The sequence below is a fragment of the Bufo bufo genome, chromosome 4 (genome assembly GCF_905171765.1).
Source record: "Bufo bufo chromosome 4, aBufBuf1.1, whole genome shotgun sequence".
NCBI classification, from domain to species: Eukaryota; Metazoa; Chordata; class Amphibia; order Anura; family Bufonidae; genus Bufo; species Bufo bufo.
In genome coordinates this window covers 55,209,782-55,281,870 of record NC_053392.1, presented here as the reverse complement: position 1 = coordinate 55,281,870, position 72,089 = coordinate 55,209,782, and the positions used below count along the sequence as shown (strand labels likewise).

Sequence of the window (72,089 nt, the reverse complement as noted above, 5' to 3'; positions counted from 1 at the left end):
ACACTATGGGGGGGCTGACACTATGCGGGATGGCACTATGGGGGGGGAGCTGGCACTATGGGGGGGAGCTGGCACTATGGGAGGGCTTGCACTATAGGGGGAGCTGGCACTATAGGGGGAGCTGGCACTATAGGGGGGGCTGGCACTATTGGGGGAGCTAGCACTATAGGGGGCTGGCACTATGGGGGAGCTGGCACTATGGGAGGGCTTGCACTATAGGGGGAGCTGGCACTATAGGGGGAGCTGGCACTATTGGGGGGGCTGGCACTATTGGGGGAGCTAGCACTATGGGGGGCTGGCACTATGGGGGAGCTGGCACTATGGGGGGGAGCTGGCACTATGGGGGGAGCTGGCACTATGAGGGGAGCTGGCACTATTGGAGGAGCTGGCACTATGGGGGAATTTCTTACTGGCACATTATGGGGGGGCACCATGGGGGAGAGGAGCACTATGGGGGTATCTGGGGGCTCTAAAGGGGCTTTTTTAATTATTGGCACATTCTGGGGGGCACTATAGGGGAGAGCAGCACTATGGGGCATCTGGTGTTACTATAGGGGCATTATTTGGGGGCACTATGGGGAAGTGGGGGCTCTAAAGGGGCCTTTTGTATTGGAACATTATGGGGGGCACTATGGCATTTGGTGGCACTAAGGGGGCATTTTTTACTGGCACATTATTGGAGGCACTATAGGGGAGAGCGGCACTATGGGGCATTATTTGGGGGCACTATGGGAGAGTGGAGCACTATTGGGGCATATGGTGGCACTAAGAAGGGGCATTTTTTTACTGGCACATTGTGGGGGAGAGGAGCACTATAGGGGCATCTGCTGGGGGCTCTAAGGGGCATTTTTTTACTGGCATATTATGGGGGACACTATGGGGAAAGGGGAGAGGAGCAGTATGAGGGCATTTACTGGGGCACTATAAAGGGGTATTTTATACTGGCATACATTATGGGGACATTAGCTCAACTTCGGGCACTAAGCGGGGGTATTTCATGTACTGTCATATTATAGGGAAAATTAGTACTATTAGGGGGTATTATGGGGAGCTTTACTACTACTGGGGGGCTATGAGCAACATGATTACTAGGGCACTATAGGGGCATTATTACTACTAAGTGTGCTCTGGCAGAGAATTATTTATATTGGTGGGATTTTGGGGAGCACTTTTACTTTGGGGGCACCCTGGCATAGTATCAGCTTAGCACAATTATTTTTGGGGGACATTATCTTTATACTATTAGTGTCTGGGCGCAGTTATTTTTTAGAGCACTGTGTGCCAATAATTGTTTAAGGGGGCACTATCTGTGTGGTAGTAGTATTCCCAGGGGTACTGTTTCTGCAGTATAGTATTGGGGGCATAGCGGGCACAGTATTGGGGGCACTATCTGTGTGGTAGTAGTATTTCCAGGGGGACTGTTTCTGCAGTATAGTATTGGGGGTGGCAGGAAACTAATGTCTGTTTCTCAATCTCTGCAGAGACGGTAGATGGCAAAAAAATCATCATGGCGGTCTGGTCTGAATGGAGAAGATGAGGAAAGAGAACGTCTACATCAAAGGTGACATCACTGGATGTAAGAGGTATGTGGTGCTATGTAGGAGAGGAGATGCTCCGGCTCCTCCTCCTGCCATTTGCAGAAGGAGGATTCAAAGCTGGGTGAGGACGACGAAAGGGGGCAGCAGGCCACGGGCGGGTGGCAGATGGTGGGGGGGAACCACAAGCCTTGAGCAGGATCAGGGGAGGGAGGAGAGCGGAGGAGCTTCCTGGCTGTAGCTTGTTATATAAGCAGGCAGTGCAGCCAGGACAGACCTTCCCCTCTCCGTATGATGTGTAGACAGGCCTCAACTATAGAATGTCAGCTGTACAGTGTGTGTTGGAAGTGGCCTATTATATGTAGGAGGGGCTTTTAATAATGGGCGGGGCTAAAAATGGGCCACTTGACTGGATTTGCCCCCCAGGACTAAGGCTGCTAGCCCTCCCCTGGACGTAGCCGTGCTGTGTTCAATTAGCACATGGCTATTTGGGCCATAGAGGGCTCTAGTTAACTCCTTAAGGACACAGCCTTATTTCACCTTAAGGACCAGGCCATTTTTTTAAAATCTGACCAGTGTCACTTTTAGTGGTGATAACTTTAAAACGCTTTGACTTATCCAGGCCATTCTGAGATTGTTTTTTTGTCACATATTGTACTACATGACGCTGGTAAAATGAAGTAAAAAAAATAATTTTTTTATTTATAACAAAATACCAAATTTCCCAAATTTCCAAGTTTCAATTTCTCTACTTCTATAATACATAGTAATACCTCCAAAAATAGTTATTACTTTACATTACCCATGTGTCTACTTCATGTTTGGATCATTTTGGGAATGATATTTTATATTTTAGGGATATTACAAGGCTTTTTACAAGGCAAAGTTTAGAAGCAAATCTTGAAATTTTTCAGACATTTTCAAAAACCCAATTTTTAGGGACCAGTTCAGGTCTGAAGTCACTTTGTGAGGCTTACATAATAGAAACCACCAAAAAATTACCCCATTATAGAAACTACACCCCTAAAGGTATTCTAAACTGATATTACAAACGTCGTTAACCCTTTAGGTGTTGCACAAGAGTTATTGGCAAATGGAGATGAAATTTGAGGATTTCTATTTTTTGGCAAATTTTCCATTTTAATCCATTTTTTCCAGTAACAAATCAAGGGTTAACAGCCAAACAAAATGCTATATATATATTGCCCCTATTCTGTAGCTTGCAGAAACACCCCATATGTGGCTGTAAACTACTGTACGGGCACACAGTAGGGCGTAGAGGGAAAGGTGCACCGTATGGTTTTTGGAAGGATGATTTTGCTGGACTGGTTTATTTATACCATGTCCCATTTGAAGCCCCCCTGATGCACCCCTAGAGTAGAAACTCCATAAAAGTGACAACATCTAAGAAACTACACACCTAAAGGTATTCAAAACTGATTTTACAAACTTTGTTAACCCTTTAGGTGTTGCACAAGAGTTATTGGTAAATGGGGATGAAATTTGAGAATTTCATTTTTTTTGGGCAAATTTTCCATTTTAATCCATTTTTTCCAGTAACAATTCAAGAGTTAACAGCCAAACAAAATGCTCTATTTATTGCCCAAATTCTGTAGTTTGCAGAAACACCCCATATGTGGCCGTAAACTACTGTACGGGCACACAGTAGGGCGTAGAGGGAAAGGTGCGCTGTATGTTTTTTGGAAGGCCGATTTTGCTGGACTGGTTTATTTACACCATGTCCCATTTGAAGCCCCCCTGATGCACCCCTAGAGTAGAAACTCCATAAAAGTGACCCCATTCTAGAAACTACACCCCTCAAGGTATTCAAAACTGATTTTACAAATGTCGTTAACCCTTTAGGTGTTGCACAAGAGTTATTGGCAAATGAGGATGAAATTTAAGAATTTAAATTTTTGGGCAAATTTTAAATTTTAATCCATTTTTTTCAGTAGCAAATCAAGGGTTAACAGCCATCCAAAATGCTATATTTATTGCCCAAATTCTGTAGCTTGCAGAAACACCCCATGTGTGGCTGTAAACTACTGTACGGGCACACAGTAGGGCGTAGAGGGAAAGGTGCTCCGTATGGTTTTTGGAAGGCAGATTTTGCTGGATTGATTTATTTACACCATGTCCCATTTGAAGCCCCCCTGATGCACCCCTAGAGTAGAAACTCCATAAAAGTGACCCCATTTTGGGAACTACGGGATATGGTGGCAGTTTTGTTGGGACTATTTTTAGGGTACATATTATTTTTGGTTTATCTATATTACATTTTTTGGATGGCAAGGTTACCAGAAATAGAAATTCTGAAATTTCATCTCCATTTGCCAATAACTCTTGTGGAACAACTAAAGGGTTAACAACATTTGTAAAATCAGTTTTGGATACCTTGAGGGGTGTAGTTTCTTTGATGGGGTCGCTTTTTACTCTAGGGGTGCATCAGGGGGGCTTCAAATGGGACATGGTGCCAAAAAAATAAGGCCATCAAAATGTGCCTTCCAGAAACCATACGACGTTCCTTTCGTTCTGCGCCCTGCCGTTTGGTCATACAGCAGTTTATGACCACATATGGGGTGTTTCTGTAAACTGCGGTATGAGGGTAATAAATATTAAGTTTTGTTTGGCTGTTAACCCTTGCTTTGTTAGTAGAAAAATAACGGATTAACATGAAAAATTTGCCCAAAAAATTGCTTTTTTGGCACCGTTTTTATTTTTTATTTTTTACCATGTTCATCTGAGGGGTTGGGGGCTTTTATTGAGCAGATTCTTACGGACGCGGCGATACCTAATATGTCAACTTTTTATTTATTTATTTATTTATTTATGTTTTACACTATATTATCTTTTTATAAAGAAAAAAAAAAACATTTTAGTATCTCCAAAGTCTAAGAGTCTTTTAAGATGATTATCTTATGTAGGGGCTAATTTTTCCCGTAATGAGAGAACGGTTTTATTGGCACCATTTTGTGGGGCATATGACTTTTTGATCGCTTGCTATTACAATTTTTGTAATGTAAGGCGACAAAAAAAAACTTTTTTTTGCACTTTTTTTTTTACCATGTTCATCTGAGGGTTTGGGGGGGTATTTTTATAGAGCAGATTATTACGGACGCGGCAATACCTAATAAGTAGGGATGAGCGAACCCGAACTGTATAGTTCGGGTTCGTACCGAATTTTGGGGTGTCCGTGACACGGACCCGAACCCGAACATTTTCGTAAAAGTCTGGGTTCGGGTTCGGTGTTCGGCGCTTTCTTGGCGCTTTTTGAAAGGCTGCAAAGCAGCCAATCAACAAGCGTCATACTACTTGCCCCAAGAGGCCATCACAGCCTTGCCTACTATTGGCATGGCTGTGATTGGCCAGTGCAGCATGTGACCCAGCCTCTATATAAGCTTGGGTCACGTAGCGCTGCACGTCACTCTGCTGATTCAAGCATAGGGAGAGGTTGCTGCTGCGACGTTAGGGCGAGATTAGGCAGATTAACTCCTCCAAAAGACTTCATTCTGTGATCGATCTCCAGCTGTGGATCATTGAAGTGCTAATATCGACTTGCTCACTTTTTTTAGGCTGCCCAGAGCGTTTTTATATCACTTTTTTCTGGGGTGATCGGCGGCCATTTTGTGGCTTGTGGTGCACCAGCACAAGCTACCACCAAGTGCTTTTAACCATCAATAGTGTGGTTATTTTTTGCTATATCCTACATCAGCTGCAGGCTGAGCCTGTGTCACCGAAGTGCATTTAACCATCAACAGTCTGGTTATTTTTTGGCCATATACTACATCAGGTGCAGGCTGAGCCTGTGTCACCCAAGTGCATTTAACCATCAACAGTGTGGTTAATTTTTGGCCATATACTATATCAGGTGCAGGCTGAGCCTGTGTCACCCAAGTGCATTTAACCATCAATAGTGTGGTTATTTTTTGGCCATATACTACATCAGGGGCAAGTTGAGCCTGTCACCCAGCGCCTAAAAAATAGACCTGACATTTCTATTCAACCAAATCTGTACTGTTTTAGCTGGTCAAGTTATTTGTAGTGACCGTAAAAGCACAGTTTTTGTTCTGGGTTGAAAAACTATTCCCAAATTTGACATTCTCAAAATTGTGGTGAACGGGAACAATGAGGAAAACATCTAATAAGGGACGCGGACGCGGACGTGGACATGGTCGTGGTGGTGTTAGTGGACCCTCTGGTGCTGGGAGAGGACGTGGCCGTTCTGCCACAGCCACACGTCCTAGTGAACCAACTACCTCAGGTCCCAGTAGCCAGCAGAATTTACAGCGATATTTGGTGGGGCCCAATGCCGTTCTAAGGATGGTAAGGCCTGAGCAGGTACAGGCATTAGTCAATTGGGTGGCCGACAGTGGATCCAGCACGTTCACATTATCTCCCACCCAGTCTTCTGCAGAAAGCGCACAGATGGCGCATGAAAACCAAGCCCATCGGTCTGTCACATCACCCCCATGCATATCAGGGAAACTGTCTGAGCCTCAAGTTATGCAGCAGTCTCTTATGCTGTTTGAAGACTCTGCTGCCAGGGTTTCCCAAGGGCATCCACCAAGCCCTTCCCCAGGGGTGGAAGAGATAGAATGCACTAACGCACAACCACTTATTTTTCCTGATGATGAGGACATGGGAATACCACCTCAGCACGTCTCTGATGATGACGAAACACAAGTGCCAACTGCTGCGTCTTTCTGCAGTGTGCAGACTGAACAGGAGGTCAGGGATCAAGACTGGGTGGAAGACGATGCAGGGGACGATGAGGTCCTAGACCCCACATGGAATGAAGGTCGTGCCACTGACTTTCACAGTTCGGAGGAAGAGGCAGTGGTGAGACCGAGCCAACAGCGTAGCAAAAGAGGGAGCAGTGGGCAAAATCAGAACACCCGCCGCCAAGAGACTCCGCCTGGTACTGACCGCCGCCATATGGGACCGAGCACCCCAAAGGCAGCTTCAAGGAGTTCCCTGGCATGGCACTTCTTCAAACAATGTGCTGACGACAAGACCCGAGTGGTTTGCACGCTGTGCCATCAGAGCCTGAAGCGAGGCATTAACGTTCTGAACCTTAGCACAACCTGCATGACCAGGCACCTGCATGCAAAGCATGAACTGCAGTGGAGTAAACACCTTAAAAACAAGGAAGTCACTCAGGCTCCCCCTGCTACCTCTTCTGCTGCTGCCGCCTCGGCCTCTTCTGCTGCTGCTGCCGCCTCAGCCTCTTCTGCTGCTGCTGCTGCCGCCACCTCGGCCTCTTCCTCCGCCTCTGGAGGAACGTTGGCACCTGCCGCCCAGCAAACATGGGATGTACCACCAACACCACCACCTGCATCACCAAGCATCTCAACCATGTCACACGGCAGCGTTCAGCTCTCCATCTCACAAACATTTGAGAGAAAGCGTAAATTCCCACCTAGCCACCCTCGATCCCTGGCCCTGAATGCCAGCATTTCTAAACTACTGGCCTATAAAATGCTGTCATTTAGGCTGGTGGACACACACAGCTTCAAACAGCTCATGTCGCTTGCTGTCCCACAGTATTTTGTTCCCAGCCGGCACTACTTCTCCTAGAGAGCCGTGCCTTCCCTGCACAACCAAGTGTCCGATAAAATCAAGTGTGCACTGCGCAACGCCATCTGTGGCAAGGTCCACCTAACCACAGATACGTGGACCAGTAAGCACGGCCAGGGACGCTATATCTCCCTAACTGCACACTGGGTAAATGTAGTGGCGTCTGGGCCCCAGGCGGAGAGCTGTTTGGCGCACGTCCTTCCGCCGCCAAGGATCGCAGGGCAACATTCTTTGCCTCCTGTCTCCTCCTCCTCCTACTCAGCTTCCTCCTCCTCTTCTTCCACCTGCTCATCCAGTCAGCCACACACCTTCACCACCAACTTCAGCACAGCCCGGGGTAAACGTCAGCAGGCCGTTCTGAAACTCATATGTTTGGGGGACAGGCCCCACACCGCACAGGAGTTGTGGCAGGGGTAAAGAACAACAGACCGACGAGTGGTTGCTGCCGGTGAGCCTCAAGCCCGGCCTGGTGGTGTGCGATAATGGGCGAAATCTCGTTGCAGCTCTGGGACTAGCCGGTTTGACGCACATCCCTTGCCTGGCGCATGTGCTGAATTTGGTGGTGCAGAAGTTTATTCGCAACTACCCCGACATGTCAGAGCTGCTGCATAAAGTGCGGGCCGTCTGTTCGCGCTTCCGGCGTTCACACCCTACCGCTGCTCGCCTGTCTGCGCTACAGCGTAACTTCGGCCTTCCCGCTCACCGCCTCATATGCGACGTGCCCACCAGGTGGAACTCCACCTTGCATATGCTGGACAGACTGTGCGAGCAGCAGCAGGCCATAGTGGAGTTTCAGCTGCTGCACGCACGGGTCAGTCGCACTACGGATCAGCCCCACTTCACCACCAATGACTGGGCCTCCATGCGAGACCTGTGTGCCCTGTTGCGCTGTTTTGAGTACTCCACCAACATGGCCAGTGGCGATGACGCCGTTATCAGCGTTACAATACCACTTCTATGTCTCCTTGAGAAAACACTTAGGGCGATGATGGAAGAGGAGGTGGCCCAGGAGGAAGAGGGGTCATTTTTAGCACTTTCAGGCCAGTCTCTTCGAAGTGACTCAGAGGGAGGTTTTTTGCAACAGCAGAGGCCAGGTACAAATGTGGCCAGACAGGGCCCACTACTGGAGGACGAGGAGGACGAGGATGAGGAGGAGGAGGATGAGGATGAAGCATGTTCACAGCGGGGTGGCACCCAAAGCAGCTCGGGCCCATCACTGGTGCGTGGCTGGGGGGAAACACAGGACGATGACGATACGCCTCTCACAGAGGACAGCTTGTCCTTACCTCTGGGCAGCCTGGCACACATGAGCGACTACATGCTGCAGTGCCTGCGCAACGACAGCAGAGTTGCCCACATTTTAACGTGTGCGGACTACTGGGTTGCCACCCTGCTGGATCCCCGGTACAAAGACAATGTGCCCACCTTACTTCCTACCCTGGAGCGTGATAGGAAGATGCGCGAGTACAAGCGCACGTTGGTAGACGCGCTACTGAGAGCATTCCCAAATGTCACAGGGGAAGTAGTGGAAGCCCAAGGCGAAGGCAGAGGAGGAGCAAGAGGTCGCCAACGCAGCTGTGTCACGGCCAGCTCCTCTGAGGGCAGGGTTAGCATGGCAGAGATGTGGAAAAGTTTTGTCACCACGCCACAGCTAACTGCACCACCACCTGATACGGAACGTGTTAGCAGGAGGCAACATTTCACTAACATGGTGGAACAGTACCTGTGCACACCCCTCCACGTACTGACTGATGGTTTGGCCCCATTCAACTTCTGGGTCTCCAAATTTTCCACGTGGCCAGAGCTAGCCTTTTATGCCTTGGAGGTGCTGGCCTGCCCGGCGGCCAGCGTTTTGTCTGAACGTGTATTCAGCACGGCAGGGGGCGTCATTACAGACAAACGCAGCCGCCTGTCTACAGCCAATGTGGACAAGCTGACGTTCATAAAAATGAACCAGGCATGGATCCCACGGGACCTATCCATCCCTTGTGCAGATTAGATATTAACTACCTCCCCTTAACAATATATTATTCTACTCCAGGGCACTTCCTCATTCAATCCAATTTTTATTTTCATTTTACCATTATATTGCGGGGCAACCCAAAGTTGAATGAACCTCTCCTCTGTCTGGGTGCCGGGGCCTAAATGTGTGACAGTGGCCTGTTCCAGTGGTGGGTGACATGAAGCCTGATTCTCTGCTATGACATGAAGACTGATTCTGTGCTGACATAAGGCCAGATTCTCTGTTACGGGACCTCTCTCCTCTGCCTTGGTGTCGGGCCTAAATATGTGACAGTGGCCTGTTCCAGTGGTGGGTGACGTGAAGCCTGATTCTCTGCTATGACATGAAGACTGATTCTGCGCTGACATAAGGCCAGATTCTCTGTTACGGGACCTCTCTCCTCTGTCTGGGTGCCGAGGCCTAAATGTGTGACAGTGGCCTGTTCCAGTGGTGGGTGACGTGAAGCCTGATTCTCTGCTATGACATGAAGACAGATTCTGTGCTGACATAAGGCCAGATTCTCTGTTACGGGACCTCTCTCCTCTGCCTGGGTGCCTGGGCCTAAATGTGTGACAGTGGCCTGTTCCAGTGGTGGGTGACGTGAAGCCTCATTCTCTGCTATGACATGAAGACTGATTCTGCGCTGACATAAGGCCAGATTCTCTGTTACGGGACCTCTCTCCTCTGTCTGGGTGCCGGGGCCTAAATGTGTGACAGTGGCCTGTTCCAGTGGTGGGTGACGTGAAGCCTGATTCTCTGCTATGACATGAAGACAGATTCTGTGCTGACATAAGGCCAGATTCTCTGTTACGGGACCTCTCTCCTCTGCCTGGGTGCCTGGGCCTAAATGTGTGACAGTGGCCTGTTCCAGTGGTGGGTGACGTGAAGCCTGATTCTCTGCTATGACATGAAGACTGATTCTGCGCTGACATAAGGCCAGATTCTCTGTTACGGGACCTCTCTCCTCTGTCTGGGTGCCGGGGCCTAAATGTGTGACAGTGGCCTGTTCCAGTGGTGGGTGACGTGAAGCCTGATTCTCTGCTATGACATGAAGACAGATTCTGTGCTGACATAAGGCCAGATTCTCTGTTACGGGACCTCTCTCCTCTGCCTGGGTGCCTAGGCCTAAATGTGTGACAGTGGCCTGTTCCAGTGGTGGGTGACGTGAAGCCTGATTCTCTGCTATGACATGAAGACTGATTCTGCGCTGACATAAGGCCAGATTCTCTGTTACGGGACCTCTCTCCTCTGTCTGGGTGCCGGGGCCTAAATGTGTGACAGTGGCCTGTTCCAGTGGTGGGTGACGTGAAGCCTGATTCTCTGCTATGACATGAAGACTGATTCTGCGCTGACATAAGGCCAGATTCTCTGTTACGGGACCTCTCTCCTCTGCCTGGGTGCCCGGGCCTAAATATGTGACAGTGGCCTGTTCCAGTGGTGGGTGACGTGAAGCCTGATTCTCTGCTATGACATGAAGACTGATTCTGTGCTGACATAAGGCCAGATTCTCTGTTACGGGACCTCTCTCCTCTGTCTGGGTGCCGGGGCCTAAATATGTGACAGTGGCCTGTTCCAGTTGTGGGTGACGTGAAGCCTGATTCTCTGCTATGACATGAAGACTGATTCTGCGCTGACATGAAGCCAGATTCTCTGCTATGGCATAAAGAGACTGATTCTCTGTTGACATGAAGCCAGATTCTTTGCTATGGCATGAACAGACTGATTCTCTGCTACGTGAAGCCAGATTCTCTGCTATGGGACCTCTGTCCAATTGATATTGGTTAATTTTTATTTTTTTAATTTTTATTTTAATTCATTTCCCTATCCACATTTGTTTGCAGGGGATTTACCTACATGTTGCTGCCTTTTGCAGCCCTCTAGCTCTTTCCTGGGCTGTTTTACAGCCTTTTTAGTGCCCAAAAGTTCGGGTCCCCATTGACTTCAATGGGGTTCGGGTTCGGGACGAAGTTCGGGTCGGGTTCTGATCCCGAACCCGAACATTTCTGGGAAGTTCGGCCGAACTTCTCGAACCCGAACATCCAGGTGTATGCTCAACTCTACTAATAAGTCTACTTTTTATATTTATTTTAGTTTTACTAAATAATGTTTTAGAATTTTTTTTTTTTTTTTGTTTTAGTGTCTCAAGTCTGAGAACCAGTTTTTTATCCGATTGTCAGTGGCTAAATTAGGATATAAATTTTGTACTCCATGGAAGTGTGGTACTCCCTAAAGCAACCGTCATTGCAGAGGCCCGGTTGATCGGGGCACGTGTCGCACTGAGTAGTGGTGTCCTTCCGTATCCCCCTCCTGCAACACACTCTGCACTTTTTTTTGGGTCCGTCCCTTCTTTCCAGTATGGGGGACCACACCTGGAAAGTGTTGGCCAGGGACGACCTGGGTGCCTCCAGTTCCCGTGGTACTCCGGGCTGCTTTTTCCCGGTCCGAAAAGATCAGGGCCTTGAGGACTGCCTCATAGAACAGAAGGAATGTCCCTGTGTTGCCAGCGCTCTGGGACAGCACAAAGGAGTTGTACAAGGCAACCTGCACCAAGTAGACCGCAACTTTTTTGTACCACGCCCGGGTTTTGCGCATTGCGTTATATGGCTTGAGGACTTGATCAGAGAGATCAACTTCTCCAATATACCGATTGTAGTCGACGATAGAATCGGGCTTGAGGACCGTTGCCGCGGTACCTCGCACAGGGACAGGGGTGATGCCGTTACCATGAATTGTGGACAGTACAAGGATATCCCTCTTGTCCTTATATCTGACCAGCAACAGGTTCTCACTGGTAAGGTCACGGGTCTCACCCCTGGGGATAGGTACCTGGAGGGGGTGGGCAGGGAGGCCGCGTTGATTTTTCCGCACGGTCCCACAAGCGGACGTGGATCTGGCGGCGAGGGACTGGAACTGTCACGGCCACGGTTTTGGCCGTGACTCCTTGGGAGCCGCATACTGTTGCCCGCGGTTTTGGGTTGTAGTGTCAACCGCAGCTTGAGGCATAAGGTAGTTGGCCTCAGGTGCGGTTGCCGCGGACAACAGCTATGTGTGCGGTTTCCTAGGAGTTGTGTGCGAGTATGAATGCACTTTGGTATGTCTGTGTACACTCTGTGTTATGTCTGGTGTGCACGTACATCTTCCCCTCATTGTGGTTGCCCGTGGCAACGTTTGGTCGTTGTTGTACATGTGGTGGCAGTGTCCCAGCCTTCGGGCTGACTCCCTGGACTTGAGTGCCACCCATGTTGTTGCCTGCGGCAACAGCCACAGTGTATGTGTTGTTTGGACACTTTTCCTTTTTATGTGTGTTTCCCTTCTTTGGTGCTGGAAGGGTTAACTCCCTTCCCAGTGTCTGTGTGTGTCTCACTGGGTGTGTCCGACTGTGGGGTGTGGCTTCTTGGCCTATAAAGCCTCACTGCTTTTGCAGGTCTGCAGGTTGCTTCAGCCATGCTTAGCTGAAAGCAGCCTCCTGTCTTTACTACCTGCCAGTAAGAGCCACCCCTGTGGTCATAACCATAATGTCTCATTAAGTTTATTTCTAGTTATGTGTGATGTCCGTTTGATGTTTTACATGTGATTTTGTGCAGCTATGGATCTGGGTCCCTGTGTGGGGATGCGTTTGTGATCTGCACCCTGCTTACACAGGGATCCAGTCAGCAAGGCTGTGGCAGGTAGGTGGAACTCTTTGTTCACCTGCCATATCCATAGAGCTGTTTATGTCTCCCCTTTTCCAGCAGCTTGGCCGTTGAGACTCCTGCTCCTCCGTGTCTAGGAGGAGTGGGTTGTCTTACTCAGCTCCTAGTTTAGGGCCATCTTGAGGGCTAGCAGGGACTTCTAGGTTCCGGAGCATGAGCCCTCCTACCATCAAGGTTGGCTCATGTAGCTAGGAGTCAGGGTCAGGTTAGGGATGCCTTTAGGAGGTGATCTGCTCCCTAATCCTGTCTTCATGGCCAAGCAGCCATAACATCACCGGGCTTCACACGGCGGAGGATTTCCCTCATCCTCAGCCGTGACAGGAACAAGGGGATACTAGTATAAAAGTTATCCACATACAGGTGATAACCTTTATCTAGCAGTGGGTGCATGAGGTCCCACACAAGTTTCCCGCTAACACCCAGAGTGGGTGGACATTCTGGGGATTGAATACGGGAATCTCGCCCCCTCGTAAAGTTTGTACAGCTTCACGCCATACCTTGCCCGCTTTGAGCGAACATACTGGCAGAAAATGATTCTCCCCTTGAACGCAATGAGAGACTCATCAACCGCGACCTCCCTTCCAGGTACATAGGCCTGTACAAGTTTGGCCCCAAAGTGATCGATGACCGGCCTGATTTTGTACAGGCGGTCATAGGCAGTGTGGCGAAACCAACCTCGCCTCTGGGTTTTGGAGGGGCCTGGTTGCCAGCCTCTTACCCCAGGATTATGGCCCATACTAACTTTGAAGGAGAAGACAGACTGGCCGCACAGCTTAAATCTGTGGAACTGTTTTGGGCAGGAAAGCCATGCTTGCGGTCGGCCAAATGTGACTTCCATGGAATTCGGGAACCCCTGCTCGGATCTGGGTGACTTTTGGATATGTTGTTCACCCAGATCAGAGCTATCCATGGATGTATACATTATGGGGATATGTGGGGTTTTGAGGTGTGTGACAGAACCATCTGTCTTTGGAATTGTATTGTATGTTATGTGAGGGTACCCAGATAGCAAATTTTATTGTATTCGTGTAGTCTGAGTGCCATTCACCTAATAATATGCACTCAGACTTGAGCTATCTGGGGATATGTTAAATGTCTGTGTTTACTGTAAGGGTTGTGACATTGTATGTTTAAATGGTGATTTCTGTCCTGTTGTCCCCACATGTGTATTGGCGATTTCCCTTTGTCCTGAGAGATAATTGAATTACTCCTCGGGTGTCTCCAGGGCAGAGAGGAGGAAACCATGATGCATTGTGGGGATGTATTGTGTCTGTGTATCCTGAATTGCTGCATATCTGTCCTGTGTCACAGTCTTCCATCTGGTCCCCTAGGGGAGTGTCCACAAGATGGGGACCTGCATAAATACGGGCAGGTAGCCCTCAATTAAGAGTTCCTGTTTTTACCCTTTACCAAGTTGAGGCTGGTGTTTGGGTAACTGATCGACAGCTGGGGGATTGCTATACGCTGAAGATTTGCTATACTCCCCTGGCATAACTACTAGCTCTTGTAAGAGCTGTTACTGCTCTCTGGATTAAGGAGAGGTTCACCCACTGGAGCCTGGAGCCTTGTCATAGGTCCAGGGTGGGTAGGAGACGATGAGACCTCAACCAAGCTTCGGCGGTTCGTGGGGTCTGCAGCGCTTACGGTGTCAAGTGGAGTGCTTGGAGTCTTCGGGAAGCACTAGGAGCATCCATTCGACGGAGGTACCCGGTCGGGGTGCCAGGAGATCCGTTACAGGCAGGATCACCTTGGGGGGGGGGACATGCTGCATTATCTGAATAATGCAGACATTGCCGGATGGCCTCAAACTGGGTATGTGTCATGGCCGTACTGTAAAGTGGGGTCTGGTAGAGGACGTCCCCACTCCAGTAATGCCTGACACTAGGTTTCTTGACTAGGCCCATGTGCAGCACGAGGCCCCAAAATGTCCTCATCTCAGCTGCACTGACCGGGGTCCAGCCACTGGGCCTAGCCAAAAAATAGCCCGGGTGTTGAGCAACAAACTGTTGGGCGTACAGATTTGTTTGCTCCACCATTAGATTTACCAGTTGGTCACTGAAAAAAAGACAAAAAAAGTCATATTCAGTGAAGCCCACTGTGAATATGGATTCCTGGTTGGCCTACAAAATCAGGAATCACGGGCTCAAATCGCTCTGCGGTACACCAGACAAGTTCACCGGCAAGGGGCTCCGGTGGATTTAACTGGTGGGCCGGTAAACTAGTACGAGCCCCAGAGCTGCTCGTACTAGGGTGGGCCACAGGGTCCCTAGCATGGCGGTCCCCTTGCTCCGCCTGGCGGCATCTTCGCCGCCTTGGAGGCTCATCATCATCACTAGATGATGAGGAGGACACTGATGACAACAGGAAAGTGGGTTCATCCTCGTCCTCACTAGGACTCTCGGACTCAGAGGCAAGCTGGGTGTATGCCTCCTCGGCCGAGAACATCCGGCGGGCCATAGGGGAGTGTGTGTCTGCGTGTGTGTGTGCGTGTAAATCTTTGTGTGTGTGGGGGCACGGGTGTTCGCATACTTATCCCTAAAACTAACAGAAAAAAAAAAGACTAACTAAAAAAATTTGAAAAAATGTGAAAAATAAAAAAAATTTAAACCGCTGATCAACCGTCCGAAGTTGATCAGCGGTGGGGTGTGCGATGCGCTAAGAGTGCCGGCCACAGTCAGTGTACGCACAAAAAAAAAAAATGCCTGCGCCCCCAAAAAAGTTGTGGGGGGGAGAGGGGGGCAAGCGGCAGCACCCCTGGTGGGTCTAGGGTCACACAGCTGTGCTGTGGACTACAGACACCCTATTTAGGGTGATGCAATCAAAGTTTTTTTTCCACTAACTTTCCCTTTTATATCCCTGCCTAGCCCAACCTTTCCCTAATTACCTGACTGATCAGATGGGGGGTGCTGGGGCACTGATCGGGTGCTGTGGCACGGATGGGTGCTGGGGCACAGATGGGGTGATGCTGGCTGGGATCCACGTGCAGCGGCAGCACTCCTCTCTCCTCTGCTCCCTGGACACAAAAGGAGGAGGAGCGGAGCGCTGCCAAGATTTGAACATCCCGCCGCCCGCCCACCTACCAATCAGAGGCGATCCTGAGAGGTGATGTCACATCACCTCTCAGGATCGCAGGATGGTGATTGGTGGTGAAATATCACACCACCGATCACCATCCTGTTCCGGGTTATCGGGTCCTCAGATTGACCTGCGGTTTGCTGCGAACGCCTACACGGGGAAGGGGGGGGATGTCACAGGACGGCCCGGCGCATTGGCCCCAGGTACCCTGTGTCCTTAAGTACGCCCTGTGTCCTAAAGAGGTTAAACTAATGAAGACGACATTGTTTAATTGGTCTGCATTCTCAACGAGGGGGGGGAGGGGGCTTTGGAGTATAGATTAATAACCTGAGTCAAATTTTTTTCAGTACATGCGGGGAGTAGACCAGGACTGCTAGTAAAGGAATCTGTAAAGCTATGTCACACATTGTGGCCGTATCGCAGCCAGATCCCCCATCTATAGAATTTCTAAAAATAGCAGAGCCAGTGGTCAGCTATTATCAGAACACTCATAGCATAATGGAGGATGACCGTGCATGCACACTGTGCTCTCCCTTCACTTCAGAGGCCTGGATGGGACAACACCTTTTTTTCAGCTTGTGGTTTTATAAACTGCACCATGGAAAAACAGAAGTGCCCTGGCCATTCATAACGCGGGGTCCATGTCCACAATTCCCATTAAAAATGGGAAGCAATGAAAATGAACGCCAAAACTGCATCAAAAAGTGTTTTATAAAATTAGTCCAAAAAAAAACTGATGCGATTCTGCTCTAGGTTTTTTAAGCACAGAAAATACTCTGTGAACATACCCAAAGAGGCTGCAGGATCAGCAGCTTACAGTGGAAAGGCTAAAGAGATATAATGTGTAGAGTTGAGCGAGCATTCTCGGCCGAATACCTGTTCGGCTCGAGCATCGCTATGCTCGGCACATGGCGGTACTCGGCATTGCAGTGATTGGCTGGCAGGGTGCTATATAGCCTGGCACATGGCCTGAGCTTGCCCTTTACACCTTGGAGGTGCTGACCTTCCCTGCAGCCAGTGTTTTGTCTGAACGTGTGTTTAGCACGACTGGAGGGGGTTATCACAGGTTATATTTCCCAATGTTTTGTGGTGTACTCTAATTTAAAAAATATATAAATAAATTTAAAACCAAAAAAGCAGTGTAGGCTACCTCCTCCTCCTCCACCGCCGCTTTCACCTACACTGCCACATCCACCGCCTCCTCAACCTCCTACTCCATATGGACCTCGTCCTCCTATATCAAGATTATTATTTTTACGTATTTTATGTTATTTAAAGTAATTTCCCTATCCACATTTGTTTGCAGAGCACTTGCCATGCTCTTAACCACATTTTGATGCCATTTGCAGCCTCTAGCCCTTTCTATTACATTTTTACAGCCATTTTAGTGCTTAAAATTTCTGGTCCCCATTGACTTCAATGGGGTTTAGGTTCGGGGTCAAGTTTGGGTCCCAAACTCAAACTTTTTTGTGACGTTCGGCCGAACCCGTCGAACCCGAACATCCAGGTGTCCGCTCAACTCTATTACTCATTCCAATAACAGGACATCTTAAGAGTCCTGTATTGTTATTTATCGTCACTACCTCCACGAGTCAGGAGTGTGTGATTTGCGCGCCACCCGCTTGCCTTCCTTGGATGTGGTAGTTGTTTCTCAGGCTCCATCTCCGGAATCAAACACTGATTCCCTATTACCCGTAGTTTACAATGGTTTTGAGCTGACATTTACATCTAAAGTTGATAGGCCAGACATTCGAATGGATCGTCACCGTCACGGGGACGTGCCATTGGCCCCAGGTTTACTAGAGTCACCAAATTAGCAGCAGGCTCTCGCCCATACTGTTTTAGATGATAAGATCAGCAGGCCCTTGCTCCTAATGTTTTTGAGGGTCACCAGCAGGCCATAAATTAAATTTTTTAAAGGATGTGTATGATGCCCTCCTTTATGTGTAACTAAGGCTACTTTCACGCTTGCGTTCGGGGTTCCGCTTGTGAGCTCCGTTTGAAGGCTCTCACAAGCTGCCCCGAACGGATCCGTACAGCCCCAATGCATTCTGAGTGGATGCGGATCCGCTCAGAATGCATCAGTTTGGCACCGTTTGGCCTCCGTTCCGCTCAGCTGGCGGACACCCGAATGCAGCTTAAGGTTGTATCAGAGTGCCTCTTCCTTGCAATTTCTGGCAGCACTTGCACTTAATATACAAGTAAATATTCAGGAAAGAATGTCAATTTTTCCCCTTGGCTTTGTGCGTATTATTGTCATTATGTAAAATTGGCGTACTATTCGGACAACATAGTTCCAAGCAGCGACCAGCGAGTCCAAGATGCTTCCATACATGCTCTCCATGCTGTTACAGAACCATTTTGGTGGTGTTACCAACATTTTCTGACATTTTCTTATGAACCCCTCTTCAGAGTAGGGGGTACCTGGTTTAATGCTCGGGTTCTCCCATTGACTTCCATTATACTCGGGTGCTCGGTGGAGCACCCAAATATCACAATGTGTTTGGCCCGAGCCCCCGAGCACTACTGTGTTCAATCAACACTATAGGATAGGGTATCACTTAGGTGATATTAAACACAAAAGAGATACCCCTCTTTCTAGACACGTACATGAAACACATGCTAGTAATGCTAGATCCCTTAAGTTCTGTGCAATAGAAAGGGTCCATCCATCCCCAAGGGGTGGAGACCTAGAGAAAATAATCCTTCAGAAAAAGACCGAGTGGATGTTCAGATTGAAGTCTGTCAATCCACAGGGCCTTAATGAAACATTGTCATTTATTAGTTTCCTGTGATCTAAAATTCCAAGTCTCCCCAATTAGACCTTAAGTAGGTTTCTCTATATAGCCACCATAATAACAATAAAGAACTGACCGGTTAAAAGTGGTGTATCTGATCAAGAAAGGATCTAACACCATAAAAAAAAATTAACAACTAGGATGGGTTTTATCTGTTTGGAGACCCTTGACTTTTTTAGCAGTAGTCTCCTATTACCCATTTCTATATTTGATACACATGTAGCTAGTGTTTTAATTTGGCTAGAAAGATGCACAGTTTGCACATCCTGGCCTTTATTTATATATATATATATATACACACAGTACAGACCAAAAGTTTGGACACACCTTCTCATTCAAAGAGTTTTCTTTATTTTCATGACTATGAAGGCATCAAAACTATGAATTAATAACACATGTGGAATTATATACATAACAAACAAGTGTGAAACAACTGAAAATATGTCATATTCTAGGTTCTTCAAAGTAGCCATCTTTTGCTTTGATTACTGCTTTGCACACTCTTGGCATTCTCTTGATGAGCTTCAAGAGGTAGTCCCCTGAAATGGTCTTCCAACAGTCTTGAAGGAGTTCCCAGAGATGCTTAGCACTTGTTGGCCCTTTTGCCTTCACTCTGCGGTCCAGCTCACCCCAAACCATCTCGACTGTGGAGGCCAGGTCATCTGGCGCAGCACCCCATCACTCTCCTTCATGGTCAAATAGCCCTTACTTTCAAAGTTTTCCCAATTTTTCGGCTGACTGACTGACCTTCATTTCTTAAAGTAATGATGGCCACTCGTTTTTCTTTACTTAGCTGCTTTTTTCTTGCCATAATACAAATTCTAACAGTCTATTCAGTAGGACTATCAGCTGTGTATCTACCTGACTTCTCCTCAACACCACTGATGGTCCCAACCCCATTTATATGGCAAGAAATCCCACTTATTAAACCTGACAGGGCACACCTGTGAAGTGAAAACCGCTTCAGGGGACTACCTCTTGAAGCTCATCAAGAGAATGCCAAGAGTGTGCAAAGCAGTAATCAAAGCAAAAGGTGGCTACTTTGAAGAACCTAGAATATGACATATTTTCAGTTGTTTCACACTTGTTTGCTATGTATATAATTCCACATGTGTTAATTCATAGTTTTGATGCCTTCAGTGTGAATCTACAATTTTCATAGTCATGAAAATAAAGAAAACTCTTTGAATGAGAAGGTGTGTCCAAACTTTTGGTCTGTACTGTGTGTATATATATATATATATATATATATATATAATGTAACACATCCTTCACATCCTTTTTTCTTTATTTTATTAAGGTACTAAGTTTATTATGAGATTTAAATAATTAAAATCATACCCAGGTATTAGTATGAGTTATTCTTAGCCTTTTTGAGATGGGCAAAAACAATTTTTTTTTGGGTGCCCTTCCCCCCCCCCCCGTTTATCTAGTTATTTATTTATTTACATAACACGACTCAATATGTCCAATTATTTGTAAGCCTGTGTAATCGGTTTAAGCGCTAAATCTCATTGAACAGAACGATAATACCTAGGTCCAAAGCATGCGCAGTATGGCGATTTGAAGCTTCCCACTAGGAGTATGTGCTTGCATTCATTTGCTGGTGCATGCACAATGGATTTTGCCAGATGATTATGCATCGGGCAGGCGCGCGTTCTCAATAGATATGTGCGCGCTTGGTAGACGCCGGCATTTATCGGGTGAAGGATATTTAAACCTGCAGCGGTAAACCAATTCTTGGCGCAGGTCAGTACATCCACTGGCCTTTCTTCATCAAAGTGCCATTGTGCACCTTATTGTATTGGTCTCCTGATGAACCAACATTGAATATAGGGGAAACCCGTTGGGCCATTTTAGTAATTTCGAGATATCACGCATTGTTGGGACATTGACCTAATATATAGGCATCATCGCATATGGGAATTCCTGGAGAAGTAGGGATTTTAAGGAGAGGGAACAGCCACCGATAAGTGGGGCCACCCCTTTTGGGGCTATTACTCTGATTTTAGGCAGGGACAGCATAGACTAAGAGGGGCAGCATCCCGATGCCTACAGAAGATTTGATTCAACCATTGTCTGTGTCCAGCCTGGATGCCTTTAAGATTCATTGGATAACGCTGCAACATCTCGCATTTAACTACCTCTATTGAGATATATGATGAACAATATTTCTCCATCACCAAGGTCCAAAGTACCGTGAGTAACCACACTTCTGGTAATAAGTTATGCCTATTATAGTATATCCCTACATTGGGATAACTTTCTCCTTTGCAAACATTTTTTATATATATATATACTTATTTTTTATGTGGGTATTTTTTTTAGTTATTATCAATAAAAGTGACGTTTTAAGGGTAAATAATTTATTTAGTGACACTAGTATTCACATTTTCCCAGCTGTGATATTAATTTTTATTTCAGTGAGTTAATAACATAGAATAAATGTCAGAGACTTTCTTACACCATAAAATGTTATACCTATAAGGAGCAGAGATATTTCAGTGATAACTCTCATGGCATGCAACATCACCTGGAGGCCTGAGTTGTTGCATTAACAACCAATTTTTAATTCCCCTTCCTGGGGAAAACTGCTGGGGGTTCATTTAACTTGGTAAATATGTCTCATCTTCGAGAGATTGCACAGATCTCATGGGGTAAAGGGGCATTAATGACCCCTGGGGCAGGGTTTAGGTCCAGCTCTGCACCAGGAGGGGCCTGGAATGTGAAGTTCTGCAGCAGGTAAGTGAAGAACAGGAAGATCTCCATGTTTGCCAAGTTCTCTCCAGCACAACTTCTTTTACCTGGATTAAATATAAAGAGGTGATACGAATATCAATATAAGAATATCAGGATTAGATAAGCATGGCTGCTTTCATATACCTGTGCACACCTTGCATCTGGAATTGGCACTCAGAACCTTCAATAGAGATATGCTGATATGCTGCAATACTAGAACCACCCATAAGCTACTGAGGACAGCTATATCTAGTATGCTAGAGCAGTATGTTTATCTTAAATTGCAAAAAATGATATATGTTAACATCAGTTTTATGCAGTAGCATGTTTCATAGCATTTTAGCATGTTCATGAAATATGTTTCAGCCTCAGGTATATTCTGAAATATGATAACCGTTTCATGGTGATTCACAGGTGAAAATGATTACCTAATGAGAAGGGAATGAAGGCTTCATTCTTTTTGAATTTCCCGTCTGAGTCAAGAAAGTGTCCAGGATAAAACTCTTCTGGTTTTTCAAAGTAAGCTTTATCTCTCAGAACAGAGTGCAGCAATGGGATGACGGTGGTGCCCTAGAGGAAAAAAAAATAGGTGACAAAAGATTACAGATTCCATGAGCCATTCCATAGAGCCATATGCATGGAAACTATAAGACGGTCCAAGTAATGCATCATTGCCCTCTTTGTTGAGGAGCCATAGGAGGTCATATGGTGTCTCCATACAAATTGGTATTATGGAGTTATTCATACGGAGTCCAAAATAAATCTTTGTATGCCTCCATAGAGGCTTAATTTAAAGTTTTAGACCTTAATGTAAAATCTGGAACAGTTTCCCCCTTCCCCCCAGAACTAGCATGTCTAACTTATAGTACTGCTCTCCTTAGAAAGGGACCTTTTGGGCTCGTTTTGGCTTCAGTGTCTATGTTCAATCTCAACCACTGCACTTCGTATAACTACATCTCTAATTCCATAATCCAATGAAAAAATAAAAATAAGGAATTCATCTCACCTTTGGAAGAATATAGCCCCTGAATGTGATGTCCTTGGTAGTGGCATGTGGGACACTTCCAGGTACAATATCACCATATCTTTGAATTTCATGAATGACAGCGTCAGTATATGGCATTTTTTTTCTATGCTCGACTTTAGGTTGAGCAGATCCAATAACATTTTCAATTTCACTTTGCACTTTTTCTATTAAGTAAAACAACACATATGGTATTATGAGTGAAAGTGGCCATGATAGCAGTAGTAGTAATAATAATAACTTAAAGTTTATGTACACCTTTGTGGGCAATTTATTTTTAATGATTTCATTTTGGGCTAAAATTTATTTTTTCAATTAGTCTTTATTAAAAACATTTAGCTGTTCTGTCACAAAGGGTTAACTGTTTGTCTAGCTGTGTGAATCCTACTTTCACTTTGTGTTGGCAATCTAATAAACCTTGGGGCACATTTATTAAGACCGGCATTTTTGGACCCTGCGCTGGTGGTGGATCGGCCGGTCTCTACATAACTTCACCACTACCTCTAAATCTACGCCAGCTCCCTTGCTGGCATAGATTTAGACCATTTTCTACGCCTGAAACAGATGTAGAAAATTATGAATGAGATGGGCCTGCCGGCCCGTCCTCTTTCCCCGCCCATGCCACAACCCTATTTTTAGGCCTGGCATGAGCAGGGAAAAGTCGCAGATTGCGGCGCAAAGAACCTTTTGCGCTGCAATCTGCCCCAGAAATATGCCTAATATAAACATATTTTTTTTTAGTTAAGTACCCCCCTTATCACTAAATTACTAGTAGCTCAAAGACCAATTGAAAAAAAGATTTTAGTGCAAATGAGTACAATGCAATAATAATAATAAAAAACTCCAAAAGTGTACATACCTTTCAAGCTACAATGAGTTAAAAAAATGCATTTGCATATAGACTTAGCAGTATTGTTATTGAGTGCATGTTATGTCCATTATTGTACCACTACTGAGTAGAAAAGTAGTATAATTTTGATACATGTTGGATACAGACTAAGCAGTGCTGTTGCGGAGTGCACATTGTGCCCATTACTATACCACTATTGAGTAGAAAAGTATCATTCTGGATTCAAATAGAGGTCCTCTTTAAAACTCCTTCTTTATTTAACATTCATTTACAGAAGACAGCCACTTGGTACACAAGACCTTGTGTCTTGTGTACCAAGTGGCTGTCTGCTGTAAATGAATGTTAAATAAAGAAGGAGTTTTAAAGAGGACCTCTATTTGAATCCAGAATCATTCCTTTTCAATTTTCTTGCTGATTGCAAAGGGGACCCACCCCAAAGGTTTCAGGAGTCAGGCGAACACATTTGACCAGGAAGGTGAGCTGGATAAAGTGTTTTACTATAGAAGAGTATCATGCTGATACATGTTGGATACAGACTAAACATTTTTGTTGTAGGGTGCATGTGGTGCCCATTACGGTACCGCTATTGAGAAAAAAATTTGAATCCTTTTCATATATGCTGAATATTTACTAAGCAGTATTATTATAGGTTGCACGTTGTGCTCATTACTGCTCTACCACTATTGAGTAGAAAAATATAATAATTTTGATAATTGTTGGATTCAGACCAGCCAGTACTGCTATGGGGTGTATGTTTTGTTCATTTCTGTACCACTCCTGAGTAGAAAAATATTATAAATGTTAGATATAGACTATGCAGTACTGTTATGGGGTGAACTTCGTGCCCATTACTGAACCACTAATAAGTAGATATGTATTATCATTTTGATACACATTTACCGATATATATAAAGATGCCTACACTATAGTAGATTTAATATATTGTTTTTTCAGCCATGATATCCAATATCAGATACTGTAAGAAGAACAAAGAATGTTTGAGCTGTGTGACATTACCAGGTACATGATAATTTTTTTGCAAAAAAGAACATTTTAGTTTTAGTTTTTCTTGTTTATATGATGAAACTTGAAAGAACGATACCTATTTACCGTATACATTTGTAAAACTGAGCATATTTAAATAAAGGTCCATCTGAATTAGTATAATAGAGTTGTGAATAATATCAATATGACCAATGTGACATATATTTATATCGCATGTATTACTTACTTTGGATGTCAGGATATTTCATCATTAGAAGTTGACCCCAGCGCAGAGTGGTTGAGGTGGTCTCCATCCCAGCAGCAAACAGGTTACTGACCAGCAAATTTAGGTTTTCATTATGGTAATACAATGTAGATTCTGGTTTTCCCTTTATAAGATAAGTAGAATTTAAAAAACAAACAAACAGGATTTATCTGTATCACCCAGCTCAGAGCTGTCTATTCACTTACAATTACTTTAGGAATTATGGTGACAATGCCCCAGACTGTCAGGGGTATAATTACTTTTTCCAATTGGAAATATGAACAGTAAATATGCAAACTGAAATTACAAGAAATTACAATTGTTGTGTATAATCGTTGGCACCGGTTTAGTATGCCATAATTATGTAAATGTTTTGGGTCAAATGCCCCTCCCCCACACACCATTATGGTTTATTAGATACTGTAGATAGATACTACTACAACCTATTTATTGTAATATATAACATATGAATACTGTACCTCTTTTTGTTTAGCAAGGAAGGCATCGATGAGGTTCCTCTGATTGTTTATATCTAGTTCTTTCTCTTTTCTTGTGAACGTTTCTGTTACAAAGTCCCACAGCTTTTTATTGTTTTCAAAAATCTTTTTATGGTCCCCGGGTAGCCATCTAATCAGCCAGGGATAACTGTTGTACAGCTGAACACAAGATGAATGATATTAAATCTAAACAAAATGTCTGCAAGCCTCATTAAGTATAATGGGTTCCGGCTGAGATCTGGCCGCATTTCGACAGACAATGTGGAGAATCAGCAGGACACAAACCACTGCATGTTGCAGTTTGTGTTTGGCCGATTCCTGGCATTGTCTGCCGGAACAGTGTGCCAGAATTCACACCGGAGGTGTAGCCTTAATTGGGAGCAGAAACAGTGCAGTGTGAATGTGGAAAGGGTACGGATATAGTGGAATGCTGCCGAAATAGTAGCGGCACCAGAAGCAGCATAGCATGGAACATACAAGGCAGTAGGCCAGCTGGCTATGGGTAGTAGTAGTAATAGTAGTAGTGGTGGTAGTATTATTGGTAGTAGTGGCAGATGCCTTGCGTTAATAGTTGTGGTAGTAGGGGTTTAGCAGCGAGGGGCTGCAGTGACGGCTACAGCAGCAGTCATATGGTACATGTTGGCAGGCAGGTAGCAGCATGATGGAGGCAGCAGCAGCCTTACTGAAGATGATGGCAGTCCACAGCAGTGGCATGATTGCTGCGGTGACATGATGGAGGCGGCAGCAGCTGTACAGAACGTGATGGTAGGCAGGTCACAGCAGTGGCATGATAGCTGTGGGGGCATAATGGTGGCAGCAGCAGCCTTACGGAAGATGATAGTAAGCAAGCCACAGCAGTGGCATGATGGCGTTAGTGCCATGATAGAGGTGGCAGAAGCAACAGTGGCAAGATGGGGTACCACCTGCAAAGCCAGATCTGATTTTCAGCCTCAGCCGGAGGAGTGTGAAAATCCTCCCCAATCCAGGCTTGGTTCATTTTGACAAAAGTGACGTTTTGGACACTGACGGAGGCCGCCTTGGAGCCTAGCCAAGAAAGAAGAAAGATAACATGATGTGCTAGTTCGGACCACTGTTCCAGTCTGCCTGCCCGGAAATCCATGGGGTCAGGGAATAGTGTATGGATCGGAGACTGGCCAGAGGCAGGAGTTGTCGGCTTGCTGACAGCCCTCAGCCTGGTGTGGCACATGGGAAAACTGCTCCATCATGTTGAGGAGACTGAAATGGCAGTTGCTGCTACACTGGCTGCTGCTGCTCATGACAGTGGGAGAGGGTGACTCAGCAGGGGATGCAGAGATGCATCCCTTTCAGACATGCTGGTGGCAGGCGTCTGCTCACCAAAAGCTGCGGCAAGCTGCTTTCACATGGCTTCCTGGTAATAATGTAATTTGTTTTCCCTTTCTGCAAGAGGAGGCTATCTGGTGCATGACAAAATCGTTGACGGCTTAAAGGTGTTCGCACGGACGCTTGAGCAATGTCATGTGCAACATTGAATTTTAGCGAGTTTGCATGTTGCAGATTAAATGTCGTAGTGGCAGGCCATTCTGTCACTGCAAGTCCAGGAGAGTGTTTCTCGCCACATAAGAATGCCTCAAGTGCTTGGACAGTCTCCTGGACTTGCCAGCATCTTGGGCAAGCCAGTGCATATATTTAGAAAGCGTTGCACCACTAGGTTGATGTGTGACATGCAGGGAGCATGTGTTATTCCTCCCATGTTCAGGGTAGCCAGGATGTTGTGCCTATTGTTGCTGACCTCATCGCCCAGTTGGAATTGCCGGGGTTATAGCCAGCAGGATGTTTGCTGCTTAATGTACTTTAGCAACTGCTCATTTGTTTGATTACTCTGGACCAGGCAGATCAGCTCCAACATGGTGTGGAAATGTTTGACTTGACATATGTGATAGGAAGGAGTAGTTCCAGCAAACCTATGCCCTGCTGCTGTTGAGAATGAGGCTGATGAGTGCCTAGTGTGGGAGCCAGGCCCACACAATCATAGTAAGGTCAAAAGGAACTGGCCTCATTGCCAGAGTGCTACCTCGTCGCTACCATAAAAAAACATTGACCCAGTGGGCCACAAAAGACATGTACTGTCCTGGTGTCCACAAAGCGAGAATCGCAGGGAGAAGCCCATGTTGTCCTCCACATGAGAGTACAAGTCAGGGATGGCTTTTTGGGAGAAACCATGCTGGCTAGGTAAAGTATCTTCCGGCAAGGCTGAGCAAACACTATAAACTCCTTAAATGCAGTATACTCGACTAAGTAGTATGGCAGCAACTGCACCACCAGTTGGGAATTATGGTTCCGCTCCATCGGATTGCTGGGTGTGTAGAGTTGTTTCCTGGCCACGCATTCTATTATTAATAGCTAACGATGGAGCAGAGGTGGAGGAGGAGTCTGAGTGGGAGAAGTGAAAAAGGGATGATGATGATGACGATGTGAAAGACACCACACCGATATGCCACAAGGGGGACTGGGAGAAAGAAAGAACTCCTGTTGAGGTAGCTGGCTGCCACCTTTGCTTGCCTACTGGATGGGGTGATGCCGCTTTATGTAGTTTTATAGAGCTCTGGTTCCTACATTTGTAGGCGCAATACTTCCGTTTTCCCGCAGCGTTGAGAAAAACTGCCAGAGGGGAGGCAGCCAATCTCATCTTTGCTCAGGCACGTTTTGGGCCTAACCCACACACACAGTCAGGGCCGTCTTTAATACTGATTGGACCCTGGGCAAGAATTTACTTGGGCCCCCTGGATCCCGCCTTCCCACACACTAGCATGCAATCACGCCCTCCACCACAACACACATAAAAAAAAAAATTTGGAAATAAAAAAAAATGTATATCATAGCCAACCCACTGCTTTCCCATAGAGAAGCATTGGGAGGCTATTGCGCATGCGTGGCTTTATAGAGATGCTTTGAATCAATGCTTTGAATCTATGAGTGTTTAGTGTAAATGCCAGTGTTGCACGTTGTGCAACACTGGACTAGGAAGCACCTCTAGTGGCCGTCTGATGAGTGGCCACTAGAGGTGTTCCTTGGTAGTAATGTAAATACTGCCTTTTTTTTATCTGAAAAGGTAGGGCCTACATTAAAATGCTTGCAGAGACATGCTATAGCCACCATAACTACTACGTTAAGCTGTTGTGGTTCTGGTAACTATAGTGTCACTTAATATAGAGGGAAAAAAAAGAATCAGCACAAAAGTATCAAATAAAATGGCTGTATCATTATTGTAAAAATAAGAAAAGCACAACTTCTGACACAAATATATAGTATTTTGCAGATTACTTTTTTTTTTACAATGTGCAGATAGTACTGTACTACTAACCCCTCCCTCCACCTTTTCTATCCCTCCCCTTCTCCAACCACCCAGCACCCTTACTCACATAAAACAAGTAATTGTGTATATATATATATATATATATATATACACATACAGTACAGACCAAAAGTTTGGACACACCTTCTCATTCAAAGAGTTTTCTTTATTTTCATGACTATGAAAATTGTAGATTCACACTGAAGGCATCAAAACTATGAATTAACACATGTGGAATTATATACATAACAAACAAGTGTGAAACAACTGAAAATATGTCATAATATAGGTTCTTCAAAGTAGCCACCTTTTGCTTTGATTACTGCTTTGCACACTCTTGGCATTCTCTTGATGAGCTTCAAGAGGTAGTCCCCTGAAACGGTTTTCACTTCACAGGTGTGCCCTGTCAGGGTTAATAAGTGGGATTTCTTGCCTTATAAATGGGGTTGGGACCATCAGTTGCGTTGAGGAGAAGTCAGGTGGATACACAGCTGATAGTCCTACTGAATAGACTGTTAGAATTTGTATTATGGCAAGAAAAAAGCAGCTAAGTAAAGAAAAACGAGTGGCCATCATTACTTTAAGAAATGAAGGTCAGTCAGTTAGCCGAAAAATTGGGAAAACTTTGAAAGTAAGGGCTATTTGACCATGAAGGAGAGTGATGGGGTGCTGCGCCAGATGACCTGGCCTCCACAGTCACCGGACCTGAACCCAATTGAGATGGTTTGGGGTGAGCTGGACCGCAGAGTGAAGGCAAAAGGGCCAACAAGTGCTAAGCATCTCTGGGAACTCCTTCAAGACTGTTGGAAGACCATTTCAGGGGACTACCTCTTGAAGCTCATCAAGAGAATGCCAAGAGTGTGCAAAGCAGTAATCAAAGCAAAAGGTGGCTACTTTGAAGAACCTAGAATATTACATATTTTCAGTTGTTTTACACTTGTTTGTTATGTATATAATTCCACATGTGTTAATTCATAGTTTTGATGCCTTCATAGTCATGAAAATAAAGAAAACTCTTTGAATGAGAAGGTGTGTCCAAACTTTTGGTCTGTATTGTATATTTATATTATAGCTTACAGTGAATTACTGTAAATACTTACAGTTCTGAAGACTCCTGCAGGCTCAGGATCAGTGCTCTGTGCAGCTGGGCTCAGGGCTGGAAGTGGGCACTGCTCTGCAGTTCATGAAGAAGACCGGGGCTTGGCTCACCCTAGCGTTGCAGTGCCTCCGTGTGACGTCACGGCGTGCGGCGTAGGCAAAGGGCAGGGGAGGTCGGGAGGACGAGCAAGCAAGTACCGTATTTTTTACCCTATAAGACGCACCTAGGTTTAAGAGGGGAACAATAAAAAAAATATATTTTTTATTATACCCTTAGTCAGACCACCAATCAGCCCTCTAAATGACCTGAGATCAGACCCCCAATTAGACCTCAGATAAGAGCCCCATGCTGCTCATCAGCCCCCCTTGCCTCATAACAGCCCCCAGTAGCCCCATATCAGCCCCCCTAGCCTCATAGCAGCACCCAGTAGCCTCATAGCAGCCCCCCAGTAGCCTTTCATTAGCCCCCAGCAGCCTTTCTTCAGCCCCCAGTGCCTCTCACCAGCCCCCAGAAGTGTTCATCACTCATATAGAATAAAAAAAATTAAAAAAACACTTACCTCTCCTGCTCCTGGACTCAGACGCCGCTCCTCTCCTCCAGCACGATCTGCATCCTCCTCCTGTCGGCTGTGCTGTGAAGGCTACGCATGGCGTGACATCACAGAGCGCCTCACGCTGTGCACAGCCCTGCACAGCCGACAGCCGAGGACCAGGAAGCGGTGAGTACAAAGCCTTCACTGCTTCCCGGTCCTCCAGTTTTAATGAGCGCTTCCATACTGGAAGCGGCTCATTAGTAAGTTGGGCCCCCCCAAGGAGCAACTGGGCTCGCGGCAGCTGCCCCTTTTGCCCTGCATTAAAGACGGCCCCGCACACAACATCAGCGGTATCACCAGATCCCGAACCAGACATGGCCCCGGCAGTTCTTTGGAAGGTATATGGCCTCTGCTATTTATTGCTGCCACTATCACTCTTCTACTCTGAGGTTCCCTCCTCCTCATAACCCCAATCTGGCTCCGGTCGGGCAAACATTCGTCATGGAGTGCTCTCCCTTCCTGTCGCTTCTATCAGACTGTGGGATATCATAGTGGGTTCTTTAGCCCCCTTCCCCTGCTCTAGATTCACTCCAACTACCACTGTCTCTGCCCGCAATGCCAATACCATGCCTATGGGTGCTGCTACTACCACCACGGCTATGCCTTGGGTCTGCAGCTTACTCCTCCACTTCCTCCTCAGGTCAGTAGAAAAGTTGACTGCTCTCACACAAATAATCAACAAGGAGACTCTCTTGAATATCTGCCGAAGGGCGTGAAGGGGTTTTGTTGTCACTTTTTAGAAAAAAAGAAGGTGCCCCACAAAGAAGGCACAGCGAAGAGTGAGAAGACTCCACTGAAAGGAAGAACGCTGTCACTAATGTTGAGCGAAGGGAAGTAGTCAAAGCGGAATTTGGTCCGATGTTAAGGAATACTTCAATTCGCACCAAATCAGATTTTTCTCGTGCTCCATGGTAACAAATCAGGTTTTCCTAAAATGGTGGCTGCACGTGTTACAAAGTAAAAGTAAGAAGTCAAGGAACTCGAGTTTACCCATAATGCCGTGCAGCCAGCCAATCTGCAGAAACTCATACCCTGTGATGTCACAGCCCTATATAACCGTCATCCTGCCCGTTTTCTCTTTTTATAGTAATACACGCCACAAAAGGATTTCAATCATATGAATGCACTGCTGAGCGGCAAATATATTTTTGGTTTGCCACTAATGCACGGCAAAATTGGTTTTAAAACAGATAACTGCACCGCTGACTGGAAAATATTTTTTCGGTGTGCCACTAATACTACTACTACCATGCAAAATTGGGTTTAAAACAGATAACTGAATCGCTGAGTGGCAAATATGTTTTTTCATTTTACTGTAATACACGCCACTAAAAGCATTTCAATGATATAATTGCACCGCTGAGCGGTAAATATATTTTTTATTTTTCGGCTAATACACGTCACAAAAGGCTTTACCACAGATAACTGGACTGCTGAGCAGCAAATATATTTAAAATTTTTACGGTAATACACGCCAGAAAAGGCTTTTAAAGATATACGGTAACTGCACTGCTAAACGGCAAATATATTTAGTTTTTGCCACTTATACACGGCAAAAAATGCTTTAAAACAGGTAACAGCACCGCTGAACAGCAAATATATTTGGGTTTTGCCACTAAAAAACAGCAAAAATGGCTTTAGATCAGATAACTGCACCGCTGACCGGCAATTATATTTTACTTTTGCCACTAATGCACGACAAAAGGGCAGCTAATAAGCCCTTTTTTCCCACTAATAAAAGACAAAAAATGCTTTAGAACATATAACTGCACCGCACAAGGGCAAATAAGACGTCTCTCCCTGCACTCAGTAAATGGCAGAATCTAAGATGGCTGCCGCTATTTACTGTTGTATAGGGCTATGACATCACAGGGCTTGCTGGCTGCTGATTGGCTGCATGCATACATGTCAATTTGGGTGATCCCACCTTACCAGAGTTCCTTTCTCTATGTCCTCACACGTGCAGCAGCCATTTTAGGAAAAAATGTGATTCGTTACCACGAAGCGTGAGGAAATTTGGTTTTGGTGCAAATAAAATTCTTCCTGAAATTCATATCGAATTCCACTTCGTCAGCTTTGATTCGCTCATCTCTAGTGGTAACAAATCAAATGGCTGCTGCACGTGTGAGGACATGGAGCAAGGTACTCTGGGAACGCGGGATCGCCCATAATGCCATGCATGCAGCCAATCAGCAGCCAGCCTGCCCTGTGATGTCACAGCCCTATAAATAGCCTCAGCCATCTTGGATTCAGCCATTTTCCAGTGTACTTAGTGCAGGGAGAGACGTCAGCAGGCGCTAGGGACAGTGCTAGAAAAAAGGTGTAGGGATTCAAGATTATTCAAGGTGTAGGTAAAAGATAGGGAGGAATCATTCCACAGCATTTATGTTGAACAGGGTTCAGTAGGGGAGGTTACAGCCTGGGAAATAGGAACAATCCTATTACACCTTGCTGCACTGACTGGGGATCCAAATTGCCATTATACAGCTCTGTAATTCCAGCAAACCGTTCTTATTACTGTGCAAGTGCTGTTTGATACAGGGTTTATTACAAGGAAATATTTCTACATCTTATTTGCCCTTGTGCGGTGCAGTTATATGTTCTAAAGCATTTTTGGGCTTGTATTAGTGGGGAAAAAAGGGCTTATTAGCTGTTGTGTTGTGAAGTGTGAAAATTACAGCCCTTTTTGTCGTGTATTAGTGGCAAAATAAAAATATATTTGCCGTTCAGCGGTGCAGTTATATGTTCTAAAGCCCTTGTGTGGTGCTGACATCCTCTCCACTCTGTCGGGGGGGGGGGGGGGGGGGGGGGGGCTCTACTTGTAAAAGCGTTTAATAGAACAGGTTCTGTAGACATCTATGTGGAATCAGCTGACGACGGTGTAAAAGGAGTGCGCTTCTTCTTGATGCTAACATTGACCTGTAAGGCTACTTTCACACTTGCGTTTTTCTTTTCCGGCATAGAGTTCCGTCACAGGGGCTCTATACCGGAAAAGAACTGATCAGGTATGTCCCCATGCATTCTGAATGGAGAGTAATCCGTTCAGTTTGCATCAGGATGTCTTCAGTTCAGTCGTTTTGACTGATCAGGCAAAAGAGAAAACCGTAGCATGCTACGGTTTTATCTCCGGCTAAAAAAACTGAAGACTTGCCTGAATGCCGGATCCGGCATTTTTTTCCCATAGGAATGTATTAGTGCTGGATCCGGCATTCAGAATACCGGAATGCCGGTTCCGTCCTTCCGGTATGCGCATGCGCAGACTGAAAAAAAGGTGAAAAAATAAATGCCGGATCCGTTTTTGCCGGATGACACCGGAAAGACGGATCCGGCATTTCAATGCATTTTTTCGTCTGATCAGGCATTTTTAAGACTGATCAGGATCCTGATCAGTCTTACTAATGCCATCAGTTAGCATACATTTTGCCTGATCCGGCAGGCAGTTCCGGCGACGGAACTGCTTGCCGGATCTCTCTGCCGCAAGTGTGAAAGTAGCCTAAGGCTGAGTTCATACTTAAGTTATTTGGTCAGTTTGGGCCCTGTTACTGGCCAAATAAGTGAAGTGTGCAATGATTCTAAGAGTGACGCCTGTCATCTGCATGTCATACTGACTCACAGTATTGTTTCACTACCACAGCAGACTCCCTATGCTTGTTACTGCAAGGCACAGTGTTCTTCACCACTATAAAGGCTCTCTGTAGCCAGGAAATAGCAGTTTTTTAAGGCGATTAGCTGCGAATAAATTCAGATCTAACCAGATTTTTTATTTTTATTTGGCTAACCGGCCAAATCAAATTTTTTAAAAATTCGCTCATCTCTAGCTGCCACCATTCTGATGCTGCCACCCGTCTGCTGCCTCTACTGCCATTCCTACAATAGGGCTTTTTAGCCTACTGATATGTACATTTTTACATGGATATGCATGCCACTGGCCTTTGCTACTACTGTGATCTGCCACCATCTTGTACTGTTTGCCACTGCTTCTGCGCCACTCTGTCATGGCGCCATTATCACGGTTACTGCCACTGCTGCTGCCTCCACCCCCTCCCCACTCTGTTATGGGGCCACTGTTGTCCCTGTTTGGCCGTGTTGACATCACAGTTTTTTTTCCCGTTCTTCTTATCCATCAGAATCTCCACACGGTCAGTATTTTGTATCAGTATTTGTAAGCCAAGTGAAAATATTACTGACCGTGTGAAAGAGGCCTTACGGATGCTCAAAATACAGGATCCTTTTTTTTTTTTTTCACTTCTTCTGACGGATCAGAAGAATGTAAAAATAAATAAATAGTCATGGGGCCACTACTGTCACTGGTACTGCATCTCCATTTTATGACAGCCATAACTTTTTTATATTTCAGTCTACAGAGCTGTATGAGGCTTGTTTTTGCAATACAAACGGTAGTTTTTATTATAACCATTTTTGTGGTACGTACAACTTTTTGATCACTGTTTTTCAATTATTTAGATGGGAAAAAGTGACTAAAAAACAGCCAATCTTATTATTTTTTCCATTTTTTTTTTTACAGCTTTACAACATTCAACTCACAGGATTTTTTTTAAAATATTTTAATAGTTCAGACTTTTTCGGACGTGACGATACTCGATATGTTTTTTTTTTTTATATATATACAGCACAGACCAAAAGTTTGGACACACCTTCTCATTCAAAGAGTTTTCTTTATTTTCATGACTATGAAGGCATCAAAACTATGAATTAACACATGTGCAATTATATACATAACAAACAAGTGTGAAACAACTGAAAATATGTCATATTCTAGGTTCTTCAAAGTAGCCACCTTTTGCTTTGATTACTGCTTTGCACACTCTTGGCATTCTCTTGATGAGCTTCAAGAGGTAGTCCCCTGAAATGGTCTTCCAACAGTCTTGAAGGAGTTCCCAGAGATGCTTAGCACTTGTTGGCCCTTTTGCCTTCACTCTGCGGTCCAGCTCATCCCAAACCATCTCGATTGGGTTCAGGTCCGGTGACTGTGGAGGCCAGGTCATCTGGCACAGCACCCCATCACTCTCCTTCATGGTCAAATAGCCCTTACTTTCAAAGTTTTCCCAATTTTTCGGCTGACTGACTGACCTTCATTTCTTAAAGTAATGATGGCCACTCGTTTTTCTTTACTTAGCTGCTTTTTTCTTGCCATAATACAAATTCTAACAGTCTATTCAGTAGGACTATCAGCTGTGTATCCACCTGACTTCTCCTCAACGCCACTGATGGTCCCAACCCCATTTATAAGGCAAGAAATCCCACTTATTAAACCTGACAGGGCACACCTGTGAAGTGAAAACCATTTCAGGGGACTACCTCTTGAAGCTCATCAAGAGAATGCCAAGAGTGTGCAAAGCAGTAATCAAAGCAAAAGGTGGCTACTTTGAAGAACCTAGAATATGACATATTTTCAGTTGTTTCACACTTGTTTGTTATGTATATAATTCCACATGTGTTAATTCATAGTTTTGATGCCTTCAGTGTGAATCTACAATTTTCATAGTCATGAAAATAAAGAAAACTCTTTGAATGAGAAGGTGTGTCCAAACTTTTGGTCTGTACTGTATATATATATATATTTTTTTTTTATTTGTAAAATTGGGAAAGAAGGGTGATTAAAAACATTTAATATTTTAATGTTTTTTTTTTATAAACAATATATTTTAGTCTCCTTAGGGGGCTAGAACCTGGGATCTTTTGATCCCTTGTACCATTCACCCTATTAGAGAACTGTTAGGATGTATCGCATTATACTGCACTCCCTGCTATACCTCGTGCACAGCAAAGTATTGAGCTTACCATGGCAGGCCTGGAAAGCTTCCTGAGTGTCCAGGCTGCCATGGTAACCAATCGGAGCCCCCCGATGTCACTGCGGAGGCTCTAATCAGAAAGCAGAGGTAGCCGCAACCCTCTGCCTTACCTCACAGATGCCGCAATCGGCGTTAATCGCAGCATCTGAGGCATCAAAAGACAGGGTTCAATAGGATTGCTGTTCCCCATCATTGCAGCCAGGTGTCTGCTGTATGATACAGCTGGCACATACCACGTACCACTGCAGCATCCTGCTCCATACATTCCCTCAGCCACCATGACGTACGGGTATACCAGATTTATAGCTATTCGTGACAAATTAATACAGAATGAATACAATTTCTTGGCAAACTTTGGCGAACCGGCCAAATCAAATTTTTAAAAACTTCACTAATCTCTAATAACAATTTGGGATATGCACAATTTAAGGTAAAGAGTGTTTTAACAACAAATATTAAAATTTAACTCTTGGACTTACCCTGACCATAGTGCTTCCTCCAATCCTGACATTTTCATTGATTAATCTCATGAGCTTCAGTATTGTAGGATCATCATAATCAAATCTCTGATCCATCAGTATGGACACAATTATGTTGGCCACTGCAGCATTTGTGATGGTATGATTATTAAAGGGCTTTCCTAAAAATAGAAAAAAAGTACAGAAAAGATTAAATGTTTTTTTTTTTTTATAAATTAAAGGGGTTTTCCGGGACAATTATATAAATCCAACATGTATTATATCTGTGAAAATAGAGCTACCCTGTTTCCCCGAAAATAAGACAGTGTCTTATATTAATTTTTGCTCCAAAAGATGCGCTAGGTCTTATTTTCAGGGGATGTCTTATTTTTCCATGAAGAAAAATACGGTACACATTTATTGTTGAACAAAAAAAAAGGAAATCAGGGTGGGGAGGGGGATCACTTAAAATGGCACAGGGTGATCAGAGAAGGGAAGCAAAATGACACAGGGGTATCAGGGTGGGGAGGGGGATCACTTAAAATGACACAGGGGGCTCAGAAGGGGGAATCAAAATGGTACAGGAGAATCAGAGGGGGGGGATTACTATAGCATTTTAGTACCCCCTTCTGATCCTCCTGTGTCATTTTGATTCCCCCCTCTGATCCCCCTGTGTCATTTTAAATGATCCCCCTCCCCACCCTGATCACCCTGTGTCATTTTGATTCCCCCCTCTGATCACCCTGTGTCATTTTAATTACCGTTTTTAGTCTCCCCCCCCATCTTCACCAGACATCCCCCACCTTCCATCAGATATCCCCCCCCCCACCTGTCACCCCGTCCCCTGTGTGTCCGTGCCAGCCAAGTTGTGAGACTCCATCAGGGCAGAGCGAGCAGCGGGCGGAAGAAGGCGGCAGCTTGTCCTGGCGGCGGCTGCGGCCAATCAGTGAGCTCCTTACATTCTGGGGTGGCTTGCTTTATAATCTGGGAGGCATTATGTCCGGCGGATGCTTTATAATCGGGGAGGCATTACGGTATGTTCGGCCGATGCTTTATAATCGGGGAGGCCTTATTTTCGGTGGATGCTTTATTATCGGGGAGGCCTTATTTTCAGGGGGATGCCTTATATTACAGCGATAGGCAAAACTAGAGGTAGGTCTTATTTTCGGGGGATGTCTTATTTTCGGGGAAACACGGTATTTCTAATATACATACAGTCCCAAATTGCTGCAAATTACATGTTCTCTGTGGCAATCATATGAGGCCCTGAAATTTCTCTACTCCCACTCTCTAATTGTCTGCCGTGTTAGCAGTGTGTCTTTTAAATCTGGCCTTGACGTCATCCCTGAAATCATGTGCATTACTGCCCTGAAGATCTGGAGGAGAAGCAATGCTTCCTCTGTGTATGTGTAGTGGCCCAGAGCGGCACTACCATTCTACCATTATCTCTAATAGGCTAATAAATAATGTCATCTGTGTATTTATTCCAGGTCCTCCTACATTGTGCATTCACAGTATTGATGTGGTCTAGTGGAGTCTAGAAGTTGAAAGCAGATGAGAGCGCAGTAAGGGGAATAGCCGCTCCTTTTGTTGCAGGAGTCCCTAAAGCGAAGCAGCTCATAGAGCACTCTGACTCCTTACAGATACACGAGGGGGTCAACAGCCAAAGGCACCCCGCTCAAAAGGTACCAGAACAGTCATATAGTCAGCTACCAGACTAAAGCCAGAGACTAGCACAACAGAGACAGAAAGAATATCCAAGTTTGCCTGCCAGTTTGCTCTAAAACCTGCTGGGGACAAGAGAAAGACCCAATACTTTCTGGATGCAAGTTTATTCAAGTAAAGCTGTTCAACTTCATAAAGTCAAGACTTGGGCGGGGCGATTTGAGCAGCTTTGTGTTTGGATGAGTGTTGCAAATACTTTGGGTCTATCAACCCACCCACTTTGGGTCTAGCAACCCACCCCCAGTAATTCCTATATATGTGTGTTAGCACACGTATGCGTGCAGATATGTGTCTTGTCTGCTGGGGTCTTTGAAGTTGCTAGTCATACATAAGCAACCAGATAAGACAGGATCTGAATAATAAAAGAAGGTCATGAATAGAGATAAGCGAAGCGAATTTCGCAGCGAATCCGAATTTCCTCAAGCTTTGTGTTAACGAATAGCATTTTTTCCTAAAATGACTGCTGCATGTGTTAGGACATGAAGTAAGGAACTCTGGGAACGAGGGATCACCCACAGCTTTTATTTTGCTGTATAGAAGTTCAGGGAAAGGATAGGGAGGAATCATTCCACAGTATTGAAGCAGAACAGGGTTCAGTCAGGGAGGTTACAGCCTGGGAAATAGGAACAATCCTATTACACCTTGCTGCACTGACTGGAGATCCAAATTGCCATTATACAGCTCTGTAATTCCAGCAAACTGTTCTTGTTATTGGGGTGACAGTGCTGTTTGATACAGTCATTAACAGGGTTTATTACAAGAAAATATTTCTACGTCTTATTTGCCCTTTTGCGGTGCAGTTATATTTTCTAAAGCACTTGTTGGCTAGTATTAGTGGGGAAAATGGCTTATTAGCCGTAGTGTGGTGAAGTGAGAATTACAGCCCTTTTTGGTGTGCATTAGTGACCAAAAAATATATATAATTTGCTGTTCAGCGGTGCAGTTATATGTTCTAAAGCCCTTTTTAGCGTGTATTAGTGGCACAAAAAAAAGTATTTGCCGTTGTGGGGTGAAGTGAGAAAATGCCAGCCCTTTTTGACGTATTAGTGGGAAAAAATATATATATTTGCCGTTCAGCAGTGCAGTTATATGTTCTAAAGCCCTTTTTGGCATGTATTGGGGGTAACAAAAAAAATAATTTGCCGTTTTGTGTGGTGAAGTGAGAAAATTCCAGCCCTTTTTGGGGTGTATTAATGCCGTTCAGGGTTGCTATTACATGTTCTAAAGCCTTTTGCACTTATATGTTCCAAAACCCTTTTTGGCGTGTATTAGTGGCAAAAAAATATATATTATTTGGCTTCAGCTGTGCAGTTATATGTTCTAAAACCTTTTGTGGTGTGTATAAGTGGAAAAAAGTGAAGGCCTATTTGCCGTTCAGCGTTGCAGTTATATGTAATAAAGGTGTGTATTAGTGGAAAGAAACGGCATATTAGCCATTGTGTGGTGAAGTGAGAAAATTACAGACTTTTTTGGGGTGTTTTAATTTCCATTTTATTTGATTATTTGATCTAACAGTATGTCAGACAGAGAAGTGCCAGGCCCTGCACAGGGGAGTGGCAGAGGCCACTCCACTAAATGTATCTGGCGCTGGCACAGGTCTCAGCAGAGTAAGGGGGCGTGGTAGCAGGAATCACAGCGAGAGGCCTGAGCTCCCAGTGTCATCTATAGTGTTGATCGCGAATATTATATTCGCAAATTTTTATGGCGAATATCGGCACTTCGAGAATTTGCGAAGATGTAGAATATAATGCTAAATATTCGTATTCGCAAATATTCTATATATGAGAAGGCTGCAATATCTTTGTCAGAGCTTAGCAACATACCTAGCAACCAATAGGAAAGTTGCCTACCCCTTACTATATAAGAAACTCACCAGCAGCCATTTTCTGCATTTTTTTTCTGCATTTTTTTTGCAGTTCTAAGAAAGAGAGCAGTGACATTGCTGTGCTCTGTGCTTTCATCTGGATCCTGTTCCTTATCCAATTACATTAGATAGTTAGCTTATATATATATATATTACAGATAGTCAGTGTAGGTTGGATAGTGATATAGTGTAGCTGATAGGTTCCAGTGCAGGGTGTTAGGTAGTGTGATAGGAATTACTGTTTCTCTGCTGTCCATACATACATGCTACAGACATAGTGCTGTGATGTCACAACAATACTTAGTGCACCAATCAGTAATATCTACTCAGACCTGATAAAATGTGAAGTTCCATGTATTGCGCAAAAAATATGCGCATCATTAGTGCCGATTTGGCAATCGTGAAAATAATGATTGGAGATCACGAATTCTAGAATTTTGTGGAGCTTCACTATAAAGTGCTCTCTGCATGAAGCTTCTTCACAGCCCCTCTCTGCTCTGAGTGGTGGCTGTAGCATACTGTACCTCCCAACCGTCCCAAATCTGGTGGGAAAGTCACAGATTTCAGTGGCTGTCCGCGGTACCCGAACGGGTGAGGTATGTCCCGCCCTCAGGCAACTGTTTCTGCATCCATAGGACGCAGAGACAGTTGCCTGTAATGATGAACCAGGAAGCTCTCTGCTTCATCATTCCCCCTCTTCCCCCCCCCCCCCCCCCCCCCCCAGTGCTCCACACTGCTGGTCTGGGCGGGGGGTGGGGCCAGGAGTCAACCTCTCATCCTACACAGAACGGCAGTACAGTCAGTTTTTTTCACTTCCTGTGAAGGGGCACATTTCAGGGTATAACTACTGGGAGGGGGAACATATCAGCGCAAAACTTCTGTGATGAGGCACATATAAGGGCAAAACTACTTGGAGGGGGCTCATATCAGGAAAAATCTACTGTAATGGGGCACATATCAGGGCAAAACCACTGTGATGGGGCACATATCAGGGCAAAACCACTGTGATGGGGCACATATCAGGGCAAAATTACTGGAAGGGGGTACATATCAAGGCATAACTACTGTAAGGGGGAAAAAATCTGGACATAACTACTGTGAATGGGGCATATATTAGAGCATACCTACTGTGAGGGGACACATCTGTGCATAATTACTGCGAGGGCTGGGCGCACATCTGTGCATAACTACTGTACATATCTGGGCCTCATTACCATGAAGGGGCTGGGGAGGCACATGTTGGCATGGCTATGGTAAAGGGGGTCATAATGTGGGAATAAGTACTGTAAGGGGGCACATATCCTGGAATAACCTGTGAAGGGGGCACAATGTTGGCATAACTACTTTGTGGGGGCATTACTATGAGGGGGCATTTAAGGGATTGGGTGTGTAAAGTTATATTTTGGGCAGAGTTAGAGGTGTGGCCTAGTATCAAAAACATTTGCACTTCTTCTTTTCAGAAGTTGGGAGGGATGCTATAGTGTCTCCTGGCTTGATGCTATAGGTTTCAATCAAAGCGGGGTGGGTATTGGGGAAGCCTGCATGAAGAAGCTCAGTGCACACAGCACTTCACAGTGAATTTCCGCCACCTGGGCACTTAGAGAGAATGTGTCACCATAATCTTGGACTATTATCTGAAGCATTACATGAGTGGTCCTGCAGATAAGGAGTCCAATGCGATCATTTATCAAACTAGTGTAAAGTAGAACTGGCTTAGTTATCCATAGAAACCAATCAGATTCCATCTTTCATTTTCCAAAGGAGCAGTCAAAAATGAAAGGTGGAATCTGATTGGTTGCTATGGGCAACTAAGTTATACTGTACACCAGTTTGATACGTCTCTATGTCTTATTTTTCTTCTACCTTTCATTCCCCTGCTGTGAGCACTAAGAGCTGTTAAGAAATGCATTGTGAGGACGGCTGTGCATGCGCACATGAGTCCTCTCCATCATGCTATCATGGCACAGAAGTCTAGGCTGTGTAGCGTTGAGTGCTGATAGTGGGGAAACAGAGGGCAGCAGGAAAATAAAAAGTGGCTATCTGCACTCGATATCTGCAGTATTACTCATGTAGCAGATAAAAGTCCAAGTTGATGGTGACAGATTCCATTTAAGGAGTAAAGTCTGGCAGAATAACACTTCATATACACACTGCTTTTGATGAGAAAAACTCCAAAAAAGTTACTTCTACTGCTCTCTCCTGCCCCCACTTATTACAGTCAACAGTTTAGCATGGTCAGAAATGCTGACAGATTCTTTAAGGGGTTATCCGTATACAATTCCATCGGTATCACAAAAAATGTATTACCTTCAAAAGACCTAAATTTATTTATTAAGCTTTCACATTCTTCAATTATCTTGTTTTCTAAACTCTTTTTCCCCATTCCATAGTCTCGTAATGTTGACAGAGTAAATCTCCTCATCATTTTCCAGTTCTCTCCATTTGAAAATATAACGCCTGAAAGAAACGACCACAGGTTATGACACTGAAATTATGATTTTCTTATACAGTAGCTGTATGGTGAGAAAAAAAATATGTCTCAAGTAGCGCTCAATGCAGTGTACTCACCACCCCAGCTTCAGCACCCTTGTGAGATTGTGGAACAGCTCTTCCTGTATTATGTTTGTGCCTAATTGTATTGAAACTGTAATTTGGCATGTCGGGCACTAGAGGCCACTCTTTTGCAGCTACAACCAGAACACTTTGGGATTTGAATATGTAAACCAGATGATGACTCATGCAGGCTATTTCTTAAGAGAACAGGAAGTGTGAGCTGATCTGACATAGTGGAAGGAATGTTCTGTGAGAGACTGAATCCGATTCCATCTTGGCTTCCGGGTGTCCCGTAGTGAACGGGTATGCAGAGGAAGGAGATTAGATGTTGTCCCTTACTTGGATCCGGCTCTTTGAAAAAGAGATTGTTCAAGGAAGACCGTTTACAGCGAGTGGGCAGAAGTCTGATTACCAAGCAAGGCCGCACGGTTGCTGAGAGTTTGGTGGCCATTCCAGGTAAGCGGCATCATCTGGCCCAGAACGGACGCAAGGTCAGTACACCTGGTTACTCATTGTCTTATACTGAGTGGTGCCTGAAGTAACAGAGACTAAGCCTAGGCCTGGAAGTAGTTAGATAGTTAGGGTTATATGTTTTGCTAGGCCGTACAGAACTGTTCTGGGGCGCAGTATTTGACTTGCAGGCTCTGCTGTGTCTGCCACCGGTTAGGTGTGTCCTCTTTAGCGGCACAGCATGACTTGCAGGCTCTGCTGTGTGCGCCGCCGGGCTAGGACTGTCCCTCGGACAGGGACAGTGATTGGGAGCCTGGGGCATAACTTAGTCTGTGTATATTTCTATTGTTGTGTATAATTCTATTGTTAAAGTAAAATGTATGTTCTTGCATATAAAGCTGGTGTCAGTGTCGCTTTTCTTGTCTGTGACTTCGCTGTATCCTGCGGAGCCCACCCCGGTACATGGCTTACACCCTCCTCCTTTATCATCAGGGGTTTCTGGACTGTGTTTGCCTAAATCCCTAGTTGTCATGTTCCTAGACTCCTGAACTGTTTCCAGTTTCTAGATTCTGATTCCAAGTTTTGACCCATTGCTCAATCTGACCATGCTCCATTTTGGTACTTCATATACCTACAACTGCCAAAATTCTCCAATCTTAACTATCACTTAAAAACCTGACCATCTGACCACAAACCAATCTGATGCTCCTGGTTCTCTTCAAAATATCAAGCTGACCACACTTCAGCCTGATACTCCTGTTTATGACCAAGAGCTGTTTCTGACCACTCCTGTTTTGTCTTTATCCCACAGTTCCATCTGACCACAAACCAGTCTGATAATCCCTTTTTGACCCATGTCTGTCTGACCACTCACCAGTCTTGGTTATTACTAGTGATGAGTGAAGTTATGAAAAATTTGATTTGGCTGCTTTGCCGAATTTCACAACAAATTTGATTCATGACTAATTACTACATCACGAAGTGCATTCCTTTGTATGTAGCAGGTTCAATGACTGGGAACAGTGGCACCCACCCTATCATTGAACCCCTTAGATACCGCATTTATCGCTGATGAGGGCATCTGATGCAACAATTTAGGTAAAGAAATAACATACTCACATTACCTATTTGCTCGCAGAGAGGTCTTTGCAACTATCTTGATTGAAGACACCACACGAAATGTCTCTTAGTGATGTGATGACGCCATCAGGTCATCACACTGGCCAGGCATGGTGACGTCATTACTGATGACTAGAGATGAGCAAATCGAAGTTGACGAAGTTGAATTCGATCCGAATTTCAGGAAAAATCTGATTCAGACCGAATTTTGCATTTTTTCCTAAAATGGCTGCTGCACGTGTTAGAACATGAAGAAAGGAACTCTGGTTAGGCGGGATCACCCATAATGCCATGCATGCAGCCAATCAGCAGCCAGCCAGCCCTGTGATGTCACAGCCCTATAAATAGCGTCAGCCATCTTAGATTCTGCCATTTACCAGTGTACTTATGGCAGGGAGAGACTTTATTGTGCTAAAAAAAACGATTTACAAGTGAAGGGCTAGATTATTCAAAGTGTATGGAAAGGATAGGGAGGAATCATTCCACAGCATTTATGTTGAACAGGGTTCAGTAGGGGAGGTGACAGCCTGGGCAATAGGAACAATCCTATACACCTTGCTGCACTGACTGGGGATCCAAATTGCCATTATACAGGTCTGTAATTCCAGCAAACCATTCTTATTAGGGTGTAAGTGCTGTTTGAAACAGGCATTACAGGGTTTATTACAAGGAAATTGTATTAGTGGCAAAAAAAAAATATATTTGCCGTTCAGCGGTGGAGTTATCTGTTCTAAAGACTTTTGTGGCGAGTATTATCGGAAAAAGAAAATTATATATTTGCCAGTCAGAAGTGCAGTTATATGTTTTAAAACCTTTTGTGGAGCGTATTAACGGAAAAAGAAAAAATATATTTGCCGTTCAGTGGTGCAGCTATACAGGGAGTGCAGAATTATTAGGCAAGTTGTATTTTTGAGGATTAATTTTATTATTGAACAACAACCATGTTCTCAATGAACCCAAAAAACTCATTAATATCAAAGCTGAATATTTTTGGAAGTAGTTTTTAGTTTGTTTTTAGTTTTAGCTATTTTAGGGGGATATCTGTGTGTGCAGGTGACTATTACTGTGCATAATTATTAGGCAACTTAACAAAAAACAAATATATACCCATTTCAATTATTTATTTTTACCAGTGAAACCAATATAACATCTCAACATTCACAAATATACATTTCTGACATTCAAAAACAAAACAAAAACAAATCAGTGACCAATATAGCCACCTTTCTTTGCAAGGACACTCAAAAGCCTGCCATCCATGGATTCTGTCAGTGTTTTGATCTGTTCACCATCAACATTGCGTGCAGCAGCAACCACAGCCTCCCAGACACTGTTCAGAGAGGTGTACTGTTTTTTCTCCTTGTAAATCTCACATTTGATGATGGACCACAGGTTCTCAATGGGGTTCAGATCAGGTGAACAAGGAGGCCATGTCATTAGATTTTCTTCTTTTATACCATTTCTTGCCAGCCACGCTGTGGAGTACCTGGACGCGTGTGATGGAGCATTGTCCTGCATGAAAATCATGTTTTTCTTGAAGGATGCAGACTTCTTCCTGTACCACTGCTTGAAGAAGTTGTCTTCCAGAAACTGGCAGTAGGACTGGGAGTTGAGCTTGACTCCATCCTCAACCCGAAAAGGCCCCACAAGCTCATCTTTGATGATACCAGCCCAAACCAGTACTCCACCTCCACCTTGCTGGCGTCTGAGTCAGACTGGAGCTCTCTGCCCTTTACCAATCCAGCCACGGGCCCATCCATCTGGCCCATCAAGACTCCACTCTCATTTCATCAGTCCATAAAACCTTAGAAAAATCAGTCTTGAGATATTTCTTGGCCCAGTCTTGACGTTTCAGCTTGTGTGTCTTGTTCAGTGGTGGTCGTCTTTCAGACTTTCTTACCTTGGCCATGTCTCTGAGTATTGCACACCTTGTGCTTTTGGGCACTCCAGTGATGTTGCAGCTCTGAAATATGGCCAAACTGGTGGCAAGTGGCATCTTGGCAGCTGCACGCTTGACTTTTCTCAGTTCATGGGCAGTTATTTTGCGCCTTGGTTTTTCCACACGCTTCTTGCGACACTGTTGACTATTTTGAATGAAACGCTTGATTGTTCGATGATCACGCTTCAGAAGCTTTGCAATTTTAAGAGTGCTGCATCCCTCTGCAAGATATCTCACTATTTTTGACTTTTCTGAGCCTGTCAAGTCCTTCTTTTGACCCATTTTGCCAAAGGAAAGGAAGTTGCCTAATAATTATGCACACCTAATATAGGGTGTTGATGTCATTAGACCACACCCCCTTCTCATTACAGAGATGCACATCACCTAATATGCTTAATTGGTAGTAGGCTTTCGAGCCTATACAGCTTGGAGTAAGACAACATGCATAAAGAGGATGATGTGGTCAAAATACTCATTTGCCTAATAATTCTGCACTCCCTGTATGTTTTAAAGCCTTTTGTGGCGTGTATTAGCGGAAAAAGAAAAATATATATTTGTCAGTCAGCGGTGCAGTTATATATTTTAAAGGCTTAAGTAAAAAAAAAAATTTTAGGGGTGTTTTAATTTCCTTTTTATTTATTTATTTGATCTAACATTGTCAGACAGAGAAGTGCCAGGCATTGCACAGGGGAGTGGCAGAGGCCTAAATGTTTTTGGCGCAGGCAGAGGTCGCAGCAGAGTAAGGGGGCGTGACAGCAGTAGTCACTTCCAGAGGCCTAAGCTCCCAGTGTCAGCTAGCGGTCGTGTCTTGACCAGCAGCAACCCAGCGGTTCTTGAGTCGTTGACTCGGTCATCCACTTCGTCCCAAGTGACATCAGACATCCCCAGCCAAGAGTCAGTGGGTTTTTCAGATACAACCCTTAGTTGGCATGGCCCGGGAGCAGGCCCTGTGCCCCAACTGTCCTCAACCTGCCTCTGTCCCTTTTTGATACCTCAGCCAGAGAAGTATTATATACTGTAGGCTCAGCCCCACTATACAGCGAGGAGAAGCTACTAGAGGACAGTCAGCAGATACTGGCAAGCCAACATGTGGAGGAGACATCCGCCGTTCCTCCTCTAGGCAGGCAAGTAGTGATGAGGAGAGTGGATCGGGAGCTGGTGTTGCCAGCGGGGAGGCGCCTGACCCAGAGTCCGTTGAGGAGGACATCTGAGATGTGCAGAGAGGAGACTGGGAGTCAGCAGGGTGGCAGCAGTGGGAGGTCGGTAGCTAAACATGCCAGGGGTAGACCACCTGTTTCGCAAGAGCCTACATGCCCAGAAAGTAGTGGTGCAAGGGTTCACGGAAGCAGCGGCGGTAGCAGTCAGTGCATAGTGTTGAGGGTAAAATAACCTATTCGGCGGTGTGGCAGTTTTTTGTTAAGCCGCCGGAGGAGGTGAACATGGCCATATGTAGACTCTGTGGACAGAAGGTGAAGCGTGGCCAGGGTGCCAATGTTGGCACCATGGCCCTGCGTCAACCTATGCAGCATCATCATAAAGTAGCCTGGGAGAACTGTGGCTCCGATGTCGTGGTCCACCCTGTCACAGCAACCGCTGCATCACTTAAAGGCATGCACCCGGTTCCAGGCAGTCAAGACTCCACCATCTCAGCCGAAGGAAGCTGTCTGTCCTTCCCATTATCTGCTGGTCCTGATGCTCCTGCTCCTCCTCGTCCTTTCAGCAATCGATCACCGAAGTGATTGCCAAGAGACAACAGTTTGCGTGCACTCATCCAATGGCGCAGAAGCTGAATGTGCTCCTGTCCAAGTTGCTGGTGCTGCAGTCCCTCTCTTTAGTAGTGGTGGACTCTGCACCTTTCAGAGAACTGATGTCTTGTGCCGAGCCGAGGTGGAGAGTCCCAAGCCATCATTTCTTTGCCATAAAGGCAGTACCAGCCCTCACACACATGTGGAACAGAAGGTGGGCCAGTCCTTGAGCCTGTCTGTGTCTGCCAAAGTGCTTGGCAGCGCTGATGTGTGGCGCTGTAACTACGGTCAGGGACAATACATATCCTTTACGGCCCACTGGGTAAATGTGGTTCCTGCACAGCCACACCAGAAACTTGGCCAGGTGACGCCACTTCTGCCTCCACGTTGTCACGCCATTGGTCCTGCGACAATGTCCGCCTCTGCCTCCTCATCCTTCACCGTGTCCTCAGCCTCCACTGCAGGGGCAATCAATTCACAGTGCCCCTCCAGCATGCCACATGTTCAGGGCATGGCGGTATCACGCTGTTCTGCACCTCGTTTGCCCGGGCGAATGGAGTCACGCAGGGGAGGAACTGCTCCATGTCTTTCATCAAGAAATCGAATCCTGGCTTTCTTCTCGACAACTGAAAATCGGAACCATTGGTGTCGGTGCTGCGTCAAGGAGGGCCGAGCCAAGCGCCCTGCATGGCACTTGTATGCAATCTGGTTGTCAAGCGGTTCCTGAAGTCTTCCACCCATCTGCAAGACATCCTAAAAATGGCTAGGAAACTTTGCATGCACTTCAGCCACTAGTTCACCGCAAAACACACCCTCCTTGAGCTGCAGCGAACGAACGACACCCCCCAACATAGGCTGATATGTTACATTTCCACCCGTTGGAATTCCACCCTCCATATGTTGGACCGACTGTACAAACAGAGAAAGGCCATAAACGATTTCTTGATGATCCAAGCAGACAGGAGTACTCTGTGTAATTTTGATGTCAGCCAGTGACAGCTCATGCGTGACCCCTGATGTTTGCTCAGGCCCTTTGAGGAGGCCACGTTATTTGTCAGTCACCAGGACTACGGGATAAACAACGTCATGTGTAGCGAAATGGATGTTTTTTACACACAGGTGACAGGAGAGGAGGAGCAAGAGCAGCTAGTGGAGCTACATGGCGATGAGGAAGAAGAGGCAGAGGACCCAGACACACTTTGGCAGTATGCAGTGGAGATAGAGGCAGGGAGTCCCTCCGAGTCACTTGCACAAATGGCCCGATGCATGCTCACTTGCTTGCGTAGTGACAGCTGAATTGTGGCTCTCCACCTTGTTGGACCCTCACTACCTGTCCAAAATCGGGGCCATTTTTAAACCCGCTGAGATGGAGGAAAAACTGTACGACTATAGAGACATCCTATGTAGTCAGTTGGCCACTGTCTAGTGTCTATCTGTGCCATCATCCATCCTCTCGGAGGTATGATTAGGGGGCCCTCTGCGCTCATGTTCCTCTGTCATGGCTGCTGTGGCAGGGTGGGGGGGGGGGTAGGAGCAGTTCTAGCTCCATCAGCAGCACCTTGAGTCTAGAGTCGATGATGAGCAGCTACTCACCAGCAGCAGCAGCTAGACCTGGAGCAGGACCTGAACCAGCAGATGTGGCATACTTGGACAGTACACTGGAAAAGCTGTCCTGCCGGCCAGTAGTGTGGCATCAGAGCGGGTGTTTAGTGCGGCAGGGGCCATACTTACCCGAAGAAGAACTCACCTGTTCACCCAAAATGTGAAGAGACTGACCTTTCTCAAGATGAATCAGGCGTGGATCAGCCAGGATTTCCACCCACCAAATGCCTGATGCATCAAACTAGATTATCCATGGTGCCACACCAATACTTTGACAAAAGAGACCGATTTCTTCTGGCTACCTGCCTCAGCTACTATTCTGATTCTGCCACCCGCCTGATGCCACACATCTGATGCCAATTGCTCCTTATTTCACCCACTATCTTTAGCTGGTACTCGTATTGCCACCCACCTTCCCACTTTGTCACCTTGCCACTCTGTGGTCTCCTGAAGCTACTGCCACCTCAACACTATGTCACCTTGCCACTCTGTGGTCTCCTCATGCTGCTGCAACTTCCCCACTCTGTCACTGGGTCACTCTGTGGTCTCCTGATACTGCTGCCACCTCCACACTATGTCATATTGCCAGTCTGTGTCCTCCTGATTCTGCTGTCACCTCCACACTATGTTACCCTGCCACTCTGTGGTCTCCTGATGCTGCTGCCACCTCCACAATATGTCACCTTACCACTATGTAGTCTCCTGATGCTGCTGCCTCCTGCCCACTCTGTCACCGGGTCACTCTGTGGTCTCCTAATGCTGCTACCACCTCCACATTATGTCACCTTGCCACTCTGTGGTCTCCTGATGCTGCTGTCAACTCCCCACTATGTCATCTTGCCACTCTGTGATCTCCTGATGCTGCTGCTGCCACTTCCACACTGTCATTGTGCCACTCTTTGGCCTCCTGATGCTGCCGCCACCTCCACATTCTGTCATTGTGCACCTCTCTGGCCTTCTCCTGATGCTGCCACCACCTTCAGACTCTGTCATTGGGCCACTCTGTGGTATCCTCATGCTGCTTCCTCCTCACCACTATGTCATAGGGCCACTCTGTGGACTTCTGCTGTTCCCACCTTCCCCACTTCATGACTGGGCCACTATTTTGCCTTTCTGCCTGGCTGACATCATAATTTATTTGACCCTTCTTCTGATCTGTCAGAAAGAAGGAAAAATGAGACGCACAATGGATCCTGTCTGTGTAGCAGATGTGAGGCCTGTATGGTTCCATCAGAATTGGCTTGTGATATGGTAGCCAAAAGCAGGAGTGGGTACAAAACACAGAAGACATGCAAATATTCCATTATTGTGTCATCTCTGTTTTGGATCCACTCCTGTTTTTTTGGGCATTAGCAATACTGATAGATTATTGACCAAATGCTGACCGAGTGAAGGCGGATGCCCAACAGACAGGATCTGTTTTTTGGGGGTTATTGTTCTGATGGATCAGAGGAAGGGCAAAATAATCAGTGTAATCAACACAAACTTACTGATGACACCCTCTCCACTTTGTCGAGGAGCTCTACTCGTATAAGCATTTAATAGAATAGGTTCTGTAGACATCTATGTGGAATCAGCTGACGACAGTGTAAAAGGCGTGCGCTTCTTCTTGGCGCTAACATCAAACTGTAAGGCTGAGTTCATACTTGAGTTATTTGGTCAGTTTTGGTCGTGACTGCCCAAATAAGTGATGTGTGCAGTGATTCTAAGAGTGACGCCTGTCATCTGCATGTCTTACAGTATTGCACAATTACAGTATTATTTCACTACCTAAACAGACTCCCTATGTGTGTTACTGCAAGGCACTGTTTTCTACACCTCTATAGAGGCTCTCTGCAGCCAGGAAATAGCCTTTTTTAATAAGATTCGCTGCAAATAAATTTGGATCGAACCGTATTTAAAAAATAATAATATTCGCTCATCTCTACTGATGACGTCACCGTGCCCAGCCAGCGCAGTAGTGAGGTCAAACACGTAGTGTCTTCAAACAAGATGGCTGCAAAGGCCTATCTGCAAGCAAATGGAAGAGGTGAGTATGTTTCTTTTTTTCGCTCAAAATTAGTTATCACCCACAGCTCCTTCTGACCATATTCTATTATTGTTCCTCTGACTGTGAATTTTGACTCTGTTTTGCTATGTTGTAGTCTCATACTCTTTGCTCTGACCCAAATTTCTGAATTACATTGTTATGGTCTAGTATTCCTGGCTCTGACGCACAGCTCCATCTCACCTTGTTCTGGTCTGACACTCCTGGCTCTGACACAACACTCTCTATGAATCTTTTACAGTCCAGTACACCTGGATCTGACCAACAGCTCAAAAGTGAAAACAATAATATTCAATAAACAGGATCAGGAGCAAAGAACATCTTCACATGTATTCTGACGTTCTAAAATCAAAATAAGGTAACCTTGTAAGAGCATTGATGAGGTGGTAATGGGCTCCCCATTAAAGAATTTCTGAGCACGAATATTCGAATAGAAAATTTTTATCGCGAATATCGCCACTTTGAGAATTCGCAAATATTTACAATATAGTGCTATATATTCGTTATATCGAAAATTCAGAATTTTTTTCCATCTGAACACATGATTCCTCTTTGCTTCTTGCTTGTGGGCCAATGAGAAGGAAGCAATGTCAAGTTCACAACAATAATAAGTGCACCAGTCAGTAATCTGTAGTCAGACCTGTTAAAATGTGAAGTTGCACGTAGTGCGAAAAAATATTCTAATCACTGCCGATTAGCGCAATCACGAATATATTGGAGCACTGGACTCTATCTGCATATAAAGCTAATGTAATGTTCTGCCGTGCCAACCATTTTCTCCAGTCTCAGGAAAAACTGATGAAACTTCTAGCAGCTTGAAAAATGTAGCCAAAGTGACCCACGTCTGTATTTCGCGTTACGAATTCTCGTTACACGATTTTTACATTGCTGATTTTTCGCATTCAATAAAATAATCTCGAATTCTTGAAATCCGCGAATATATGACGAATATTCTACAAAATATTCGCGAAATATCGCAAATTCGAATATAGCCCCTGCAACTCATCGCAAGTCTTTACTTTTCTATCTTCAAAGTACAGAAAACAGAACAGTACCCGATGGCCGTAGTTTCTCACATACAGTAAGCCACAGATGCTTGGTTGCTGCAGTTCGTTCCAGTTGTTGCCACATGTTTGAATATTCCAGAACTCAACCTGAACACCGTTATCCTGAACATCTATACTCAGGAATGCCACTGTGAGGGCTCCAGTTCAGTGTCACCCTCACACAGACCTCTAAGACAGTGTTAACTTTACAGCACTCTCTTGAACACAGTATCAAGAGTCTTTCATGAATCATACACAAGCACTCTAACCTCCATCTGGCCCATTTTAACACATTTTTCCATACTTCGAGCCCACCAACTTTCTCACTAAGGGCATGTCCTCTTTCAGCATTAAGCACAAGTGGTAAACATATTACCTTCATAAGACCCAGCCAGTTTATTAACTTCCATGTGACTTCCCATAGATTCAGGTGCTCAGGCAACACACATGAGAACATGAAGCCAATAGCATATCTTGCAGCTCTTGGACCCTGATGCAAAACCTTTATCAAGGCCCCTTAACTATCATGGGTACTTAACAATACTGGTCTCCGTATGAGGCAGAGGGATCTTTTGGGCATTTCAGGCTCCAGGGCCCAGTTGAGACTGTAACTCCATATTGGCCCTGTTGGATGGTAGTTTGAATTCTAAACCTGTCTATTATATACACATTTATTTATTACTTTTAATTAACACATCACAGACTTACCATATTGCTGTAATGTTATAGCACCTATGGCAGTAACAGGTCTTCCAGCAAATTCTTCAGCATGGTTGATAAGAACATCTTTCACTGTGTCGTAACCACACAAGATAACCATCTTTTCTGTGCCAAACTGGACACTGAATACTGTGCCATACTTTTTGGATATCTGAAAGCAGAATACACGAGCACCCATCTTATAACACCATGTTGTTTTTAGGTCTAAGATTATGTACAACTTGATTTTATAATATATGTTTACAGAGATCAGAACTCCACTTTTTACGAGGCAAATTCCCTGTAAAGATGTAGGGGGTCATTTAATAAACAGAAATATGCCTATATTAGGTCCTTTGTGCCACAATCTGTGACTTTTCCCTGCTCACGCCAGGTTTAAAAAAGTGGGTGTGATGTAGGTGTGGAAGGGCTGGCAGACCCATCTCAATTACCATTTTCTATGCAAGTTTCAGGAATAGAAAATGGTCTAAATGTCAGACAGCTACAGTAGGAATCTGTCTTACATTTAGAAGCAGCAGTGGATCCGCCAAAATTATGTAGAGGCCGGTGCATCTACATAACTTCGGGGGATCCACCGCCAGTGCAAGGCCTTATTAAGATCGGTGTCAAAAATGCCAGTCTTAATAAATATGCCCCATAGAGTTATAGATGTGTCCACCATTACTTTAGTTCAAATTTGGTTAAGGATCCTAAATGCTAATTCATTAAATTCAATGCAATATTTTGACATGCTAAGAAAACTCTTAACAGATTTAAATTCACAACACAACCATGGGGTGGCCACACACACCGTAGACATATATAGGATAGGTATCTAAAAAAAAAAAGTTTTGCACTAATCATCTTGTGACTGACCTAACCATACATATTGAGCCAAGAAGATAAGTAAGGAACAACACATTTATAAAATCTACAATTCCAGTAGCCTAAAGCCACCACTAGAGAGAGTTTAACCCTAAGTTCACACCTGAGCGTTTTACAGCGCGTTCCTACGCGCTGTAAAACGCACAACAATGAGAAACCAATGCTTCCCTATGGGAATGGTTCTCACCTGGGCATTTTACAGCGCGTACGATCGTGCTGTAAAATGCCCGACGCTCAAACAAGTACTTGAGCTTCTTTGGGGTGTTTTGTCGCACGTTCCCGTACATAGACTTTCGGGAACGCGCGACAATGGGCGTTCGCTTGTCTCTGTATGCACGCTTGTAAACGCCCGTACAATCGCTCATACAGAGCGCTCCTTTCAGAACGCTCAGGTGTGAACCCAGGGTAAAGGAAACCTATCATGGTGAAAATTGTTTCTGAGCCTTCTCTCTATAACTGTGAATACAGAGATAGCTGTCAATCACTGGAAAGACCGCCTCCTTGACTTCCAAGTCCAGAAAGAGCAGGGATTTTAAATGCATGGAATACAAGTTCTACTGAATATTTTCCCATAAAACTATACAGCAATCTGCTCACCTCGTCCTGCTCTGTAAGATCCTGCCTACAGATGAATGTGTGCATTGATGGTGACAGGTTTCCTTTAAGAGCTTGCTACATATTGTTTTATATTTCAGCTCAAGAACTCCACATAGCAACAGCCGAAGGTAGGCAAAGTTTTATTTTTTATTTACTTTTGCTGAAAACTATGGGTGTCATTTATCAAACTGGTGTAAAGTAGAACTAGCTTAGTTGCCCATAGCAACCAATCAAATTTCTCCTTTCATTTTCCAAAGAAGCTGTCCAAAATTAAATGTGGAATCTGATTTGGTTGCTATGGGACACTAAGCCAGTTCTACTTTACATCAGTTTGATAAATGACTCTGTCAACACAGGGAATATGGCGCTCTGATTCCCAAAAAATTAAGCTTTTGTTTTGTTCTACTTTTGTACTGGTTATACACAACAAAATATATAAATATTGGACAATAAGGGCTCCAAATGATCAATTTAATAAAAATAAAAAATAAAAAAAACTGTCATTAAAGTGAAGAATACTTACTTATTTCCTGGCAACGAGTTTTCAGGTACTTAGATATTGATGGCCCATCCATCGGACAGGTCATAAATATCTGATTAGTGATAGTGCCAGGTGTTGGGCTCTCACCAATCAGCTGTTTTGGGTAGCCACTAGTGATGAACGAAGTTACATAGAAATTAGATTCATTATGAGTTACTTTGTCAGGAATTCCATTCCATTGTACAGTATGTAGCGGGTGCAATGACGGGGAACAGCAATAGCGTTGCCCCCTTCATTGAACCTCTAAGATGCCCCTTTCATCACTGATCATGGCATCTGACAATAGAATTGAGGCCTTTCAGGGGTAATCAGGTTAAAAAAAAAAAAAACATGCTCAACCTATCCAACAGCTCAAACTCTCACCCAGTGATGTGATGACGTCATCACGTTGGCTTGCCATGGTGACGTCATCAGAGAGTTTGCGTGGTTTCTTCAATCAAAATGGCCACGACGGTCTCTCCGCAAGCAAATGGATGAGGTGACTGTTTTTTTTACTGCTGTTTCAGGAAAGATTTGTTACTATGAAGCACAAGGAAATTTGGCTTCATGGCAAAATACATTTTTCCAATCAAAGTCAATTCATTTTACTTCTATTTGCTCATCTCTAGTAGTCACCAATGCCAAAAAGAATACAGTGAGGGAGGAGCACCAGCAAGGCCACAATACCTTGGTAAGGGCATTTAGATTGATAAGACAACAAACTGAATCTTTGCCCAGGGTGAAGAACCCCTAGCTATAGCAAAATGGGCTTATCGAAACATGTAAAGATTAGAACCCTTCTGTCCTGTGATTGGTGGTGTACTGTGGTGAACCATTACCAGTTGCCATGGGGTAGATTGTGCTCTCTTTGTGACATGGAGCCACTGACAACCTCAGCATCTATGTTCTACATCTGTTCTTTAATTTTCTTTTTACCTCCATAAATGATTTTTGAGGTTTCATTGAGTTGATTATGTGCATATTTCCAATAATTGGTAAAGGTTTAGGTCCAGGAGGAAAATTGCTGTACTTTTTCTGATTCTTGATCACATTGGCCAGAAACAGGATGACGACAATAGATATAAGAAGTGAGATGAGCTCCATTGTGAAAGGGTTCAAACCTAGAAGTAAAGTATTAAAAATACGCAAATAAGTAAACCAACAATAAGAAGAAATGATGGCATATTACCGCTACTTCCTAAAAGAAAAGTAGGAGCCCTTGGTGCCTCCAATAGGCAATGCAATGATCAACCTTTTAAATAGGATGTGAACTGTGAGGAAACCGCCTAGCCATAATCCAGTGCATGACTGTTGCCATGCTGTCCTGCCAAGAACCAGCTTGTCAACCTAGATGTGAGAATGGATGCTGAGCCAAACAGGTTTCTGCTTCGGTCTCCAGTCCCAGAGCTTAGACTTGTGCTCATTGCTGTTTTGCCTGTAATTTTGTTCTGGCTCCTCTATGTTTTGTGTGCTCAGAACAGTGCTGCATTTGTGTTGGACCTTCTGGTTTATTACCCTAAGCTACAATTTGGATTAACCCTCTTGACTACTTGTTAGGCTGTATCTATTTCTCCTGGCTTTGACTCCTCAGCCGTTTTTCTAGTTTAACCTATTTTCTGTTGTTTTGTCTGCTATTGACTCTCTTGGCTCCAACACTGGCTTGCTATTCCTAGGAATCTGATAGGTCTGCTATCTGTGAGCTTGCACTTGTTTTCTGCTACCTTAATACACAGAAATTTTCCCTAGAAGGATCCCTAGAAGCCAATTCCATCTGGGCTCATGGCAGGTTCTTTTAAAAACTGCAGTACCCCAGACCTTTGGTATTTGCAATTGCAGTAAATAGTTTTGTATTGTTTTGTGTTTGGCCAGATCTACCCTTAAGGAAATGGTTGACAAAGGTTGGCAAGGGACAGGGCTTACCACCCTGCTCCTCCCATCTTGGTAGGAGTCGTCTGTTCCCACTTCCTGCCAGGAGGGGGGGGGGGGTTTAAAGAAGCCTTTGCTGGGAGAAGATGCACACTGCAGAGCTCCTGTATCTGTTATAGAGAGATCAACTATATACAGCCTCAAGTAAATCTTTGAGAAGTCATGCAGCTAAACTCTGCATTGAAGACACTGCAGGAAGGTGAGGGACTAGAGATAACACACACATCCTCTAGACTACCACTAGGCCAGTTACAAGTCAAGTCTAAACCTGATAGTGGTCATTTACACTCACAAGTGCTAAATGCAACAGCCATTGAACCTACATCCATATTTCTTAATGGTGCCAGAACTTGCACTTGCAATCTGCTGCTATTAAATATACCTTAAGTTGTATTCTATACATAGTAAAAGAGAGTGTTATACATTTACTGCTGGCCTCATTCTTCAAAACTACCTTTCCATTGCATTAATCCCCAGGGAGAAGCGGCCTGAGAGAGTACACCATGACCCAACACTTCCTCAGGGCCAATACCACACCCATCCTCTATACCAGCTCCTAAGGGGCTTGCTGCAATTGGATTAAAGCCACATCTTCAGACAGCTGCTTTGGGCCTCTCATCCAGCTAAGTCAGTTCTCTCTACTCTTCTCTAATGAGGGGCAATCACCCAGAAACAGCTGTCTGCAGATGAGGTACTGGCTTGACTGTAATCCTACATTATGACTCAAGGGGTGATTAAAAGTTGGAACATTGACTTATAGAATAGCTCCCATTCAACTGGTGGCACCAGAGGCATAGCTTTCATTTTGGAAAGGGAAATAACTTGCATAAGTTTTAGAGTGTGGCCTATAATCTCCGAAAGGAGATATGATTACTGGTGATCATCTACTGTGTAATGTTTACTCCAATGGATATGTCCATCTGGAAGAGAAATACATCACAGCCAGGTAGATGATAGTATAAAAGAGTAAAGTTAATGTTTTCATGTACAGAAAAGGCAGCCATGCGGATTAGATGAAAGTTAGTGTTCTGTACGTTTTAGTATAAATCATTCACTGACCTGGTGGTGTACTTTGCTCCTCAGAGTAGAGTAGTTACTTCATCGACCAGTCTCCTACTCCTACTACTTTTTCCGCTCACCCGTTCTGCAGTCTCATCCTACCTTAGTTACACAATAGCACTGGACATCACTTCTGGCTGTCAATATTATTGTGCAAGCCCCCCACCCCTCGCCCTCTCAAAGTAACACTGAGCCTCTGTCTCTGCTTCTAAGAAGCTGAAAATGCTGCTGGAAAGTTATTCTCCCTATCCTATGACTGGACCAGGAGCTTCAACGACTAGAGCAACATTGAATATGCTACATAATAGAAGGCGAAGAGTTCTTTAACGTCATGGGAAAGAGGTAGTCTTTCTGCAGACAGGCTGGTTTACATGATATCTGCAACAAGCAGCATGCTAACACATTTCAGACATGAGATCTTAATCATAGACTACATACATGTAGAAATGTGTGAGCTTGTTTTTTGTACTAAATACCATGGATTTTTAAAAGTTTTTTATTTGAATATTAGCCTGTTTATTCATGGACTTTGCTTATTTTTTTTATAAAAATTGTCCATGTCTGATTTTGCCTACTAAATTTGTCAGTTGGTCGCGTTTTCTATTTTTTATAACTCTGTGTGCTTCCAAATAGGTGTGAAAATGGTCTATAAATAAAATTTACATGCAAACGTAGGATGTAGGCAGTGAGGCAGGTTTTAGCATTTCACTTCACTAAAGGTCCACATAAAATGTTGCTGGACCATTGGAAACACCAGTGGCAGATATACAACGCCGATCGGCGCTTGCTTATGGAGAGTGTCATCATTCCTTTCCTATACAGTTAGGATGCCACCCATCCCCTGCTTGCATGAAGAGATGTGCAGCCAACAAATGATTATTGCAGTTGCGTAAAAATCCAATCAACCTTCACCGAGTGTTTTTGCGTTTGTCGACCGATTGGTGGAGTTTTAGATACAGTAGGATGATGATTGTCCAAAGAAACATTTCTATTTATAAGCAAAGCAAACAGTATATCATATTTGATTTTGCAAAAGAAAATGCACAATTGCGCAAGTGGCTGATATTCTATTAAGTAGTATTGACACCTCCTGCCCCAGGACTATAGGTGACTGTAACCATTGCATCCTCCACACTTACTCTACAATATTATAATTAAACCTTGATCGTCCTCGTTCATGATTTATGTTTTTAATTTTGTCAAAATATTTCGGAGCATTTAAAATTCTACTCCTCTTTTATCACAACCAATTGAAGCTGCTTACCATGCAGATGGATGACTCTTCTCTCTTCTGTTCTACCGCAGTGAACTGCCTGCAACAAACACTGATAAAATATATAACCAACGTGCTGACCACGCCTGGTGAAATCTGAGAAGGTCTTTAAACAGTGCAAATCTAAATCTAGCAGTAAACATAAACTTGATGTTACCCGGTCAAACACTGACCCATTATTAAGTAATAAAAAAAAAAGACCAAATATAGGGGCTCACCCCCTTGCTATCAAGGATATGGTGCTCTTGCCAATTTGACTCGTCAAAGTAATGAACATAAAGTATATTATAGATTGAAGACTGGCACTCTACACCTGAAACCATTCAGAGAAAGTATAACCTAAAATGTATATTTTTAATATAATACATCCACATTAATGATAGATACAAAATAAAATAATAGTAATCAATGGACCATAGATAAAAATAGAATAAATATAGAATAATAGAAGATGTTGCATATAGTACAGTGGCGATATTATACCAAGAACTGTATGTATGGTAAATCTAATGGTGTTATTGATTAGGAATTATAGTTACAGCTGTAGAAAATCGCCACTGTGAAATACCTCTATTATAAACAGTGATGGTAAGTTGTTTAACCCACGAGACTGCTGTTTTCCTTATAGAGATAATGTCTCCTTTAGAAATAGTTCACTCTTAATGATACTTGTGAGACTGTTAGTTGATTCATCAGATTAAACATTTAGGTGTTCATATTGTATCCATTATACTTTGCAACGCTTATCCATGTTAACCACCTCACGTCCGCCCATAGGATATGCGCTTCCTGTCCTGGCCCGGTGGTCACATGATCGCCGGGGCCAGGGGAGTGCAGGAGCTGTCAGGTCTTTCACAGACCTCGATCCGCCCTGCACTGAGGCTGTATAGCGCTGTATTATGCTGTACAGACTCTCTGGGGGCTGTATTTCCCCTGTAACTGGGGCTACTATGTCAGAGAAATCAGAGAAATGTCAGAGAAATCAATAATGAAAAAAAATGTGAAGTTAAATGTCCCCCAGAGGTATTGTATGACCTTATAGGGCATGAAAAGTGTAAAATAAAAAATAGTTTTAAAAAATAAAATAAAAAAAGTTTTACATATGAAAAATAAATAATATTCCCCAAGTAAGTAATAAAAAAATAGAGAAAAATAAAAAAAATAGACATATTTGATATTGCCGCGTGTGTGACAGTTGGCTCTATAAATATATCACATGATCCACCCAGTCCGATAAACACCATAAAAAAATAAAAATGGTGTCAAAAAAGCAATTTTTGTCACCTTACATCACAAAAAGTGCAACTCCAAGTGATCAAAAAGGCATATGTCCCACAAAATGGTACCAAACCGTCATCCCGCAAAAAATGAGCTATTACATAAGAAAATCGTTCAAAAAGTAAAAAATCTATAGCTCTCAGGACATGGAGACATTAAAACATAATTTTTTTGTTTAAAAAATGCTATTATTGTGTTAATGTGAAATAAACAAAAAAAAGGTATCCCCGCGTCCGTAACAACCAGCTCTATAAAGATATTACATGACCTAACCCCTCAGATGAACACCGTGAAAAAAAAGAATGCCAAAAAAGCTATTTTTTGTCACCTAACATCACATAAAGTGCAACACCAAACGATCAAAAAGGTCTATTCCCACCAAAATATTAGCAATCAAACTGTCACCTCATCCTGCAAAAAATGAGATCCCAACTAAGACAATCGGTCAAAAAATAAAAAAGCTATGTCTCTCAGACTATGGAGACACTAAAACATCATTTTTTTTGGTTTAAAAAATGCTATTATTGTGTAAAACTTAAATAAATAAGAATAAGTAAACATATTAGGTATCGCCACATCCGTAACGATCTTCTCTATAAAAATGTCACATGACCTATCCCCTCAGGTGAACGCTAAAAAAAAAAAAAAAAGAAAAACTGCTAAAACAACCAATTTTTTGGCAACCTTGACCCGTAAAGTGTAATAATAATGATAAAAAGATCATATGTACCCAAAAATTGTACCAATAAAAACGTCAACTCTTCCTGCAAAAAAAAGAGCCTATGCACAAGATGATTGGCAGAAAAATAAAATAAAAATATTGCGTTCAGAAAATGGAGACACAAAAACATATTATTTTTCAAAAATCCTTTATTGTGTAAAACTGAAACAAAGAAAGTAGACATATTTGATATCATTGCATCTGTAACAGCCTGATCTGTAAAAATAACACATGATCTATCCTGTCAGATAAATGTTGTAAAAAATAAAAAATAAAAACTGTGCCAAAACAGTCATTTTTTGGTTACATTCCCCCACAAAAAAACATAATATAGAGCAATTAAAAATCATATTTACTCCCAAATAGTACCAATACAACTGGCACCCTATCCCCTAGTTTCCAAAATGGGGTCACTTTTTGGGAGTTTCTACTGTAAGGGTGCATCAGGGGGGCTTCAAATGGGACATGGCATCTAAAAACCAGTTCAGCGAAATCTGCCTTCCAAAAACCATATGGCGCTTCTTTTCTTCTGCGCCCTGCTGTGTGCCCTAATATCAGTTTACGACCACATGTGGGGTGTTTCTGTAAACCGCCCAATCAGGGTAATAAATGTTGCGTTTTGTTTGGCGGTTAACCCTCGATGTGCTAAAGAAAAAAATTGATTAAAATGGAAAATCAGCCAAAATAGTGAAATTTAGAAATTTCATCTCCATTTTCCTTTATTTCTTGTGGAACACCTAAAAGGTTAACAAAGTTTGTAAAATCAGTTTTGAGTAACTTGAGGGATCTAGTTTCTACAATGGGGTCATTTATGGGGGGTTTCCACTATGTAAGCCCCACAAAGTGACTCCAGACCTGAACTGGTACTTAAAAAGTGGGTTTTGGAAATTTAGTTTCTAAAATTTTAAGCCTTCTAACGTCCTAAAAAATAATATGACATTTACAAAATGATGCCAACATAAAGTAGACATATGGGGAATGTTAAGTAATAAATATTTTATGAGGTATAACTTTCTGTTTTAAAAGCAGAGAAATTGACATTTTGAAAATTGTTAATTTTTCTAAATATTTGGTAAATTTGGGATTTTTTCACGAATAAAGGTGAAATATATTGACTCAAATTTATGACTTTCATGAAGTACAATGTGTCACGAGAAAACATTCTCAGAATGGCTTGATTAAGTAAAAGCATTCCAAAGCTATTACCATATGAATTGACACATGTCAGATTTGCAAAATTAGGCCTGGGCAGGAAGGGGGCAAATGGCCCGGATGTGAAGTGGTTAATAACAGTGCTTCACTTAACCTTGTTAATAATAGTGCTGTCAGTCAATGGTCAATATTAAATACTTGCCGTCAGTCACTAACATCTGCCAACTGTGGAGTCCCACGTGGCGATCGGTACACTGACCTTTGTTTCCTCCTTCCCATAGCTGATTAAACACTGGAAACCTGCTCAACATAAATGGTATAAAGAAACGAAATGTGAAGCCAAAGCAAAGCTGGGAGGCAGCCGTCTTATTGAGGTAGATGTCTAGCCAAGGGGCCATCTCGACTACGCTCACTAGGGTCCTTGGGGTCGCCTGCGCTGGGCTGCTTAAAGTGTTTAACTGGGGGGCTAGTGCATCGGTTAGTAGCGTGGTTGTCACCCCAGGCCGAGCATTCATGCTTGTATTTGCACAACCTTGCATACTTATCGGCAAGGTAATGATCTAGTAATCATTACCTTGATTACTAGATCATTACCTTGCCGATAAGGTAATTATTACGGCAAGGTAATGATCGCGTAATATGCGAAAATATTGCGCGCTCAATACAGGCGTGGGTCAAAAACGAATATATAGCACTAAAGAATATAGTTTATATATGTTTTTAGAATATTCGTCATTTTTTTTCCATTTGAAGTCATGATTCCTCCCTGATTAAGTTAATTGTGGGCCAATGGCTCATCGGCCCACAAGCAAGAAGCAGGGAGGAATAGTGTTCAGATGTAATTAAATGACGAATATTTGTCATTACGAATATATAGCACTATATTCTAAATATTCGCGAATTCTCGAAGGGACGATATTCAAGATTAAAATTTGCTATTCGCGCTCAACACTAGAAATCCCTAGGAACTGTGGCAGGGAATGAGACTAGTGGTTCCTTCCCAGATGAAGGAACTAGCGTTTCCTTGACGCCTAGAAAACAAAACACACAAGCGAACAACAAAATGCAAAACAAAATGCACTTATCTTAAAGAAGACTGGAGGAGCAGGAGATGCAAAGGAACAACACACCAGCTAAACCAACACCAAGCAGGAAATATCTACTGCATGGTAAGCAGTGTGAGTCAGGACTAAATAGAGCCTCAGTAAAGAACACAAGCTGCACCTGACCAGAGGTGTGGTCATCACTAAGCAACAACACTGCAAGGTGAGAACAGAGAGACTGTCAGATAACCTCACGTGCCGCCAGTCTCTTAGATCTTCTCACCTCTGGGAGGGACTGTGGTAGCTGCTGTGGCAGGGTGGTGGGGGGGGGGGGGGGGGGTAGGAGCAGTTCAAGCTCCATCAGCAGCAACTTGAGTCTAGAGTTGCTGATGAGCAGCTTTCTTCACCCGCCTAGTGAAAAAACTACTCTAGCAGCAGCTAGACCTGGAGCAGGACCTGAACCAGCAGGTGGTGGCATACTTGGACAGCATCCTGCCACCCCACATTGAAGATCCGCTGGACTACTGGGCAGCCAAACTGGATTTGTGGTCGCAACTGGCAGAGTTTGCCCTGGAAAAGCTGTCCTGCTGGGCCAGTAGTGTGGCATCAGAGCGGGTGTTTAGTGCAGCGGGGGCCATAGTTTCTAGTGTTGAGCGAGCATGCTTGGCCGAACACAAGTTCGCCTCGAGCATCGCGATGCTCGGCACATCCCAGTGTTTTCTTCCGAACAAACACGTGTGCTCGATCTCCTCCCCACACTGGCTGCTACGCAGCTAATAAACGTGTGGGGAAGTACTTTCGAGCAGGAATATTCTAATCTCGAATCCTTATTATGCTATCTATCTTCTGTACCTTTTTTTTATATAGTTTTTATTTTACCTATCATTAGTAAACTTATTATAAGTATTATTTTAACTACCATTAATAATTTATTTTTTATATATGCTATATCATTACCTATAACATACAATAGACAACATATGATCACACAAAGGCTGTATGCCAAAAGCCTGGTATGTGCAAGCAAACAATCTATCCATAAGACAAGTAGTCAGCATACCTTACAATGGCAGCCTTGTGTGCAATAAACATTCAAGCCCATCTCTCATCTGACCTGCCTGATCTGAGTTGGATCTGTAATTTCAAAGGTAGTCGCACTGCCGGGCACACTTCAAAGTGTCAGAGTGCAAAATCAAGGAAAAACAGCAGCTCTTTTCGTGTAGCTATGACACAGACTTCCACCAGCAGGCAATCTCTAACAAACGAGTTCCTCCTGTGGATTACAAAATTGCAACGCACATAGTGAAGTTCCACCAAACTTAATCTCTTAGATGCTTTTTAATATACTCACAAGAGTCACTAAAATTCAGGCATTGAACAATAAAATCTGTAGCACTGCCTGATCCGGGTTTTGCCAGAATAGCTTTGTCAGTGGCGAGTTGCAAAGAAAGCAGCACCATGGTGCCACACCAACACTTTGACAGAAGAGACCGGTTTCTTCTGGCTACCAGCTTCAGCTAATATTCTGATGCTGTCACCCGCCTGAGTCCACACATCTGATGCCAATTGCTCCTTCTTGCACCCACCATCTTCAGAAGGTACTGGTATTGCTACCCACCTCTCCACTATGTCATTGTGCAACTCTGGGGCCTCATGATGCTGCTGCCACCTCCACACTATGTCACCTTGCCACTCTGTGGCCTTCTCATGCTGCTGCCATCTCCACACTATGTCACCTTGCCACTCTGCGGCCTCCTGATGCTGCCGTCACCTCCAGACTCTGTCAGTGGGCCACTCTCTGGTCTCCTTATGCTGCTGTCACCTCCCCCCTCGTCTTTGTGCCACTCTGCAGCCTTCTGATGCTGCCGCCACCTCTAGACTCAGTCATTGTGCCACTCTGTGTCCTCCTAATGCTGCCGCCACCTCCAGACTCTGTCATTGGGCCACTCTGTGGTCTCCTCATGCTGCTGCCACCTCCACACTATGTCACCTTGCCACTCTGTGACCTCCTCATGCTGCTGCCACCTCCACACTATGTCACCTTGCCACTCTGTGGCCTCCTGATGCTGCCGCCACCTCCACACTGTCATTGTGCCACTCGGTGGCCTCTTCCATAAGCTGCTGCTGCCACCACCTCCACACTCTGTCTGTCACCACCAGACATCTGTGAAGCTCTGACAGACGTCCTTCAGAACCTCCTCCTTGAGGTTCCTTTTGTTTTGCTTTCATTTTCTCATCTCGTTAGCCTTTCTCAGCTGTCATGTAGTTGCACTGATTGCATCCCTTTAAATCCCTTCCCATACTGCATCACTTTGCGGTTTATACAACTTCCTGGAGTTTATGCATGCTGGATGCTACTACTGAGTCTTCTACAGATAAGTTTGTTCATTCATTTGTATTTTCCTGTTTGACTGGATCTCAGGTGACCCTGACTCTCTCCGTATTAAGTGTAGGGAGCCGGTGGTCGTGTCCCCTCACTATTATAGGGTGTTCAGGTATTATACAGTCGAGGTACGAGGAAATGCGATATTCTACCATTGAGAATTTTGCATAGGCTGAGCAGTCAGGGAGAGAGCCAGGTCTGTTGCAGGGCTTCCCCTTTTGTTCCTTAGTTTGGGATCCAGTCAGTCGGATCTTCCTTCTAGTTTGCTGTACACCTTCCATGACATTATAAACCGCCAAAACCGTCTCAAGCATGGATCCGGTTTCACTTTTGACTGAACACATGCAGGGTCTTTCATTGGAGGTAGCAGATATCCGTAAAATTGTTTCGCAGTTTCAGGTGACCGGTTCAGCTTGCGTTCATGGAGTTTGTTCTGAGCCTAAGATCTCGCTTCCGGATACGTTCTCCGGGGGTAGTGAGAATTTTGTTCGTTTTAGAGAGGCTTGCAAACTCCATTTTCGCCTACTTCCCCATTCCTCTGGTGATGAGGAGCAGAGGGTAGGGATCATCATCTCGCTGCTCAGGGATAACGCTCAGTCCTGGGCTTTTTCGCTGCCGGTGGGGGCACAGCCCCTCTGTTCAGTGGATGAATTTTTTTAGCCCTGGGTCAGATATATGATGATCCGGATCATATTGCTCTGGCTGACTCTAGATTACGTCTTTTATGCCAGGGTAAACAGTCCGCAGAGATATACTGTTCAGAATTTCGGAGATGGGCAGCTGATACTGGTTGGAATGATGCTGCACTCCGAAGTCAATTTTGCCATGGTCTTTCAGAGGGATTGAAAGATGCATTTTCCTTTCATGAGAGACCTACCTCCTTGGATTCTGCCATGTCTCGGGCCATTCGTATTGACAGGCGTCTTAGAGAGAGAGGAGAGATCACTCCTTCCTGTCATACTCAGTCAAAGGACAGTGCGGCGGTCTCATTTAGTGCTCAGGGGTCTCAGTCGCTCTCAATCCCTTCTGAGCAGGAGCCCATGCAGCTGGGTTTGCTTGCCTCTGACAATAGAGGATTCAGCTCTCATGGGAAGGGTTGTTTCTGTTGTGGAGGTATAAATCATTTGGCAAATGTTTGTCCCTCTAGGAGATTCAGGCAGTTTTTGAGAGTAATAAAGAAACAAAAAGAAAAAAATCCTCTAAAAACGTTCCATCTGTTACTATTGGCAAGGTTGATGCGGAAATTGAAGGTTTTCCGTTTGCTTGTAGTTCCCGTTTTGTCCTACCTGCCAGGGTGGCACTAGAGAGCAAGAATATTTTTTGTGAGATTTTTGTAGATAGTGGAGCAGCTGTCAATCTTATTGATAATCAATTTGCTATAACTCATGGTTTCCAGGTATGCACTTTGGGAAAGGATATACCTGTTTTTGCTATTGATTCCGTTCCACTTTCGCAGAAATCGTTGAAGGGCATAGTTCACAATATCCGTTTGATTGTGAGTGATACTCATGTTGAGGATGTGTCATGTTTCGTCCTAAACGGGTTGCCTACTCCTCTAGTGTTGGGGCTACCCTGGCTCACTAAACATAACCCCACCATTGATTGGCAAGCGAGGCAAATAAATGGTTGGAGTGACTTTTGCAGAGAGAATTGCCTCACAACATCTGTTTCAGAGGTTTCTACTGGGACTGTACCATCTTTTCTCTCAGAATTTTCGGATGTGTTTTCTGAGAGTGGTGTTCAGGAATTGCCCCCTCACAGGGAGTACGATTGCCCTATTAATCTCACCCCAGGCGCCAAGCTGCCTAAATCTCGTTTATACAATCTCTCCCAACCTGAAAGGGTCGCTATGCGTGCTTATATCTCTGAGAGTCTGAGAAAGGGACACATACGACCCTCGAAGTCACCTGTTGCCGCTGGTTTTTTCTTTGTTAAGAAAAAAGATGGTTCTTTAAGACCATGTCTGGATTTCAGGGAGCTGAACAGTATCACAATTCGTGACCCTTATCCGCTTCCTCTGATCCCGGACCTGTTTAACCAGATTGTGGGGGCTAAAGTTTTTTCCAAATTGGATCTAAGAGGGGCATACAACCTGGTCAGGGTCAGAGAAGGAGACGAATGGAAGACGGCCTTCAATACCCCTGAGCGCCATTTTGAGAATTTGGTTATGCCTTTTGGTTTGATGAATGCTCCAGCCGTCTTTCAGCATTTTGTGAACAGCATTTTTTATCATTTAATGGGGAAATTTGTATTAGTGTATCTGGATGACATTTTGATTTTTTCTCCTGATTTCAAAACTCATAAGGAACATTTACGTCAGGTCTTGCTCATCCTGCGGGAGAATAAATTGTACGCTAAATTGGAAAAATGTGTGTTTGCGGTTCCAGAAATTAAATTTCTGGGGTTTCTTCTCTCCGCTTCTGGTTTTCGCATGGACCCCGAGAAGGTCCGCGCTGTGCTTGAGTGGGAGCTTCCTGAGAATCAGAAGGCGCTGATGCGTTTTCTGGGTTTTGCCAATTATTACAGGAAGTTTATTTTGAATTATTCCTCTGTTGTTAAACCACTCACTGATATGACTAGAAAGGGGGTAGACTTTTCCTCCTGGTCAGTAGAGGCGCGTAAGGCCTTTTCTAATATCAAGGAGAGTTTTGCTTCCGCTCCCATCTTGGTACAACCTGATATCTCTCTACCCTTCATAGTTGAGGTTGATGCTTCTGAGGTGGGTGTGGGTGCGGTCTTGTCTCAGGGTCCCTCTCCTGCCAAATGGCGACTGTGTGCCTTTTTCTCGAAGAAACTCTCCTCCGCAGAGAGAAATTACGATGTGGGAGATAGGGAGTTGTTGGCCATCAAGTTAGCTTTTGAGGAATTGCGCCATTGGTTAGAGGGAGCCAGACACCCTATTACCGTGTTTACTGACCATAAGAATCTGGCCTACTTGGAGTCAGCCAAGCGTCTGAACCCGAGACAGGCCAGATGGTCTTTGTTCTTTTCAAGGTTTAATTTTGTTGTCACCTTCCGCCCTGGGGTTAAGAATGTGAAGGCGGATGCCCTGTCACGTTGTTTTCCGGGAGGTGGGAATTTTGAAGACCCGGGTCCCATTTTGGCTGAAGGTGTGGTGGTCTCTGCTCTTTATCCTGAATTGGAGACAGAGGTTCAGGTAGCCCAGTCAGAGGCTCCTGATCTTTGTCCTCCTGGGAGGTTGTTTGTGCCTCTCGCTTTAAGACACAAGATTTTTAAGGAGCACCACGATACTGTCCTTGCTGGGCACCCGGGGGCAAGAGCCACAGTGGATCTCATCGCTCGGAGATTCTGGTGGCCGGCGCTTCGTAAGTCAGTTGAGGGTTTTGTGGCAGCCTGCGAGACCTGCGCTCGTGCCAAAGTCCCTCGTTCACGGCCATCAGGTCCTCTCCTTCCGTTACCCATTCCTTCCCCTCCTTGGACACATCTGTCCATGGACTTCATTACGGACCTGCCTCGTTCCTCGGGGAAGACTGTGATTCTGGTGGTGGTAGACCGTTTTAGCAAAATGGTGCATTTCATTCCTTTTCCTGGCTTGCCCAATGCTAAGACGCTGGCGCAGGCATTTATTGATCACATTGTCAAATTGCATGGTATTCCTTCAGACATAGTCTCTGATAGGGGCACACAGTTTGTTTCCAGATTCTGGAAGGCTTTCTGTTCTCGCTTGGGGGTTTGGTTGTCATTCTCTTCTGCTTTCCACCCGCAGTCGATTGGTCAGACAGAGCGCGTCAATCAGAATCTGGAGACATATCTGCGCTGTTTTGTTGCGGAGAATCAGGAAGATTGGTGTTCTTTTTTGTCCCTTGCTGAGTTTGCTTTAAATAACCGTCGTCAGGAGTCCTCTGATAAGTCACCATTTTTTGGTGCCTATGGGTTTCATCCGCAGTTTGGGACATTCTCTAGAGAGGGGTCTTCTGGTTTACCTGATGAGGACGGATTCTCCTCCTCTTTGTCATCGATTTGGCAAAAGATTCAGGATAATCTAAAGAGCATGAGTGAGAGATATAAGCGTGTGGCGGATAAAAGACGTGTGCCTGGTCCGGACCTGAATGTTGGTGATCTGGTGTGGTTGTCTACTAAGAATATCAAATTGAAGGTTCCCTCCTGGAAGTTGGGTCCTGTTTATTGGGCCTTACAAAATCTTGTCCGTCATCAATCCTGTTGCCTACCGTCTTGATCTTCCTCAGACTTGGAAGATCCATAATGTTTTTCATAAGTCCTTATTAAAACCTTATGTCCAACCCATTGTACCCTCGTCTTTGCCTCCTCCTCCGATTGTGGTTGTGGTAATCTTGAATTTCAGGTCTCTAGGATTGTGGATTCTCGTGTTGTCCGCGGTTCTCTCCAGTACCTCGTTCATTGGGAGGGTTATGGTCCTGAGGAGAGGATGTGGGTCCCAGTGACGGTCATTAAGGCCACATCAGGGCTTTCCATAGGTCCCATCCTGAGAAGGTGGGCTCTGAGTGTCCGGAGTCCACTCGTAGAAGGAGGGGTACTGTCACCACCAGACATCTGAGAAGCTCTGACAGACGTCCTTCAGAACCTCCTCCTTGAGGTTCCTTTTGTTTTGCTTTCATTTTCTCATCTCGTTAGCCTTTCTCAGCTGTCATGTAGTTGCACTGATTGCATCCCTTTAAATCCCTTCCCATACTGCATCACTTTGCAGTTTATACAACTTCCTGGAGTTTATGCATGCTGGATGCTACTACTGAGTCTTCTACAGATAAGTTTGTTCATTCATTTGTATTTTCCTGTTTGACTGGATCTCAGGTGACCCTGACTCCCTCCGTATTAAGTGTAGGGAGCCGGTGGACGTGTCCCCTCACTATTATAGGGTGTTCAGGTATTATACAGTCGAGGTACGAGGATATGCGTTATTCTACCATTGAGAATTTTGCATAGACTGAGCAGTCAGGAAGAGAGCCAGGTCTGTTGCAGGGCTTCCCCTTTTGTTCCTTAGTTTGGGATCCAGTCAGTCGGATCTTCCTTTTGTGTCTTCTAGTTTGCTGTACACCTTCCGTGACACTGTCATTGTGCCACTCTGTGGCCTCCTGATGCTACTTCCACCTCACCACTATGTCATAAGGCCACTCTGTGGACTTCTTATGCTGTTCCCTACCTCCCCACTTCATGACTGGGCTACTATTTTTCCTTTTGGCCTTGCTGACATCATCATTTATTTGATCCTTCTTCTGACCTGTCAGAAGAAAGGAAAAATTAGACACACAATGGATCCTCTCTGTGTAGCAGCTGTAGACCTGCATGACATGCTCCCTATTTTGCATCAGAATTGGCTTATGATTTGGTAGCCAAAAGCAGGAGTGGGTACAAAACACAGAAGATATGCAAATATTCCATTCACGTAATCTACTACTAAACGAGATAGACGAGGCGGCAAATCATAATGAGGTGGTTATTATGGGGGACTTCAACTACCCAGATATAGACTGGGAAACTGAAACTTGTATATCTCATAAGGGAAACAGGTTCGTGGCAATAACCAAAGACAATTACCTCTCCCAACTGGTTCAGGACCCGACTAGAGGGACGGCCATACTGGACTTAGTATTAACCAATAGACCTGACAGAACAACAGACGTGCAGGTTGGGGGACACCTGGGAAATAGTGACCATAAAGTAATAACCTTCCAATTATCATTCAAAAGAGCGTTTCTACAGGGAGGAACAAAAATACCAAACTTCAAAAAAGCTAAATTTAGCCAACTAAGAGAGGCCATAGGCCAAACTAACTGGGACAAAGTCCTCACAAATACAGACACAAAATGGGATATCTTTAAAAACATCCTAAAAACTCATTGTGAGAGGTACATACCGTATGGTAATAAAAGGTTAAGGAACAAAAAGAAACCAATGTGGATAAATAGAACTGTAAAGAAAGCAATAAATGACAAAAAGAAAGCATATAAAACACTAAAACAGGAGGGTAGCACGGAAGCACTGAAAAACTATAAGGAAAAAAATAGAACATGTAAAAAACAAATAAAAGCGGCCAAACTAGAGACCGAGAGATTAATTGCCAAAGAGAGTAAAACTAACCCTAAAATGTTCTTCAATTATATAAATGTTAAAAAGTATAAATCTGAAGGT

General features: G+C 44.4%; 1 protein-coding gene across 1 annotated transcript; it reads right to left on the bottom strand.

Annotated features, from left to right (window-relative positions):
* Positions 1 to 21,028: 21,028 nt before the first annotated feature.
* On the bottom strand, positions 21,029 to 59,450 carry LOC120997254 (cytochrome P450 2K6-like). The gene is made up of 10 exons (XM_040427266.1): positions 59,375 to 59,450; positions 56,062 to 56,246; positions 53,133 to 53,295; positions 42,231 to 42,380; positions 36,356 to 36,516; positions 25,021 to 25,197; positions 24,524 to 24,665; positions 22,425 to 22,609; positions 21,847 to 21,988; positions 21,029 to 21,483 (listed from the first exon to the last, which is right to left on the bottom strand). Exons 2-10 carry the CDS (start codon positions 56,227 to 56,229, stop codon positions 21,305 to 21,307), a joined length of 1,467 nt encoding a protein of 488 aa, XP_040283200.1. The 5' UTR covers positions 56,230 to 56,246; positions 59,375 to 59,450; the 3' UTR covers positions 21,029 to 21,304.
* Positions 59,451 to 72,089: the final 12,639 nt, after the last annotated feature.

Excerpts from the sequence above, each read along its gene's own strand:
- LOC120997254 (XM_040427266.1), bottom strand. The coding sequence starts at position 56,229 with ATGGAGCTCATCTCACTTCTTATATCTATTGTCGTCATCCTGTTTCTG. Across the intron at positions 42,381-53,132 it reads TATAACATTACAGCAATATG|GCGTTATATTTTCAAATGGA; the intron begins GTAAGTCTGTGA and ends CGTTTCTTTCAG. Across the intron at positions 21,989-22,424 it reads GGGGCTATATTCTTCCAAAG|GGCACCACCGTCATCCCATT; the intron begins GTGAGATGAATT and ends TTTTTCCTCTAG.